Source organism: Mercenaria mercenaria, chromosome 15 (genome assembly GCF_021730395.1).
Source record: "Mercenaria mercenaria strain notata chromosome 15, MADL_Memer_1, whole genome shotgun sequence".
In the NCBI taxonomy this organism is placed as follows: Eukaryota; Metazoa; Mollusca; class Bivalvia; order Venerida; family Veneridae; genus Mercenaria; species Mercenaria mercenaria.
Window position 1 is genome coordinate 27011830 of NC_069375.1, and position 54472 is coordinate 27066301.

General features: G+C 35.1%; 1 protein-coding gene across 1 annotated transcript; it reads left to right on the forward strand.

The window, feature by feature from the left end:
* Positions 1-19007: 19007 nt before the first annotated feature.
* LOC123549552 (senecionine N-oxygenase-like) lies at positions 19008-49983 on the forward strand. The gene is made up of 4 exons (XM_053524853.1): positions 19008-19373; positions 36449-36613; positions 37548-38250; positions 44843-49983. Exons 1-4 carry the CDS (start codon positions 19223-19225, stop codon positions 45189-45191), a joined length of 1368 nt encoding a protein of 455 aa, XP_053380828.1. The 5' UTR covers positions 19008-19222; the 3' UTR covers positions 45192-49983.
* The last annotated feature ends 4489 nt before the right edge of the window (positions 49984-54472 follow it).

The window sequence follows — 54472 nt, forward strand, 5'->3', positions numbered from 1 at the left end:
CGAAAAAAAACTGCTGAATTTACCGCGATACAAATATGTTTAATTTAGTATTTTCTACCAAATGCAGGCATATTATGAATAATGACCCTTTCTAAACAAAGTACATGTAGTAACCTAATGCACGTGTAAAATCATTCCGAATAAAGATGAGTAATTATAAAAATGAAAGCAGTCATAGGTATTTTAAATGCATTTGATATTGTTGTTTTACTTCAAACTTTTATGTCCTAAGTATTTTCATGTTTATGATATGTTTGTATTTCCCAGAAAATAATATTTTTATGCTATATATACCAGTAAAGCATATGTATGCACTGTCAAAACTAAGATAAATGTACTTGCACCCATAATAAATGCTGGGCTTATTTTGTGTTGATCAGTTATATGAATGAAGTATGAAATAAGCTTATATGAAACAATGAATAATGTCGTTAGGTTTTTGAAAGCTTTCTATTCAATACAAATCTTTTACAACAATTTTGTCACGGCCCCGGTAGTAAAATGTCTCTGTTTTCAGGTTCCCATTAACGATTGTACATGTGTAATAAGTTATAAAGATATCGTCATACATTCAATGCATTACATTTTGAATTTTCTGACACCTTGGGAACCCATCTGTAGATTGTTATTGTTTCGATTTCATCGTCACTGTCAAGTTCAATTACCAATCGTTTTCGCTCTTCTTTCCCTAAAAATACCGCAATACACATACAGTTATATATAAAATTGAATGGACAGAACTGATTAGCAGGTGAGTGAGGTCGTCCCTACCCCATCCATCAAACAAAATTTCTTAAAACGTTGTTTGGATCAAATTTAACTTCTACAGACCTAAAGTAGACGAAAACATAACTTGGAGAAAAATGTATGCCATATTCATACTAAAAGTTGAAAGATAGGAATGTCAGTGCCAGGAAAAAAGCAAATAGCTGAAATTCTCCTTTTGGTTGATGAGCATATGTATGATGTTAGAATAACCCGTGGTATGTCAGTAACGCACCGAGACTTTGAGATTTCATACTTCACACATATACGAGACCGTAAATGAACTGATTTGATACACAAATGACCTCGACAAACAGAAAATTACGTTTTATATTTTACAAAGATAAGACGCTTATTAAAATATAGCAAATCCGTGACGGTTCTGTAGATCTATAAAATATTCAAATAATGTGCTTCAGGTTGCAGATTCTGGTGACAATTTTTCTACAATTTAAATCTGTCCATAACTGTTACTCAACATCCAACTTTAATTAGTTTTTTGCATGAGAATATAAGCCTAGATATTGTTTTGTTGTGGTTTTCCATGTGTTTAGTTGATGTATCACGATTTCCATATATTGACAAATGTTAATGCCACCCATGCAGTCGCAGCATTATTATGTTATTAGAACCGTCGTACAATACAATTATTTCTGACATGTACAACACAATTTATAGCCTATATATATGCTGTGTTGAACCATTTTTGTAACATGGATTCCTACAGATGGCGATCGCGCGAAAATAGCATGAAAATCCCGTGTTAAGATAAGTGCACGAGTTAGCAATAATCTAGGCTTTGGAATATTCACGTGTTTTTTAAAATAGTATTTATTTTGTTTTAATACAACGTACTGGAGTCAGAGCTTTGTATCCTTTGCTGTGTAGTATTAGTTACACTGCTTGTTGGTGACAGGATACGGGATATACGCTGTTGAGGAAATCGCTCGAGCCTGATATGGATTTTCGAGACAGCGTATATCCCGTATCCTGTCACCAACAAGCAGTGTAACGATTTTATCTTGCCGACTACCCTTTACTTACATACTATAAACACATTTTGTAAATTAACAAAGCTACTTACACTGTAAGTAGCTTTGTTAATTTACAGTGCAGACTGGAATCCTACAAATCATTTGTTGGGTCATCACTAGTTGATTTACACCAGCCACAAAATGCACAATGACCTGTGTTTTGGTTACTGGTTTCCAAGTAGTTTCCGGACCCAAGTAGTTTTCCGGACCTTTTACATTTCGTGCTGCATACACTTTACGCCGTCGTAAAGCATCTGGGTAAAATATCGTATCATCTAGACGTCTGTTGCCTCTACATAGCAGCGAAAACCTAGCATTACCGAACGTATTTATTATTTGAATATCCCGGTTGTTTTAACTTACTTCGATGTAATATTTACACAAGAGATTGTCAACTGCGGGGGAATTCATGTTACAGTGCGCATGCGCAGAAATTGAGGCCCCTTGTAGGTAAACATCAGTCATTTGATGCTCCTATTTACAGACGATACAGTAAAAGCATTCCGATAGTTATAAAATAAAACAATGAATGTCAGAAAAAATCGACCTATTCACTATACTACGGCATTAAATTATCGATAAAAAAATAGGAACCAAAAAAGGTAGAGATTTACCTAAGATACTGTCTATCAATCAGTACAGTGTCCATATGCCCGAGTGGTCAAGGCGTTAGACTACCAATTTTGAAACTGGTCTTGTTCCTTTTTTTTTTTAAAGAAAGCTGTTAATTATATTAAAAGTTCTTAATTTTTTTTGGTAATATTACCAGTCCGTTAAATACGTCCCGTCATTTTAGCGTGACGTTGCAAACGTCATTCAAACGTTATTAGACGTAACTGTAATGAGCGTATTAAATATCTAGTATTTGTTAATTTTTTTAAATATACTTTTCAAATCGTCATCACGCCTTAGAATTATGTTTTAATTTTGAATATATATAACGAAATCGGAAATGTTTGCTTTTACAGAGAGGTTACAACTGTTACAATGAAAGGTCCGGAAAACTACTCGGACTAAATGAGATTTTAATAGAATTAATTACCCCGTTTGAGGCCTCATCTACATTTGTGTTATGAACGAAAGTGTAATACGAATTCTGCATGGTGTAAACGAACAACCTAGCTTTTTTTCTGTGAAAAAATTATGTTTCTACTATGTTTTGTTTGAAAGTTACTCGCAAAAAATGACGATTTCGGTCCGGAAACTACTGGGAAACCAGTAAATCACAAAACACAAAAGCTCATTTACACAGGTTATGAACTGGTTTAGATTAGAAACACTAAAAAACTTCTTGTTCCATCCCTTCGAAAGTTACCGGATATCACGATGTCATAAATGTCTTGATACTTCGGCTTTCATCCCGTTTCCTGCCAAATCATTTATCTTGCACGTAGATTAAATGATCCTACAACAAACTGCTGAGTAACAAATAAGTCAATTCCTTAATTTCACGATGATTTAACTATTTAACTTCCAAAACAAGATTTCAACGTCCGTTATCCCATACAGAGTTATCCCGCTTTTACGGCTAATTATATCAAACTTCATGAGCCTCAACTTAGATAAAGAATGAAATCGGCAAGAAAACACTAAATTTACTCTCGGAAACGATACTCTCGTTGGAGCTAATAAATAATCTGACTTGATTCAATTACGCCAGCAGTGTGGCAGCCATTTTGTTTTGATCAAAATTCATATCTGAAATATACTAGCAGGATATGGAATATATCCTGTCTTCTCGTGACGTCTATTGACCAATAGAAATGCAAGAAACTTGTAGGAGGCAAGATAATAAATAATATCAATCTGTTACAGTTCGATTACTAGGTCATACGTGTTTACACGTTTTCAAACCATAAATTCTCTACTTACAAAATGACCTTTCTAATTTTTGATTATGTTTTGTTTTAGCTTGAGCTCATGTTTTTCATATACTAGAACACTAAAATATGGAAGCCGGAGTTAAGGTTACAAAACGCAATCATTAATGTTTACAAACTTGATGTTTACAAAAACGAACTGTAATATACTAATGTTATGGTAATACCACATAAAAATTGCAGCCGTTTTTCAAATGCAGCTTAGTAATTTGAGAAGAATTAGTATCTACTTTACTTTTTGGAGACAAACATAACAAACAGGAATGTCACGGACGAATGTAACCCTGAAATTGACCGTGTTGGAGCTGCAGTTTGCAAACGATGTTACTGTCAATTTTTTTCTGTGGTTTGTTTAATGAAGTACCTTTGTTTTTCAGCACGCTTAACAGTATAAAACTCGCACAAAAAGGCAAACTGTTACAAACATTTACATAATTGTATTTTATAACATAGTTGTAGTGTTCAATTTTAAATTGTGTCATCTGTTAACATATTGCATTATCATTTGTGAACAGCTTGAAATTCTTGATAGTTCTAATACTGAAAGATAATTGCGTATTTAAGCACCGCTTGATGTAGAAAGTTTGTAAAATTTGTTGAATTTATCACAATATATATTGATATTTCATAAATAAACTGTATATTTTGAGTGGTGCTCCTGTATATTACAATATTCTCAGTATTTCTATTGTCAAATCATTGTATTAATTTAGCAATAAAAGCGCATTGGTGAAACAGATATGCGGAAACAGATACATTATACCACATTATTACGGAATCCTGTTAGTACCATGTGAAATGTCGTCCGTCGCCCCTCATAGGCGACGCACGACATTGCGATACGACATCGCGACAATGCGATATGACATTCGTCAAAATGTCGCGATGTCGCTTCGCAATGTCGTGCGTCAAGTTGGAAATTTTGGCACGATATGTCGCGATGTCGCGTCGCATTGTCGTATCGCATTGTCGCGCGTCATATCGCATTGTCGCGATGTTGTCGCGATGTCGTGTCCCATTGTCGTGTGTCGCCTATGCGCCGATAGCTCGACACGCGACATGGCGATACGACACACGACAATGCAATACGACATCGCGACAATGCGATACGACGCGCGACAATGCGATACGACGAATGACATTCTCAAAAGACATTGTCGCGATGTCGTATCGCATTGTCATGCGTCGACTGGTGTTCACTTGAATAAATACCAGTGTTCACTTAAATAAATACCGGCTAATCTTGGTCGCATTTTTTCGAACAATTCATCAATTTCATTTTATTATTAATAGCGTTAAAAGTAAGATATCAAACTAAAATGTCTTTTAATAAGTAGTATTGCCTAATCGAATATTAAAAACAATGGTCATTTTCTGATACCTGTCCTCATTTTTTATCATTATTATTGTAATTTATACTGAATTTCAGTTGATAAGAACACTATGTTAGATTTTGACCATTGTCCGAGTCTCCACACCCCAGGTACCTACCTATACCATATATGAATATGTTTGTAGATGACTTGGCTTTACATTTAAGCTACTTACAAGTCCATATTATGCCATCAGAGCTCAGGACAGGTATCAGAAAATAACCAAACTTGTTATATGCGGTAGGGTGCTGGCCAAGACTAAGCCTACCCGACCCGGAGAGCCGTGAGAATTGGTCCAATGGTGTCATTGGACTCAGTGAAGGTAGTGCGTGGGTTTTCAGGACTGTCTTGACTGCTCTAACAAGTTCATATTTTGAGAATATTACCGGAATTTGACCTATGACATTGACCCCTAACCGACCGGGTTCGAACCTGACGTGGCCTTGTTTCTCTAGGTACTGGCTTGCCCTTTGCAACAAGGTATCATTTATTAAAATCGGACATCAGGTTATGAAGATATGGCTCCTCAGACAAGGACCACCCCTCTATTTAATGTATGAAGAAGTATGCATATTTTCACGAAAAATGATACATTTTGAGACTGTCCTTCGACGAAATCGTCGGCGGTAAAAGTATACAATTACATATCCGTTTAGACGATGTTAAATTTAATTTGGTTTAAACATATTTATTCATCTATATTGTATCGCATAGTAATTACAATTATACAGTTTTGCACATAGTATAGACAAGTGGATTGAATTGAAAGCTTAACTGAAATTCTCTCCACTGCATACTTAGTATTGGTACAAGATATGGCGATCTAAAACCTTTCCACGTTTTCCCTAAAATCTTGTCACTTCTCCCTAAAATCTCTCCACTTCTCCTTAATCTTAGCTGAGGGAGAAGTGACTTCGCCCAAAAATCTTAGCCTAGCTTAAGCCCTGACTTTCATCACAAAAAGTATTGATGATCATTCTTGACAAGAATTCACAATGGGTCATGTCACTTACTAAAATGGTATTTTCAGTGACATTTGAATACAAACAACTGAAGATATGCATAAATGTATGATTATTCAAAGTCTATGATAAATATGAATAATGATAACTGAAAAATAAAGTGTGTTTAAGTGTTTCATGAAAAAAATATTAAATAGTTTTTGTGTTTTATGTTTTTCATCGAAATGCTTAAGCGCGCCCGAGGTACGCGCCGCCAAGTTTGTCTATTAATTTTTTCCCTGAAAAAGAAGTGGCTATTAATTTATAATGGCCAGGGCTAGCACTGTAAAAGGATAATTGGACAAAATAAGACTGTATGATGAAATTATTTTTCTTTTATATAACTTTAAATTTAAAGTAATGGAAATGAAGACTAAAGAACTGATGTAGTAATAATGTTCAGGAGATATAGGTTTAATACATGTAGAAGAAAGCGGTAGGGAGCGACTTGGGGATGGATGTCTAATCGTTACTTTTGGATACTTACTTTCGCCTCAGTCAAACCGTTTATTTTTTACAATGTAGAGGTGACGGTGAACCAAGAAATGTTTTTTCCATTGATCGGAAGTTAAAGGTATAGTTTGGACATGTAGAGGAAAGAGATGGATGCGTGATCGCTACGTTTGGATAGTTTCTTTCGCCTCAATCAAACCTTTTGGATTTTTCAATGTAGTGATGAACATCAAGAAATATTCTTTCATTGTCTTCGTCCTTTAATGCCATATTTCCAAAGAGAATAGTCTTTAGAGTAAAAGGACAATATCTGCCAATTTCATATGTAAGTATTGTACGTATGTTGTCGTAATGTGTACATTGGAAGAAATAATGGTAAGTTGTTTCAGGCCGTCCGCATGAGCAGAGGGATGATGCAGTAATATTTTTGGAGAACAGATCATCGGCGAGTGAGCTGCAATTGGTTCGAAGGCGAGTGTGAAGAATCTGATTTTTCCGCCGTCCGCTATATAAGTAAATAGGAAATTGATTATTTGCTAGAAAAAGTTGTCTTTTGAAAGATGAAACTGAAGGAGAGTTTCAAATAGGCAGAGGCAGAGCGTTAAACGCTCTTACAGTTGACGGAAGGAAAGAATCAAAATAGAGAGATGTTCTAGCTCTTGGTGTCTGGGAGTCAGCTTGGTTACGAAGATTATACGTATCATTCGAAACAGTGGGTGGACACAATGCCGTAAGGTAAGATGGAGTGAGGACATGCAATATCTTGAAATATAAAATAACTTTATGCTTCTGCCTCCTACATTCAAGTGATTCCCATCCAACCTCGTTCATAAGTTTCTGCAAAGAAACAAGTTTGGTAGCACCCGTTACTATCCTAGCAGCCTCGTGTTGGACCTTTTCAAGCAAGTCCTTCTCTTGGACCGTACAATTGTCAAAAATAATGTCGCCATACTCTAGAATTGGACGAATGAATGAAATGTATATGGTTTCAAGCGATTTGCGGTCGAGAATAAATTTAAGTTTTCTCATGATATTAATACGTTTGTAAGCCTTTGTTAAGGTGTAGTCTATATGGGCATGCCACTTTAGGTCTTTCGTGAAGATCAGCCCTAAGGGCTTGTGGTTGGTCACTTCCTTGATTTCTTCATTGGCCATATATAGACAGGGATGAAGACCTGGATTGACTTTTCGAGAAAAAATAAGTGATTCGGTTTTCCTTGGATTGAAACTAACGAGCCAGCGTGCTGCCCAATTTGATATTTTTATGAGATCAGAGTTTATAATTTCTGCAGCTGTCCCTGGGACACACCCGCTCGAATGTAGTTCCAGTTGGATTGGGCGCCCGGTATAACTACCTTTTGTTTCCTATGAGAGAGATAAGATGAAAACCAACGCAAAAGGCTACCACTTATACCAATACATCTCAATTTGTGGACAAAACCTTTGTGCCACACGCGATCAAATGCTTTACTTATATCGCAGATACAGCTCGAACCTATTTGCCTGAGTCTGTTGCCTCTGTGAAAAAGTTATATAAGTAAGTGAGCTGATTAACTGTTGAATCACCTGGGACAAAGCCAGACTGAAGCGATGTGATAATATTATTTCTATTGAGATAGTTAAATGTATGTTTGAAAACTATTCTTTCAAATACCTTACCTATTGTACTTAGGAGTGAAATTGGGCGATAGTTTCCAGGTAAAGACCGATCACCATTTTTAAAGACGGGTGATACATAAGCTTCTTTCCAAGCACCAGGAAACGTGGATGTAGTCAAAGAGTAGTTAAAGAGATCGGCAAGAGGAAGAGATAATTCGGTAGAAAGTTCTTTGAGAATTTTGTTGTTGACAGAGTCGTGCCCAGAGGCCTTTCCAAGGGGTAAAGACTTCAAAACCATTTCAACTTCGTCAGGAGTAACAGTAAAAGGTTCCATGATAAGTTCAGAGTTTCTTTCTGCTTCATCAAGTTGTGGTGCATTTCTTTCGTTCAAAATTGTTTGGTCACTAAAGAAGTTGTTCAGGATATTTGCTTTAGAAATTTCATCCTCATAAATGTCGGCCCCATCTTCTAAGGGAGGAATAGTCGAAGAATTGGAATAAGGTTTTATGCATGAATTGAGACATGCCCACCATGATTTCGAATTTGTGGATGTTGTTTTCAGATTATTGGCTAATTTAAGAATGTGATTTTCCTTGGCAGCTCTAACTTGGGTAATAGTATGATTACGAAGATTTCTAAACCTTGACCAATCGTACACATTATTTGATTGTTTAGCTTTTCTGTATGGATTTTTTTTATATTCGTTGTTATCCATGGGGGTTCGCAGGGTCGAATGGTGACTTCTTTATTTGGTATGCATGATTTTGAAATGCTGAGTATCTGATTAGTGACATTGGTTGGGTATGTATTGATGTCTTTGTCCTTCATTTGTTCCAAATTTGTGTGTGATATTTGGTCTCGTAAAAGCTGATAATTACCTTTATCGAAGAGCCAGATGTGTTGTTTGAAAGAAGGTTGTTTGAATTTTTTTAAATTGTGGAGACCAAAGATTGGACAGTGGTAACGTATTGTTTGTTCAAGGCATGGGTCGCCAGTTCCAGTCATATAGACGAGATTCTTGTTTGATGAGAGGATGAGGTCTATGACAGAAGAAGAATTTTCTGTGAAATGTGTTGGATCAGAAATGTATTGAAGGAGAGAAAACTGTTGACATATGGTGTTGATCTTTCTAGCTGAAGTCGGGTCTTGCATATTGATGTTAAAGTCTCCGGTTATGATGATATCTTTTATTCCAGTGTCTACAGCCGGGTGTATTGAATGGTTAGCTGTTGTATTTGGAGGACTGTAGAATACACCAAAGAGAATGCGTTTAATTGTTGTTTTAAGCTCAATCCAGATGCATTCAACGGGAATTTCTAAATCGTGTCTTCTGTTATATCGCAAAGTATTTCTAACATATAAGAGGCCGCCACCATGCCTATCACCAACCCTATCGTTCCTTTCTGGATCATGGAACTGCTCAAATATTAGATCAGATGTTGGAGTGTGAGCATTCAGCCAAGTTTCAGAAAAAGTAAGAATATCAAAGTCGCGGAATTCTGCATAAAGGGTATCAAGCTTGAGTTTTATACTCTGAACGTTATAATGCATGAAAGACAGGTATTTAGACAAATCGATAGATTCTGATGAAATATTAGAGGAAGAAGAATTTGAACGAGAAGTTTCAGGGCCAGGATTTGGATGCACGTCGCCAGAGAGAATAATAAGTAGGACCAGAAATGCCAAGAGTGTGCAGCAAATAGAGAAAGCGAATTGAAGCAAGAAGAGTGTGAAAATGATATTAGCTGTATGCCTTTCGGATAATGGATGATGTTTATGTTTGTAAGGCACAGGAACTGCGTGAGCATGTGAAAACCTTAGTAACGAAAATGCTGATAAAACATGAAAATGAAAGATAAATACGACATTTACGCATACAGTGAAATTCCGTGAAGATTCCGAAAGCATCTCATGATGGCCGAATTGTTTCTCTCAAAATACATCATGTTATACCTCGTTCATACAATGCAAGAGAAACAACGGCCAACATGAGATACAGTTCCAATACAAGCAATGACGTTGACAAGTGAATTGAGAGACAAGGCTCCCCAAGAGTTGCATCAATGGAAGAAAGTATTGTAAGACAGGACGTACGATCAAAATACAGAAGCAAAAGAGACACAAATGATCTATAAAATAAATATACGAACTTAAAGTGATCTGGTATATGGCTATTTAGAAGTCCATAAGATGCAGGAAAACCAGTATATATATATAACTCTAAGGTGTTGATTTGAGATAAATTTCTGGACTTAGCTTAGTGATTAAATTGTTAAGAGAAAACAAATGCAAGTCTAGAAAGGAGACACAAATTATCTAAGAATTACTATACGAACCTAAAATGATCTAATATATGGCTGTTAAGAAGTTCATATGATGTAGAAATCCAGTTTAGCTCTAATGATGTTGATTTGAGATAAATTTCTGTTAATTTGTTTTGCATCTTGGACCTTTACTATGTATGCAGTAATACCAGGTAACAACAAAAAAAATATGCAAAATGAATGTATGCGAACTTAACAGCAGTGAAGCATGGACTGCAACAGTTTAACACTAATTATACACAAATAATTGTTACATGACACACAAACATATATCCAATTACTGTGCTATAATGCATCAAGTGCCTGGCACATATTAAGCCCTCTACAGACGGTAGGTTTTTGTTGTACAACACCAATTAAATTCAAGATGTACAGCCAAATATTATAGAGTGTATGATGCTATTCCCTAATTTCGTAAATCTTAAGTCTTGACTTACAGATTAGGACATGTTCTATTTCATAAGTTTTGCCTTACGTACCACCCACGTTGACAAGCAACAAATTGGTAAATAATTAGTTGATAAAGAGGCAAGTGAATGAAATTCCAGAAACAAATGCCCAAAAAATAAACACAAATCTGAATATAAAATGGCTTTTAATGCATAATGGAAAAAGGATGACACTGAAAAGTTAAATGATTTGAGCCGCGCCATGAGAAAACCAACATAGTGCGTTTCCGACCAGCATCCGCGCAGTCTGGTCCATGTTGTTCGCTAACGGTTTCTTTAATTGCAATAGACTTTGAAAGCAAACATCCTGACCAGACTGCGCGGATGCACAGGCTGGTCTGCATCCATGCTGGTCGCAAAGCCGCTATGTTGGTTTTCTCATGGCGTGGCTCATTTGTGTCATGCGTAATCAAATTCATGGGACATAAAAAGGTGAATATTATTTTTTATTATTAATAGTTACATTCTTTTCAGCACCTGATGCACTATGTTTACTAGGTAAATCTCTGTGATTTATATGGGAATGGAATACTGTCTGTATGTAAAAAATGTACAATTTCAAAATTGTACAACTTTGAGATAATTAGTGTTGTACAACAATATCACATGAACTATGCATTAATTCCTTGTATGACTTACATTTCACGAGACAAACAATAGCAAATATCAAATTACTGTATGATAATGTACTAATTAGTTATGCAAGAATTGTATGTCATGTAAATCATACATCAGATTGATGTTCAATAATGCATCAAGTGCCTGTAACATTAAGCAAAAACTGTATGATAATGTCAAAAAAGATGTGCGTAAAGAAAATGTTGTTGGCAATTAAATGTATTATGTTATACCAGCAATTTAGGCATGGATTTCAACAGCAAGGGCTGTAAGATATGAGCATATAACTAAACATATATATAACAAGAAATTGCGCAGCTTTATGATAATTTCACAAACACTGTACATAGATATAATATGACAAATAGGAAAAGCATATTACTTATCAATCATAATTATGTAACATCAATTTTGCATGTAGCATAAAGAAAATGTTTTTGGCAATTTAGTTTGTGATATTATACCAGCAATTTAGGCACGAATTTCTACAGCAAGGGCTGTATGATATGACACAAAGAATATGTATAAATTTCATGTGATATAAACAAGAGTATAACAAGTTGTATGATTACGTTACAGCAATAACACGTGATTTGCATATCAAACATAAACAAGGGGTACATCAATTCAATTTACGATAATGCAACAGTATTACACACGTATTTCATCAATACTGAGTCAGTACATTTTCAATATAAATAGTTTCAGCTAACATTAGATATGGCAAGAGCAGCGTTTTTTTAAGTATGTTTTTCATAATTTACATATTAAATCTAGGCTAAGGAAAAAGAACACAAGAAATTCTGTCAAAAAATATAACATCATTGTAACAATAGTCGTCTATGGCAATAAACAACTCGTTTCTTGGTAAGTAGTGTCTAGATAATATCACGTTAGTCACTATATATAGCTGGCGATTGATTCTTACTCAGGTGTAACATCAGTAACATTTGACAAATATATCAAATTTAGGCTCATGGATTTATATTGCATGTATAATACATATTCTTTATTTATATAAAATTCAAATCAAAAGACGACATAAGCGATATGAAAACAGTAACATTTGACAATAATAGCAAATTTAAGCTCATGGAATTATATTGCATGTATAATACATATTTTTGTTATTTACATGGAATTTAAATCAAAAAACGACATAAGCGATATGACGCACACACGTTTTGCTTCATTATTTTAAAAACCAAGATAGTGAAGTTAAAATCATAAGAGTAGAAACATGTACATGTGTATATGTATATCTTTCGTAGGATGTCAAAAACGATTATGTAGATAATCGTAGTGTATAGATTTCACGCCGCTGCACGGTCTGGTGCCTACGGTTTAATGTTACCAGACAGTATACTACACTGAAAAGAAAACGTGTTCATGTTTATCACTAGGCACGGTATGGTGAGAGATCCTCTGGGGATGAGATTCGTTTGATTTCGAACTTTTCCTCTTCGGCTATGTCGCTGGCATCATTAGCGCGGAACTTTATCAATATTTTCCCGTCCATGGACCAGGCACCGATGAGTTTGTCATCCTTAACAAGCTTTCGCGCTTCGAAAAGTAGACGTGATCTTTGGAATGTCAGGTGCTCATTCACGAAAGATCCACGGAGCCCAAGGTCACTATGTAAAGCCCTGTATGTCGCAAACTTAACCAAGATTTCTCTAGGACTGTTGAGTTTAGGCTTGCCTAATCAATGACATCTATCAATTTCTGGCAGAGCAACATCAGATTTGACAGCTTCGCAAACGTCCAACACTAATTTGTCAGGGTCTTCACCTGACGTTTCTGGAATGCCAGAGATACGTAAAAAGTTGCGTTTAGTACTGGTCGTCATCGTCATGCTGCCTCTCCAGAGCGCTGACCCGTTTCACTAGAGCAATGTTTGTGTCTCTTAGGGATTTGTTCTCGTCCTCAAGAGAGCTTATACGGGCCTGGAGACCTAGAAGTACACCGTCTATTATTGTCTTAATTGTTGATTCCATCATAGACTGTACATTTACCTGAACTGTGTCAGATAAAGCAGCTGAGATTGCCATGATAGCGTCATGGTCAAGTGTTATGTTAGGAGGCATTGAAAGGGACGTAGAGACTGACATATTAACTTTAGACTCCGATATTTCCAGAGAACTGCAGAATCTTTGTAATTTTGATTCAGTCTCTTAAGTCAATTTCCGGCGATGAAAGATCTCGCATTTTCGTTTTCAGTTCGGATGTTGGTGTGCTGAACATAAGTGTCACGTTGAATTTGTAGGGTAGTATACCAAAAAAAGTTGATCGAGACAGTATACTGTATGAATGCACGCCATATCCCTGAAGTTCGTGAAGGCACAAAAGAACGAGAAAAACGTGCTGCACTTTAAAGTTTTCGTCTTTTAGCAGAATTTTAGCAATAAAAGTAGCTTTTTGTGGTGATTTAATCACATTTCATAGTTCATAATGTCTCATACCTCCAGTTAAAATCCTGTTTCACAAATTTCACTAAAATAGGTTAAAACATTTTTTTGTCTAACAGCCGATTGTAAACAATCTGACCGCCATTTAACCGGAAGTCCAAATTGATCCTTAATTTAATTTATAAAAGTTATTTCGTTAAAATATCTTGTGTTTAGAACATTCTACAATTATTTGAAGTTAATGAAAAGCACGGACATTTTCCGTACGGAAAAGTACGGAAATACAGCTTTTATCTTAAATTACGTACAGACGGACGAACAGATGTTATCATTTTTTTTTTGTTACAAATATTCAGATTTTGTCATTTTCTTTCAAAACAAGTTTTTATTTGCAGTTATATACCCAAAATAAATATTTTATAAGCACTATTTCCTTATTTTACTGCTAATACTTAAAGCCAAAAATGGCAAAGTTCAGCAAATGTTCCCGACGGCGTGCCCGTCGGGGAAGAACATTGTTTTTAATATTCGATTAGGCAATACTACTTATTAAAAGAAATTTCAGTTTGATACCTTACTTTTAACGCTTTTAATAAACAAGAGTTGTCTCCAAAGGATGACACATGCCCCTGATGGCACTTTGAATGAGTAGTTATGGCCGATGTTAGAGTTTAGGACTTTTGAACTACGGACCTGGGTCTTGCGCGCGACACGTCGTCTTACTGTGGTACACATCCATGCCCAATAATTTTAAAATCCATGCATGAATTACAAAGATATGGACCGGACACGCCCATCAATGCACTATCATGAAATATGACCTTTAACGTCTAAGTGTGACCTTGACCTTTGAGCTACGGACCTGGGTCTTGCGCGCGACACGTCGTCTTACTGTGGTACACATTCATGCCAAGTTATTTGAAAATCCATCCATCGATGACAAAGATATGGACCGGACACGAATGCACTATCATGAAAAATGACCTTTAACGTCTAAGTGTGACCTTGACCTTTGAGCTACGGACCTGGGTCTTGCGCGCGACACGTCGTCTTACTGTGGTACACATTCATGCCAAGTTATTTGAAAATCCATCCATCGATGACAAAGATATGGACCGGACACGAAAATTGCGGACAGACTGACAGACCGACAGACCGACAGACAGACAGACTGACAGACGGTTCAAAAACTATATGCCTCCCTTCGGGGGCATAAAAAAAGAAATTGATGAATTGTCCGAAAAAATGTGACCAAGTTTAGCTGGTATTTATTTAAGTGAACACCGGTATTTATTCAAGTGAACACCGGTCGACGCACGACAATGCGATACGACATCGCGACAATGTCGTTTGAGAATGTCGTTTATCGTATCGCATTGTCGCGCGTCGGATCGCATTGTCGCGATGTCGTATCGCATTGTCGTGTGTCGTATCGCGATGTCGCGCGTCGTGCTAATGGTGCATAGGCGACACACGACAATGCGACACGACATCGCGACAATGTCGTTTGAGAATGTCGTGTGTCGTATCGCATTGTCGCGCGTCGTATCGTATTGTCGCGCGTCGCTAAAATGCAGGATACGACGCGCGACAATGCGCTACGACTTCGCGACATTGCGATACGACATTGCGACAATGCGATACGACGCGCGACAATGCGATACAACGGACGACAGTGCGATGCGACATCGCGACATATCGTGCCAAAATTGCCAATTCGACGCACGGCATAGCGAAGCGACATCGCGACATTTTGACAAATGTCATATCGCATTGTCGCGCGTCGTATCGCATTGTCGCGATGTCGTATCGCAATGTCGTGCGTCGCCTTTGAAGGGCGACGGACGACATTTCACATGGCACTAACAGGATTCCGTACATTAAAGACAAATCATATGACGGTATTTTGGCTGTGAAATTTACCCACAAAGAAACAGAAACTGATTTTATTATATTCTCGTGTTATCTTCCCCCTGAAAATTCAACGAGAGGTCGCAATGCACAGTCCTTCTACGCACATTTACTAGCACAAATCTGTTTACACAGTGATTGTGACAGTATGTTCATTGCAGCTGATTTCATTGCCAGAATTGAGTTATTATCAGACGCAATTGATGTTTGCGATTCTATACCTACGTGAAAAAACGTAGATAATAATATCAATCAGCACGGACATGACTTCCTCGAGTTCTTTAATGACTCGAAATTCTGTGTTCTCAATGGCCGCTTTAAAGACCTGCTCCAGTCCTAACTTTTAACCTTAAATTGTCACTGAAAAAGCATGAAAATCCTGACTATGAACAGTGACGCCTGCCAAAATAGAGTCTATTTTATATAAAATTCTATATAAAATACCTGTGGTTTTGCGTGCTAAAGTGTGGCGCGTGGCCGTGAACTGTTACCTATTGTAATAATGGGTTGCACACACACAATAGAATTTGAATAGCCGCGGAGCAGGGCTTTAATGCGAAAAACTGAAAACGAATTTCCCGCCGTGCCGGTAACCAGACAAGAACTCGCCTCCGTATTAATTATACAAATGCCAGAAACACATTTGACAAATGTTTGAAGCAAGTTGAACTTTCATACAGAAGGTCAATGGCGCTTGACATTGAGGGAATGTCGACATCGAGTCCTAATGAATTCTGGCGAAAAACACAGCAGCTTGGGCCGCGTAAAGACAAATGTATTCCAATTGAGATCGTTGACCGTAATGGAAATAGTGTACAGGAAGAGCATGCAGTTTTTGAACGATGGAAAAATGACTTTTATAACTTGTATAATTGCAATGAAAGTAATGACTTTGATGAAAATCATTATGATCAAGCAAAACTGCACAAAGTGTTACTTTAGAATAATATGATCGATTAACAGTGAACTGAATTTTGATATTACACTGCAGGAAATCGCTTATATAGTACAGAAAGCAAAAAGTGGATCTGCGTGTGGAATCGACGAAATACTTTTCGATGTGTTAAAAAGTCCTGCAATCATAGAAGCAATACATAGTGTGTTCCAACTGTTCTTTTATAGCAGTATTATTCCGTCTGTGTGGCTGAAGGCAGTTATATGCCAAATATTGAAGGATCCAAACTCGTACAAGCGCGTCCCTATGCACTACCGCGGGATAAGTCCACTGTCTTGTGTCAATAAACTATATACATTTTTCCTTAACAAGCGTCTCACGGGTTACTTGGAAAACATGCAAATTCGATGAATTGGTATCCCCCGCCGAATGGATGGCAACGAAATATATCCGGCAAAATGTTAAGAATGTTACTAAGAAGCAAGTAATTTTATTTGTCAGGATCAATTTAACAGAAAACAAATGTTTTAAGTGTACATAATAAATGTATGTGACTAATGAAATTATTTTGAATGAAATATGTTTACTGTGGTAAACTTAGCTTTTAGAATTATATGGAGTTATTTGAAATGTGAGCTTGAAGAGTAACTAGAACAAAATATTGTATTCGAATAGTTTGCACCAAGTGTTGCTGTTTAACATGTACATTAATTTGAACTTAAAAGAAAAGATATCCTTTAAAGAGAGCACAATCAAGCAAGAAATCTGGAACGTGGGTGTGGCGGGGCTGAGGGATTGGTGGGTGGGTGTGGTTACAACAGAATACTTAACCTAAAAGAGTTTGGTTTTAAGTCCTACGATAAACGGTATACATCATGTGTTGTGCCTATCTTAGACTTTTGCTCTTCTGTTTGGGGGTTTAAGAAATAACAGCACATAGATAATGTTCAGAATAGAGCCATGAGATACTTCCTTAGTGTTCATCGCTTCACGCCAATTTTCGCGATGGTTGTGGACACTGGGTGGTTACCTAGTGTCTACAGACGATGGGGGAACATGTTACGTATGTGGAACAGACTGATTTCAATGGATGACAGATGGATAACAAAGAAAATGTTTAATTTTGACTACTTAAAGTGCACAAATAACTGGTCACTTGATATTAAACACATTGTGACCACGCTGGGATTATCCGCAAATCACGACAGTAAAACAATTGGATACGGATTACAAGTGAACCATTACTCTAATATCTGGTGTGAAGACGTCCAAAGTGTATCAAAACTTAGAGCATACCGTATATTTAAAAATAACTTTAAATGTGGAGACTATGTTGTGATGAATTTAAGTAAGAATAAACGCTCTGTATTGTGTCAGTCAGAACTGGTATTTTACGACTTAGAATTGAAACGAGAAGATATGCTGGCGAGCAGCCTGATCAGAGGCTAAATAGATTTATTTATTGATAATGGTCAAATGCATGTAAACCAGAGACTTTCAGGTATTTTATCGACCTATCCAAGAAAACTTGCAAAATTGTTCGTATATTCTTTCTAGAATAGAAGAAATGTCTTGTTTACATGGAAAAACAAATCCTTACTTTCTTGTACTACTGGTGCTTTTATGCGTTATTGATGTTTATTTATATCACAATCATGCCATGTAAAGTAAATGCCTTGTATCTATAGACGTATAATGCATTTAAAGCGATTTTACATTTTAAATACTCTAGAAGCATTGCTTATACACATTACAAAATAATTTATCACAGTTGTTTATATATGCTTGTTAAAAAGATTAACAAACTACCAGTACAAAGTAAACTATTACATAAATGAATTTGAGTATAATAACATTTACTCTCCTGTTTCTAATTTATTTTGTATGCTAAATTCCGCAACTGCTAACGTTTTGTTAATAATCTGTGCTCCTTAATTAACCTATGTATATAATATGAACTATTTACGAATTTTGTATATAATTACTTGATAATCCTGGTGACATATAGGCCTAATGGGCCGGGTGCCATATTTTTCAATCATATGCTATGTTATTATGTTTCATTCATGCACATGTCACAATAATAAATAATATCTTATCTTATCTACATACAGTCTTGTGAACTTGAAAACATATTTAACTGGTAATTAATTAATCAATCAACATTATCTTTTCACCCATGAGCTTATAATGACGAAGACATGTGTTAATTAAGTAAAATTTAAACCTTTATGTGCATGTACTACGAGTTGTATACAGGTTGACCGGGGAACTGCAGTAAACCGTGAAGGATACAATTTCTACTGCTCAAATTTCGTGTCGTTGCATAATGTAATTTATGATATTATCAGTGAATGAAAAATAGGAGTATGAAAACGCGTACACGGAAAGTTTTTACTCTCAATGAACAGGGACTTAGTAAATAAGCAAGTTATCTAAATAACAATCACATTTCCAATTCATTTCTTCTTGGTTCTTTTGTTGTATACCACAATAACTCAACAGGTGAAGTATGGCATGTCCACGAATATGCATCATTGGAGCCGGACCATCCGGATTGTCGACACTGTATCACTTCGCTAAAATGGAGCAGATGCCGGAAATTATTTGTTACGAGAAGCAAAGCACATGGTTAGGTCTCTGGAACGTTTCATGGAAAACAGGTAAGTCTTTGACAACGGTATATACTATGTAAGTACCTAATATCGTATAGGTTATAGGGATAAGATGTTTCCTTTTGTGAAGAAAGCATGAAACTTTGGATATTGCTATTTTGAAGTACACTGAATCCAAAATAGGAGGAGACACGCGGTTCGCTAACCTCAATCAGGTTAAAATGAGGCCCCAAAAAGGGACCTATGTTATATTCATTTTCATCATATATTTTTGAAAGCAATTAAAAAAAGTTAAGTTATGACCTCAATAAGTAATAATTGTTGAGACAATATTTATTCAGTTACATGTTATACACATTTGATATATATGACCTAGACAAATGACATAGATGAGGCTCTAAACGACGGGGAAACATTGTTTAAAAATCTCATTTTCAGGATGACATTTTTTTTAGTTTGAATATCTTATCAAGTAAGTAAACAGAAGTAATTGTAGTATTTAAAGGGAATTCCTATAGTTTTTTATGCGCATCTTTCTGCGCAGCCGACACGTTCTATGGAAAACTGAAATGAAGTCAACATTTGTTGTAACATGTGACAGACAACCTTAAATATGAGGAATCTTGAATGAAATAACATTTTTTTATAAGTTTGATCAGTAATCAAATGTTTATACTGGTTTATTTTGTATTGACAAGTATCATGCCTGCCGGGTATCTTGCCATTTTTGTAGTTGTGTTTTCACATGCATTTTAGTACAAAGACAGTGTTGTTCATATAATGTAAGACAAATGACTTAGTACTGATAAGACAATATCACCTCTCAGATTATTTAGTATTCAATTATAGAAGGAATTAAGAATTTTGAAAACTTTTTTTAACTTCTAGCAGATATACATGTAATCAATCTGGTCAGGTTTGCGCCATTTTTCGTCCGAACAGGTGTTGTATTCAAGCGGTCTTTATATAAAATTTAACCTGGTGACCCATACATTTTTAGCCATTTTTATTCTCACAATACAATTATTCATACACATGAAAAATAGGAAAAAATTCTATAAAAAAGTTTTTTCAAAATTTAAAAACATATTCTTCGCTATGGGTATTTTTCATTGAAAAAAGTTCACAAAAGTGAATAGGAAACAAGATTTATTTTTCATTTGTACCCATTATTGTAAGGATATAGTATTACAAATATGACTATGACATCTAATAAGTATATAATAAAATCTGTAAAAAGAATCAACCTTATTGTGCTGTCTTGATGTATATTTTGGTTGGTTTTTATAAAAAAGCAGAAAATTATGAAAATGTTGAAAAATCGCTGGAAGTTTCAGCAACTGTGGGTGTGTTTAACACAATTTTTCACAAAAACAAGCCGGTGACACACTGTTTTTATTTGTTCACTGTTTTCACCACAAAATTTCCTATCATATATGTGAATTTGAAAAAAATCTATGAAAGGAAAAAAACTATAGGAATTCTCTTTAATGATATCAAATCATCATTTAAACTTTCGTTACATTTTGAAATTCATTCTTTGTTAAATAATATGTTTCATACAACAAGTTCACATATACGTACATACTGTATCTGCATTTCTGTTTCGTGCAATTTTTATTCTCACATCGATTTGACAGTACTAATACTGTACATGGGGTACGGATAGTTTCCATATAATATAATACAATTATTAGGCAGATATATTTACATTTAAAAGAGAGGCTAAATAAGTGGTTATTTTGTGTTTTTCTTGTTTTGTAACATCTTAATTAAATAATGAAATCTATAGAAAAGATCCTTTGGAAGCAAAAAACACAACCAAGAAGAAGAATAAAAGCAGAATCGGTTTGATTCAGTCTGTTCTTGAGAGGTAATGGAATTGTGCAACACCTCCCACGCCCCCTTGTACCGGCTAGTTTCATATGTTTTTCAAGACAATTAATGACTTCAAGCTAAAGTATACCATCATCCTTATGCTTTCTTTATAACAAAAGGAAATAGGATGTGTACTAAATGCATTATTGTATTTATTATTGCTAGCTATTTATACCATATTTAATGATACAAAGTTACTTAGATTTGCTTCAGATTTCAAGTTTTAGAATTAGCCCTAGTCTAAATTCCGCTTTCTTGAAAAGAGTATGAGATTGATTTTTGTACGGTTTGAACCAACGACCTACGTATTGAGCTGGCAACACCTTTACCACCAGATTTCCTCTCCCACTGAACCCCGTCATAGAGTCCTAGGTTTATTTTGTCTCCCACACCACTGTGTCGTAGGAGACATATTGATTTACTCCTGTCTGTGTGTCCGTCCGTCCGTCTGTCACAAATCTTGTCCTCACTCTCAGTTGAACATTTCTCATCCGATCTTCACCAAACTTGAAAAAGTGTGTTTGCCAATAAGTCCTCGGTCAAGTTTGATAACTAGCCAAATCGGCCCAGGCACTTCGGAATTATGGCCCTTGAATTACTGATCGGAACCACTCATCCAAACCACTTTAATTTCCTAAACCAAAACTTACTGAACCGAGTTGCCCTTTGAATTAATGAACCAAAACTTACTCCTGAAGTGAACTTTCCTGAACCAAAACTTACTCCTGAAGTATACTTCTTTGTACTATTCAGATGATTAGGCGGTTGTGGGAGACATGCGCTTTTCTTAAACGCAGCTCTAGTGTTTATAATTGTACACGTTTCTAAAGTGCAGACACCCCAGGAATGCAAATAGTACATACATTGTCAAATGAATAAAATTATAATACAGACATAAAAGGAAGCCATGCTTAATAGATTTAGATGTATATCTTAGAAAGTAAAGATTAATCGATTAGTTTATAAACAATGTCTCCTTAAAATAACTGTTGTCTCTTTAAAACTGAGCTACACCCTTTTGAACAAATAAGGAAACAGATTATTTTTATCTTAGGTTCCAAATCGGCCTATTTACCAATATCATGTCTCTAATAAGAAATGATATTCTTAATCTCTGTAAAGCCGATGGAGAACATTCAACATGGAAATGGCTATTGCAAACCGTCCTAGTTATAATCATAGCTGATATGTGCTCTTTGTCCAGTATAGTATAAGGAATACCATTCAGTAGCGCAATCCTAAGGCCTAGAATATTTGCTTGTTCAGGGTAACGCCCAAAAAATTAGTCGAAAGATAGGTAGGCTTTCTACTTTTTATAGAACATCAGAAAAATTCATTTTTACATTATATGTCAGACAGGTGCGTACCTGGATGATTTTGGAACTAAACGCCAGATATGAGCAGCACAGATACGGACAAAGCAGAGATGTTTGGGTAGGTGAGGGAGGGGTTCTCTCTCGGCGGATTGGATTTGGTGTTTCCCCTTGAAAATGTTTGGCAAGAGATACGTTTCACATGCTTGCTGTATTACAGCGTTAATATAATATTCTTTTGTTTGTCACATTTGTACTACATATTACAAAGATAATCATTTAAATTCATAGTTTATCACACCGCTCATGATTACTAGCAGGGATCGTGACAGTGTCTAACACTGCAACTGGAGCAGCCCCGGATATTTTGAGGAGTATAACCATTTTGAATATATAGAGTCCTATATGATTTTACCCTAGAAAGTGTGTGCTTCCATAGCTCGATCTCTCTGGCATGATAAGTGGCCCGTACTAATTAATAATTTTATCTAAGATTTTAAAATGTATAATAACTATTTCGCAGAGTATTTTTTTAATTACTTTGATACAACAGTTAATAACAAAATGAATTAAGCCAGACTTAGAATGTTGAAAAATCAGAGTTCAGTGTAGTGCTCTATACAATACAGTCCTGGACACAACTTGAAATCAACACTAACGGTAGATATATAGTTATTTCAAATATTTCAAAGTATTTGTGTCACTGAAACACTAGGTCTTTCTATGATATATTTTATTGTGCAACGCAGGCATATTGTGTATTGCCAAAGGGACCTAACAATGTGTCTGTTAGGGTAACGTAACTGCATCTAAACTCTTACCCAATCACAACTGCTACACACGTAAACAAATTGCATATTCGAGCCGAGTGCAAAGCTGTTATTATCATTATTTATTTAATTATTTGTGATCCTAATATACATTCGTTGCATAGGATACACTGGGTTTTTGTTGTTATCGTTTTTGAAATCTTCATCAGTGTTTAATTTAATGCATGACTTCTGCATCTGCATTTTGACAGCTTTTTGATAAATGCATCCACACGTTGCTTATATTTCAAGTTTTCTCAATCGAAACGTAAAGTTCTTCTAGTTAAGGAGGTAGGTTACCTTGTTACCAGGGTAAATTCAAATTATTTAAACCTCAGCATTTTTTTGGGGGGGGGGGGGGGGGGGCGGGTTTCGTGTAATTTAATGTTTTAACTGCAACAATCTCAATTTCGTTCTTAATCTCTGTCCCTTCAAGTTTTACAATTTTTATCCAGGTTTGAAGTACATGACCTTAACACTTTTCAGTGTATTTCGGTTTCATTGTTATCCGTAGAAGTCTGCATAATTGATAATTTTACTAGTATGCGCGTGTCTCGGGGCTCGTATTTTTATGGTAACGCATTTTCTTTCATTTTTAAACAACTATGTATGAAAACGGAGTTTTCGACGGCTTCAGTGCCGTTCTGTTAATGACCAACATGGAATATTTGGTTAATATTATTAGCAAAATACCAAACACTTTACATGGCATCCTATTTTTCTTTAAGTTTAAAGTAACCATGGCAACAGAGATGTTTAAAATAGCTTATATCTTGCTTTTTATCGTAATTTCTTATAAATTTTTTTAAATAAAACCATCTTTCTTGTTGATGTATCTTTAAAACATCTTATTTCTAACGTAAGTAATATTTTCTTATTATTCGCATTTATGTAAACAAATTTCACAGCTCAATCCCTTGTGTCTGACATTTTTTTATGGAAAAATTGTTTTTCGTGCTACTATTATTCTCATGGATATTGTTGAAATGCAAATAAAGCCGAAGCTGTGTTCCTTCAATAGACCAACAGGTTGTATCCGCTCGTATGTTTGTATGTTCGAAACCCTGCACGAGGTGTCTATTTTCTAATGAGAGTAAGCCATCAAGCTGGCTTTGTGAACAATTCACGGCTTTACATGGCTAAAGTTATGTCCGAAGGAGGCATCCTGGGTCTTCCTCCCAACATTAAACACTGTTAAAAGCAGGAACAAATATTGCAAGTTTACTTTAATTGATCATTTTATACTAAACTTTCTAAACGTTTCATGGTTTACCTGCATGTTTTCTATTGCTTTACTTTCATTTTTCGAATGTTTCTACTAAAGTTTGTCACTTGGTCATTTTGGTTCATGTGAGACATATCTATGCGAAATTTTTTCAACAGAAAAATGTTTGGTATTCGAATATTGGGTCAACAATACATATTCGAATATTCGGTCATCAATTGAATCAGATCAATAAATCAACTCAAATCTTATGTTTATATGATACCCTAATTAGCGACTTGCATTAATTCTACTTTCGTTTACACCGGAAGTAATTCAGACATTGGCGGATTAAGACTGACTAATCGTTCTCATTGATTTTTCATCTTTTGGAATATAAAATATTCGTTATCTGCCTTCATTTTTAAATATAATTTATATAGGTTTAATTTATTTTACTAATAAAAAGAAAAAGAAATATTTGGATTGACATTACTCTTGGTCTGAATATCGAGTACTAATTTAAAAAATTATGTTAAGGACACGAAATGCATTTATTTGTCATATCAGTTAGATAATTCTACACGTATAAATATAATGAAAATGTCATGAATTTGTTCAATAGCCTGAATAGGATTGTCAATACTGAACTAAATAGAAAAAATAGTGCAACAACACACACTGAATTACGTCACGCACCCGATATGAAATTCAGACGTCAGTGTATGGAAAAATATTGACGTTTCCGGTACCAGTGTAACTTAACGAGGAATAGAAACGAGTATGTAATAAAGTACAGTGTACACTGTCATCACCATAGCGATGTACAATCTCTGCACGCTAATATACAAAATGACACGTCTGACGATGTCAGAAGCTATTTTCGCGAGTATTTATAATGAATTTAGCAAATAAGATAAACGAGCATTTTGGTTCTTTCATTTTGCTTTCATTTTTCATGATATTATATGTTTCCGAATATTCGAATAGTGAAACAGTTTCGAATATTCGTTTAATGACTGAATATTCGAATATTCGTGTAATGACTGAATATTCGAATATTCGTCGCCATCACTATCAAAAATATACGATATTTGAAATAATTAATAAATTATCGACACCAGTTGTTATGTCCATACTCTCTATTCGAGGCCATGTTTGGGCATGAAAATAAGAAATAGCTGGCCTTCTTTTTTCTATATAAATTTGACAAATTTCAAATGGTTGCAGCACACAGCAGGACCCATTTTAAATGTCTGTAACTTACATTTTCCTGAAGAATATTGTCAGAGCTGAAACAAAATCAAATGAAAAATGGAGGTCATGTTTTTCAGCCAAACACACAAACTGCAACATCAGCTAAAAACTATTCCCCAAATAGTAGTAGTGGTGTACGACCTAAGTTTCCATGATAAATTCTGTCATGCTATCATTGCATTATGAAAATGTTTTCTAAATGTCAAGGATTGATCTGTTTGTGATTTTAGCAAACAATTGCACAAAAATAAAGGAAAATAGCTCTACAGAGCAAAAAAGGAATACCATCTCTTTCGCGCAAGTTTCCTATTTAGTACTGTGACCCTTGCATTGCTTAATCCTGTTGACTCTGGATGGACCAGTAATAACACTTGAGTTCCGTTAAGGTGTACACTTCATAGAGCCGATTAAATGCCAGTGCAATAACACAGTCATGTATAGGGAACGTACATTTGTCAAACAAATCGTCACCTTAATTCCAGAAGCGTATAACTTCATTTTTTTCCGTTTTGAAAAAAAACGCGTTTAAAGAACTTACTGGAACATAAGATGGTTGAGTAAGACGTTTGTGGCGCAGTAATTAACCCCCTTCATGTTAGAGCTACATGCATATAAGTTAGTGCATATTGTAGAGCGTTTGGAGACGAATCCAACGATACCAAATACTCCATTGTGTCAAAAATGAACTCACTAGCTAGTATACGCTTCTGGAATTAAGCTGACGAAATGTATTAGAGAAATACTTGAAAACGTGTTACAGTTCTTAGATAATCTATTGAAGCGGTGCAAATATCAGTTTCTTTTATTATATGGGTCTTTGGATGAGTCATTTGATTTGAAAACATAATTATGTCATATACCGTAATGTAAAAGACAAAACATTGAGGGAGTTAATTTTGATGTTCCCTACAAAAACATACAAAAATGATCCGTTGAGGGGCTTCTCTTTTTAATATAAATCTATTGCCCTAATAATTACATGTATAACAGTTGATATTTACTTCAAATTAAACCAAATACAGCGTTACTATTTTTAGATGGATGCTAGAATGAAACTAGTACAGAACAGGATTGCAAATTGAATATTCAAATATTCTGAAACGGGCTATTCATACATATAGGTACATTATTGTTATATTATTATTATACCAGATTTATATAGCACCTTTTTCATGATAAACACGTTCAAAAGCGCTTTACATATAGCAAACGCAGCCACACGGCGCGAAATTCATCCTCTACTAGTACAGACACAGAGCGATCTGACCAGAGGGACAGAGTGAGATAAAGCCCCCAGAACAGATAAACAGAAATCATTTTAGATAAGGCCTGTCCGGCTAACTTAGCCTAGCTCTTTGCGAATACACAGTCTGGTTCTTTAACGTACCCGGTGCATAGCACTGATACACGCAAAGCCGTCTTTCCTTGGAAGAACCAGTACAGGCTTCTTAATTAGGTGGGAGACACTTAAGAGCTTCTCAGAAATTTCCAGTGCATGGACCGGACCTCTGGATTGACAGTCAAGCGTGTTACCACTAGACCACCGGCCCACCTTTAAAGTATGTTATATAAGATACCTCATGAACCTCAAAATGTGAATAGCTTTTACCTTTTGATATCCTATAAATGACATGCATAAATTTAGTTTATTTCTTTATGTGAAGTTCAGTAATTAAAGGTAAAGGCCGTAGCGACTACTGGGGCAACCGAGGCAATTGTCTCAGTTGTCTCGGTTTATGTTTTGCCTGGCCATTATTTTTGGTCTCCGGGTTTGGTTTTGCCTTAGCTGTATGAATTTACAGCCGTTCTTGAAGAATCTGATCTCGGTTTTGAAAGTATTTTTCGAATAGATTTGTTATAATAAATATGAAATAAACTATAGCATATATCTACGACGTCACAACTGTGTGCTGTATGTGAGATATGTCAGTATCGTTCTTAAGTTGGTGCGCGCATTTCAGATTAGTGTTTTCAATATTCCCCCAGCAGCATCACAAAATACCAGCCAGTAATAAAGAGGTCATTCCCAGGCGCGTAGCGTGGCACACTCAGGTACTCTGCTGATTGCTGAGTAACATTTGCAGTCAAAGCCTAAAAATAAAACGGATAAAAGATCGAAAGAAGCAATGAAACAGATCAGGCGAGGGTATGAGGCTAGTGCCAATGTTTGAGCATATAATAATAAACTGTATTTTTGTAGATTTATGAATTTCAGAAGAAAATACAGGACCGTAGCTTGGCTGGTTTGTTTGGTCTTAAACACGACATACCTCCATCTCCTCCCCTCAATAAAAACTGTTACAAATCATTGCGCAAATTATTTAGATTGCATCTATCTCGGACTCCTGCTTACGAGGGTATCAGATCGCGACATTTCAGTTATTCAATTAGGATGTTCCACTTTCAATTTATTAGCTCATTCAGTGGTAGATAAAACATTTCTGTTCCATATGCATATCTGAAAATCTGGGATACGGTCAAAATAAATGTACTTGAATATAGAATTGCAGATTTTGATACTCCTAGTCCTACAGCTTAGTAAATAGTTCACAATTGTCACTCATATAATACCGGTAATTTCTATTGTAGACGCACACTTTTATTTCATTGTAAATATTCACCGTGCTCAAATGTAGATGATACCATATTGGTTTATATCAACAAAAGTTTTACCACTATTACAAAAAGTGGATGACAGATTAACATAATTTGATATCCTTTCATGATCCTTTCATGATTCAGACACATCAGTAAAGAAATTTTAGTAATCTTCAAACGATTTATCACATACAATACCGAATCAAGTTTAGCAGTCAAAAACTATTTACTCTATCAAAATGACAGTATAGTTATTAGATACACTTTCATTTAATCTAAAGTACCTTCAATACTATGGTCAAAATGGTCCGATGAATCTGCTTTTAAATGTAAATAGCGAAATGAATGCCGCAAGGTAAGTCTTTTTTGCCTTTTCAGTTGCTTGGATCTAATTACTTGGTAATATGGACATAAGTTGCAGTATCATTGCAATTGTGAAACAAAATGAGAAGAAAAGCTCTTGGTAACTGCGTTCGAATAATACCAGACAGAAAACTTAATACTGTAAATGTAAGGAAATTCAAAAGATTGCAGAAAAAAGTCTTATATCAACTGGAGATGTATGTAACTACTTTTATTATAAGAAGAGTGGCAGAGTAAGTTTCCTGTCAAATTCTTCGATAGAAATTATAGACTTAAATTACTCAAATTTAGAATTTAAACAAACAATAGCAAAACTCATTCGGTCAGATGTGTTGAACCTAATGATAACTTCTTGTTACACGTTTACACTTACCATTGCTTCAGAATTGTACGGGTATTTTCTACGAATAAAAAAATATATATTTATCATACTAGAAAAGGAATATTTATGTAGTACAATTAAGGCTTACAGTTTTAAATATATATCCATAATGTCTGTCTTAAAAAATTATGTCATGTAGATACCAGTTTAAACGTTGATCTTCCTTATTCAGTTTCAAATAAGCTCCAGTACTGTAGTATCAGCCAAGGATGAGGGTCAAAGGTGTTGCCAATAATTATATCAAAACAATATCTTAGAACTTTTCATTCGGAACAATAGAAAAGTCAGTTTGAGAAGTTTCTTGATTGTCTACGTAAGGCAAGTGGCTGCTTAATTAATACCTGTAGGTGACCGCTAAGGCAGGATGTTCTGTACACCTCTATCACAGTTCAAAATTAAATGTGTGCAAAAAGTATCTTTGAATCTTTATTAATTTTCATCTTACACCTCATCCCCTCAGCCTTCAATTTTTTTTATTGAATTTCTTTTCTTATACTTTTATTGTCGAAAAATGGCGATATGCCTGTGCGTATGTTAGTATCCTGAGCTACGTGCCTGTCATGTGCATTATAGATCTACGCAGGTCATACTGGACCAGTCGCTTTTACAAGAAGCGGGAGATTCGACGGAAGAGGATTCCCTTTTTTCTCATCTTCCCGCTGAGTAGCTTCAGAATTGGTTGCGCTACGCCCTGACTTCCCTATATATAACAGCTATTTCCAAACATTCACAAGGATTGCATTTTTCATTCGTGTAACATTCGGATCCCGAACTGAAATTCGCACACCTTCCATTGTCATTTTCATACTTTGGCACTTATGACCGGAGCAATTATTTACGGAACCTGGGGATCGGGAAGTTGGGGGTTGATTAAATGCTCCACCACAAAAGTTCACATACCTACGTTTTCTGGCTATTTCATGTTTAATTTCCTACAATATAAATTCAATGTTTTTCCAAACCGAATCTGATTTCAAAGTATGGTTAAGATTCAAAATAAACCAATGAATTTGTTGGTGCCATGAAACGTAACGGTTTATCATTATAGCTTATATGTATTTCATTTTTATGTAAAATATCATTGATGGACAACGGTGCGATTTATTTTCACTTATTTAGAAGAACATTAAGCGCGAAGTTGCTGTTGAAGCGTCATATGCCGTACGATAGGTAAACGCCGCGTGGACATGTGGTATCATGATCAATTGATGAAACTTCATCCATGCTGTAAACATTAATTAATATGTATTTGAATGTTCTTTTCAACCTAATGAACTTTTATTTTACTTTTAGATTATTCAGACTTTTGGTAATTTATTTCGAAAGAGGAATCTAAAATGTTTCGTTTGTATAAGCTGTAATATTTGTACTGAAATTTGTGTAACATGATAATTGTAAAGTACTCTTTGTCATAAACATATGTCAAACATTTCGTTGTTAATTATGGAACGCCGATACTGCACTGCATTGTAATGTATAAATCTATGTGGCAAGTCTAGTACCGTGTATGTAATATGTTATTGTAATCTGAAATTACTGTGTGCCAGTCTATAGCATATCTATACAATGTCCGTTTTGTTGTATGGTTGTTGATCTTACATTCATACGAGCTATTGTAAAACGTTTAATTTGCATTGCATTGTGTTAATTTGTGGTTGTAAATAATAGCTGCAGTTTATCATTTCCGTATCTATAATTTTTCATCATAATCTTTCATCTCTTTTTCAATACTTTAACTTTAGACTTGTAAGTAATTAATATGAGAAATAATGGAAGTAATAAGTGACGTATCTTAATCACATGACGTATTGACTTAGTAGCACTCATATTTTGTATAAGTAGCACGTATTATTTATGGTAGCCTACGGAGGTATGGTGTACCCAAAGTTAAAATTATCTTCACTCGTCTGGATGTGATTTTCCCAGCGCACAGCTTTCGTCCCATGGTTGTGCCGTTAACCGCAAAGACGATGATTTTTGCTATCAACTGAGACAGCTCAGGGATGCAAACACCTACCATTATAGGGAGCCAAAAAGGAGTCAACGTTTTCACGGTTTAGAGGGACTTTACTTGAAGATATTTTGTTTATTTTTGTGCTTCTTAAAGTTCGAAGTTAACGGAAACACCTGTGTGACGTCATGTTAGAAAGGAACTGTTAGTTTTAGGACTTTATATCGGTTAGAAAGAGACACTGAGCTTAGATTATGGTTTCGGTTCGTTCTTTCTTACAATAAGATTTTTTTTTCTCCTTTCATTTATTCATTGTAAATAATCATTTTCTTTAAATAGACTTGTAAATATTGTAATGGGTGTCGATTTGTTCTGGTAGTTATTGTCCCCGGTACGTCCATCCTGTCATACAATTGCCATCTTTTTATTTCAACAATACCAAATTAGACTTTGTAGAAGATATTTGTTATTTAGGAGTTAAGTTTAATTACAATGGCAATTTTAGTAAAACTACTAAATATCTTTGTGATCAAGCCAGAAAGGCAATGTATTCTGTTTTTCAAAAATCCAGGTCTCTTTGTTAAGACATAGATCTCCAGTTACAACTATTTGATACTATGGTCACACCTTTTCTTTTGTATGGTGTAGAAACCTGGGGTGTTGGTAACACTGAAATATTAAGCATTTTCAGTTAAAGTTTTTAAAACTATTGCTTAATTTCAAAAAGTCAACTCCAAATGTAATGGTGTTTGGTGAATTAGGATCTCTACCAATTGAATTCACTGTTAAAAGCAGAATTTCTGGTGTAAAATTATAAATTCTAAGTGTGATAAAATATGTAGCATTTTGTACAGACTTATGTATGAACTTGACAAACAAAATATTTACTGAAACCGAAACTGAATAATTTGTTTAAACGCCTATTTTATACAATGATATATTCAATGACGTTGTACATAATAATAATTATTATTATTATAACAATATTAATAATGACAATAATAACAGCCTTATTGTAACAAACAGTCATGACCGCACCCCTCCCCTTGAGGTCATTTCACCCCTATTGCGAATACCAGTGCTTAAAGCATCACATGGTACGCCCAGACGAGCTGCATATAGAGGTTCAAACACCCGGTTCATCATATACTATTTAAGATAGAAATACTACACACTACCCTACCCATAGAGCCTTACCAACAAATGCGTCTAATTAAACAAACCTTGGAAATATAAATGTTGAAATGTAAAACCTTTTACAAAAATTTAAGAACTATCACCTGCTGTTTTCGCATAATAAACAGTTATCAAAAGATTTAAAACAATGCCGCGAAATCTCTGAAATACAGTGTCTTAAGATCTGTTTTGAATGTGTCATGTGATTTACTTTTGCGTAGTTCTAACGGCAGTTCATTCCAAAGTTTTGGACCAATAGTACAGAAACTTCTATCGTTGAATGTTTTGCACTTGTTGTATGGAAAAACATAACGACATTCAGAATTTTCAGACGATCTCAAACCTTGTCTACTAGGAATATACTCTGTAAGCAATTCTGTTAAATACAGAGGTGCTCTGACAGTGTGACAGCTATACATGAAAGAAAGTATCTTTAACTCAATTCTTGCTTTCACCGGCAACCAATATAAATGATACAATGCTTGTTTATAACTGTCAAATTTCCTCCTGTTAAGGACAAGTTTTGCGCACATGTTTTGAATACGTTGCATCTTACGCACCTCACCACCTCACAGTAGGCTACACCATACAGTATGACATTGCAATAATCCAGATGTGAAATAACTAGAGACAAAACTAAAATTTCAGTGGCTGCTTTTGTTACGTATTTTCGGAGTCTCCGATCGCTTGTGATTCCACGGAAACAGATGTTTATTTGCAATATGATCATCAGCAAAACCGTAGACTGATATGGATTTTGGAATGACATCAAAAAGAGTTCCAGCATAGGTGTGATACAGCCACGGACCAAGGCAACTGCCCTGGGGCACACTGCATTCAAGATGGCGGTCGGATGAATATACATTGTTGATATTAATCTTACAAGTACGAGGCCTTAAATAGGAGTCTATCCATTGAAGAGCTGTACCCCAGACGCCATATTGTGCTTTTAGGACATCTAGAAGAATGTCGTGGTCGACAGTGTCAAATGCCGCACTTAAGTCAATCGCAGTAAGGCCGTGACTTCCTTTTTCTCCATACCACTTAGAAAATCATTGACAAATCGAAGTAGCGCAGATTCACAGGAGTGGTATTTGCTATATGCAGACTGGTTCTTAGGCAAAATACTGCTTTGATTTACATGTTTGTTTAATCTGTAAAGAACAGCTTTCTCAATAAGTTTTGATAGAAATGATAAATTACTCACAGGACGATAATTGGAAAGCTCTAGTTCAAGACCTGCTTTTTTGGCAGCGGTCTAACAACTGCCTGTTTGTATTTCACAGGAAAAACACCTTGTTGTAATGAAAGATTCACCAATTTAGTGGTACTAGAGAGAAGGTCATCTACATGTGATTTCAGAATACGTGTTGGCAAAATATCTAACTCTGAAGACGTAGTATTCAATTCATGGATGAGATTTTTCACTTCGTCTTGAGTCAATTAGGTAAATTTGTTTAAATTTTGTATATCCTTTACTTGAGGTTCAAAGTTTTGGTATTCACTTGGGGATTGGCGTATTTTTGAGATTTTTGCCATGAAAAAGTCAACAAATTTTTCGGCCAATGAATTATTTGACTCTCCTTGAGGCAGTGGGTTTTCAGATTTGGTACCAGTTAGTTCAGATACCAATCCATACAGAGTCTTGGAATCACCTGTAGCGTTCTCTGTCTTTTCAATGAGTATGTTTCTCTTTTGACGTTTGATTTCAAAATTGTATTGTTTTCTTACTTGTTTATACGACTCAGACTGATCTGTTTTTATCATAACGCCTCCATGTACGCTCGGACTTTCTAATTTGTTGCTTTAGATGTTGCAATTTGTTATTGAACAACGGTTTGGATGCTCTCTGAATTAGGGTTTTTCTTTTAGGGGAGCTTGCTTATTCAGTACATCCTCTATTTCCGATTCAAACTCTTTCACAAACTTGTCTATATTCTGTGAATCACGGTTTATTGCACTTGGGTCGCTGGAAAATTCTGATTCGTTCAAGTTTTTAAAGTTTCTAAATGACACGCTCTTACTAGTAATAGTCTCTTTTTAACATCTTAGAGAACCTTAACAACACAGTGATCAGAAAAAAATGGTCCACGCTCATATTGCTCTACATGAACACCATTAAGTGACTCAGTTATGATTAGATCCAAGCTATGTCCTCCTGTATGAGTACTGAAATCAACGTGTTGTTCTAGGCCCATTGCTACTAGGGAGTCCTTTAAGTTTGTAATAGAACTGTTGTGACAGTCATCGTTTATATGCAAGTTGAAATCTCCCATTATAAGTAAATTGTCATTATGTGGTAAAATATTTTCGATGAAATAAAAAAATTCAGCAACGAACTGGTTACCAGTCGACAGATCCGGGGGTCTATATACACCCACTATACCCACCCGTATATGGTTTGATTTTTGAAAACGAGTTTCCAAATACCATATTAAAAGCTTCGAACAGTGCCATGAGTTACCCTTCGCATATTGATCGTGTTTCTACAAGTGATCGCAACACCACCGCCTTTTTTATTTTTTCTATTAGTTACGCTTAATTTATATCCATTCTGGTTCAAGTCAGAAGTTTCAAACTGATGCTTTTCTTGTCAGAGTACCAAGTTTCAGTCAAAAGAGCGAAATCTATTCTCTCATCCCTGAGGTATTGGCCCACACAATCATCTTTGTTCACAACAGATCTACAGTTCAGAGTAATGCAAGATACATGTTCGCGTATATTTTTATACTGATTGCATTTCTTAGGGTATATCAAATTGTTTAAGTTGACACCATTTTGCTTAGGAATTACTTTACTTTTACCACCTCGTTTACTTCTATGCGTTTTCATTTTACAGGATAAATTGTGTAAGTTTATAATTCTATATGCCGCAGGGTCTAGTTTTCCTAATCCGCTATTGTTCGATACCGTAGGTCCAATATCCAATAATTGATTTCTAGAGTAGGTATACTTTACAGATGAACGACAGGTAATGATGTGAATTCATGAAGAAAATTATCAAAAATTTCACTGGATGCAATCCACTGAACCACCGAAGCTACCGCAACATAGATGCACTCTCCTTGGATAACTTATGTTAAAAATTCACTACAACATTTAGGTTTCGATAATTATTGGGCAGATCAAACCGTTTTATCTCCATTATTCTTTAAAAATATTATTAAAAAATAGGATAGCAGATCAGTATATACAGACTTGAAATGAACAACTGTAAAATTCAAGTAAATGCTCTACTTATAAGGTATTTAAATCTTCTTTTGAACTAGAACACTATTTAAAAAGTTTTACCAAGGAATCTAGCAACACCCCTCTGTCATTTTAGATGCAGTAATCATAAACTTCCTATAGAAAAGGGGAGTTTTATTGGTTTGAACCGTAACATGAGGGTCTGTGAACAATGTCCGTACAATAGATTACGTGATTAATTTCATTACCTATATGAGTGTAAATTATTCAAGGCTGATCACAAGAAATATCTTTCTTTAAACCTTAAAAGACCCAACATGTTTAAATTTGAAAAACATTTTACAAGCCATGACAAAACTGATTCTGTTAAGTCTGCAGTATTTGTCAAGTTAACAATGTCAAAACTAAAATGATATGCCACTTTCTCCAAATTTTCCCTTACTTTACCTTTTTTTACCTTATCTAATAGAGATATTTTGAAAGTTTATGTCTTTTTACGAACATGAGTCTCAGAATATTTATATGATTATGTTAAAGGTGGCTGTGGATAGTCTAACTATCATTGGGCAAAATTTTAAAATGATTTTTCATTTCACAATATTAGAAAGTTCACATTTTACAATATATAATATGGTAAGCTCACTACTTTTAGCATTGTGTTTCATGTTTTTGTGAAATTGTAAATGTTGATGCCCATATGGGGCAAACATATGAAAATAAACTTGTAAACTTGTAAAGCTACGGCCATGTTAGCATGTGCAAGTCTTATATTTGCCTAGTCTCTAATTTGTCCGATGGGATGGGTCAGTTGTTTTACTGCCAAGCTAGCTGCAAGAACTTGTATAGGAATAGTCTTCAAATAATGTATCTAATCATAGAGTTATTGACCTCGAAGAGTTCTTTTTTGTCACTTCAAGTGAAAAATTAATGACATATTTGTGTTTTAAAAATAATATTTACAATGTTTGGTACAATTATTGATTATAAAATATCTTTTCTATAGGACTGGATGAAAACGGAGAACCTGTTCATACAAGTATGTACAAGCATATGTGGTGCAATATACCGTGCGAATCGCATGAGTATTATGACTACACCGTTGAACAACATTTTGGTCAGAGAACTCCATCGTTTCCTTCTCGTATCGTGATGAGGGATTATCTTGAAGGTACTAATCCCCAATGATAATGTGATTCCCGCCAAAACGCGAGGACGAGTCAATTTCATGATAACTGATAAAATAACAATGCATAATGGTTGCACATTACTTGACAAGTAAATATTAGTATTTGTTTCATTTTAACTATTCACTAAGTATACGACAACAGCTCAGTGGGTAAAATGCATAAGTAAATCGTTTTATGTGTTCGAATCATCATGAGGATTTTTTTCCAGATTTTGTTTTTGTTTTTCCTTTTCGTTTTCATTTTTCTTCCCATATTTTCGTTTCTTTCTTTGATGGTTTGTATTTGCATAATTATATGTCTTTTATATAACATAATATTATGTTTATTATTCGCATAAGGGCATGTATTTGATAAATATCATCTTTGATATAATACCAAACCTTTCTAATCTGCAATATCGGCTTTAGATATTTTTCTGTCGTGTTGTCACAGAGCACATGAAAGAATCTAAATTTTTCATGCAAAAAAGAAATAAAAATTAAATGTCGATGCTGAATTTCGAACCCACACGGCAAAATATCTGTTTAACGTGGACCTAATGCTTTACCTCTGAGCTAATTTGTAACTGGTACTGAAACTAGAAATATTTAGATTTATGTTAGAAAAATGTTGAATTCCCTATGTTCCATTTTAATCTATTTATAGATCTAGTCTACTAAACTAGATGTAAACAGGCAGATTCGAGTGAAAATGGTTTACGCTTAAAGAATAGAGGGACGTATAACTGTATCTATGTAACCCCTTGATATGAAACTATGTAATAAATTAGAATTCACTTCAGGAATTTCAGCAGTTGTTTTATATGTAAAAATTCGATCTACACTGTTCCTATTTTCAGAAAGTTAAAGTATGAAAATCTAAAAAAGTATAGAACATTTTATAGCCAATACTAGTGTTTTATATTTCTGATTTCAGGTCGTTTTACAAGAGGAGCACCTCGTGGACGCAACCTTAAAGGCTTTATACAATTTAATACCGCTGTCCGTTATGTGAAGTACACGGACGAGAAAGATGAATTTACAGTTACAGTTAATGATTACAACACCGGACAGACACGAGACGAAACGTTTTCACACGTTATTGTAGCAAATGGTATTTTCAACACACCAAATCTCCCAGAGTTCCCTGGTATGAACGAGTTCAAAGGTCGCATTCTGCATTCCCACGACTTTCGCGACGCTAGGGACTTTACTGGACAAAGGGTATTGATTATTGGCGCAGGTTTAACTGGTGAAGATCTTGTATTGCAACTTCTCAAATTTGGCGCGGAAAGGGTGATTCTCGCCTACAGAACGAGACCAAGAGGAGACACATGCAAAATGCCTGACAACGTTGAAGAGAAACCAATAGTAGAACGATTTGATCATAATACAGCCCACTTCAAAGATGGGTCATCCGCAGAAATCGACGCCGTTATTTTGACTACAGGCTACAGGAACTATTTCCCATTCCTAGAAGACAGATTCAGGATACCTGAGGAAACGAGTCCTTACCCAGAAGGATTGTACAAGGCGTGTTTGTTTTACAAGGCAGGAAACAACCGACTGTTTTATGTAGGAGTTCTAGAACAATTCCATACTCTTTTGCTCTTCGAAGTCATGGCAAGCTGGACTTGCAAGTAAGTCACCTCTTGCAACTTTTCGCAACAGATAAATAAAGAAGTTTCCGAAACTGTTCAGTCATCATGTTGCAATTTCAATATTTCACACTTTATATCATCTTTAACAAGTTAAAACATAAAACGAAAGGGGCTTAATTTCTGTCCTGTACCTGAGACACTCTTTATCAATTTGCTTAATGCTAAAAGAGTTGATTTGATATAAACTAAATATTGGGCCAACTTACGTATGAATTAATTCTTATTATTATCAAGGGTGGCTCTGTGGCCGAGTGACTCAAGTCGTTGATTTTGAATCACTTGCCCATCAGAGCTCTAGGTTTGAAACCGCATTTGGTTCTACCCAGTTGCCAGTCCCAATAAGGAAGAAAGTCCCATATTGCCTAAAACTGTGTCGGTGTGACGTTAAATCCGACATGTAAGTAATTATTATTCTAGTCGAACTCCTGTTAGCATGCATATTAAATTGAATTTACTTAACAGACGCTTGTGAATTCTTTAAATTTTTATAAGGTTAAGAGTTGGTCTAACTAACACTAAACATAGCCCTTATGTATATTTCTTATCAAATTATTACAATTTAGATTATATGGACGCAGTGTATTGTGATTATGCAAATATCTGTACCATTTTCTACCTTTTTAATCACCTTCTAAAATCGAAACTACAATATAAAACATTTAAAAGTCAAAAAACCTGACCTATTTTTAGCAAGGGTCTCGTCAGAGACTCTTGCTTTAGTTAGGCTAAATCCGAATTCACTCGATGAAAGCCTTTAGCTTTGAACTCTCAAATTCGCATGAAGAAAGTAGTCCTTGGTTAACAAAAATACAGCAGCGGTAAGCATTTGCGATATCAGCTGGAAAATGGATTTGAAGTGATATTACTTACTCAATAGAAATCACCCAAGAGAAATTCGCTATTAAAACATTGTAATTACAGAATTAAAAAAAGTGTCTTCCTACGCGAAAGCGACCTTCAACGAATGGAATCATGCCTATCACGCGCGAACTGTACGAGACAATGTTTATCGATTAATCAAATGGAACGCTTCCACTAGAATTATCTACTCTTATCAGTTGTGTATTGTTTAAACCTTGATAGTTATAGGTTAAACATGTTATGTTACGCAAGTCAAGTTCTTTGCTTTTGAGGATTAAGACAATTTTCTATGAGAATTCAATACAAAGGTTTATATTGTGATACATTTTTCTTAGGGAAAGCTTGGCTATTTTAGATTAGAATTCGCGCGGTGGATCAAGGTATTGATATGAAACAGAAATCTGTTAGAATGTGTTACTCCCCTTTTCTTACAGACTGGCTGAAACAGGCCTAACTATAGTAAAGGAACCAGCGCAGGAGCCATCTGGTCTAGTCGCGTAATGGCGGACAGGTTTCTGAACACTAATTTTTCACTTGGCATGGCCGCAGAGGTCTAAATTCAAGCTTTTCATTGTGGATGTATTTTTGACATTTTGGTAGGAAAAAGGGGAGAGGAGGTGGTATTTGGTGAAATGAAACTCCGTTTTAGTATGAGTAGTACTTCCAGGTCACAGCAGTGTGATTTTGATGTGATTTTACAGTAAGCAAATGTGACAATGCTCAGGTGAGTTTTTCTGATCGCTCGATGTCCGGCGTCCGTCGTCTGTCTGTCGTCTGTCGTCCGTCAACATTTAGCTTGTGTATGCGATAGAGGCTGTATTTTTCAACTGATCTTCATGAAATTTGGTCAGAATGATGACCTTGATGAAATCTAGGCCGAGTTTGAAATTGGGTCCTCTAGGGTCAAAAACTAGGTCACTAGGTCATATCAAGGAAAAACTTGTGTATGCGATAGAGGCTGCATTTTTCAATTGAGCTTCATGAATTTTAGTCAGAATGATTACCTTGATGAAATCTAGGCCGAGTTTGAAAATGGGTTATCTGGGGTCAAAAACTAGGTCACTAGGTCAAATCAAGGAAAAACCTTGTGTATGAGTTAGAGGCTGTATTTTTCAACTGATCTTCATGCAATTTTGTCAGAATGATTACCTTGATAAAATCTAGGAAGAGGTCGAAAATGGGTTATCTGGAATCAAAAACTAGGTCACTAGGTCAAATCAAAGAAAAACCTTGTGTATGCGATAGAGGCTGTATTTTTCAATTGAACTTCATGAATTTGGGTCAGAATGATTAAATTGATGAAAATCTAGGAAGAGTTCGAAAATTGGTCATCTGGGGTCAAAAACTAGGTCACTAGGTCAAATCAAGGAAAAACATTGTGTATGCGATAGAGGCTGTATTTTTCAATTGATCTTCATGAATTTTGGTCAGAATGATTACGTTAATGAAATCTAGGCCGAGTGTGAAAATGGATCTTCTGGAGTCAAAAACTAGGTCACTAGGTCAAATCAAAGAAAAACCTTGTGTATGCGAAAGAGGCTGTATTTTTCAACTGATCTTCATGAAATATAGTCAGAATGATTACATTGATAAAATATAGGCAGAGTTCGAAAATGGATCCTCTAGGGTCAAAAACTAGGTCACTAGGTCAAATCGAAGAAAAATATTGTGTATGCAATAGAGGCTGTATTTTTCAATTGATGTTCATGAAATTTGGTCTGAGTGATTACCTTGATGAAATCTAAGTCGAGTTTGAATATGGTTTATCTGAGATAAAAAACTAGGTCACTAGGTCAAATTAAAGAAAAAACTTGTGTATGAGATAGAGGCTGTATTTTTCAATTGATGTTCATGAAATTTGGTCTGAGTGATTGCCTTGATAAAATCTAGGTCGAGTTTGAATATGGTTTATCTGAGATAAAAAACTAGGTCACTAGGTCAAATTAAAGAAAAAACTTGTGTATGCGATAGAGTCTGTGTTTTTCAGTTGATTTTTATGAAATTTGGTCCGGATGTTTGCCTTGATAAAATCTACGTTGAATTTGAATATGGGTCATCTGGAGTCAAAAACTAGGTCACTAGGTCAAATCAAAGAAAAAATTTGTGTATGTGATAGAGGCTGTATTTTTCAATTGATCTTCATGAATTTTTGTCGGAATGATTGCCTTTATGAAATCTAGGCCAAGTTCGAAAATGGGTTATCTAGGATCAAAAACTAGGTCACTAGGTCAAATTAAAGAAAAAACTTGTGTATGCGATAGAGACTGTATTTTTCAAGTGATCTTCGTTAATTTTGGTCCGAATAATTGCCTTGATAAAATCTAGGTCCAGTTTGAACATGGGTCATCTAGGGTCAAAAACTAGGTCATTAGGTCAAATCAAGGAAAAACCTTGTGTATGCGATAGAGACTGTATTTTTCAATTGATTTTTATGAAATTTGGTCAGGATGATTGCCTTAATTAAATCTATGTCGACTTCGAATATGGGTCATCTGGGGTCAGAAACTATGTCACTTGGTCAAATCAAAGAAAAAACTTGTGTATGTGATAGAGGCTGTATTTTTCAATTGATCTTCATGAATTTTGGTCAGAATGATTGCCTTGATAAAATCTAGGTCGAATTTGAACATGGGTCATCTAGGGTCAAAAACTAGGTCACTAGGTCATATCTAAGAAAATGCTTGTTTAATCTCAAGAGACCAATTTTTTGGTCCAATCTTAATGAAAATTGGTCAGAAAATTTGTTTCCATGAAATCACTAGGTCAAATATGTTTTACACTGTTATGGTGTGTTTCTTAGGTGAGCGACCTAGGGCCATCTTGGCCCTCTTGTTTCATTTTATATCAGTTTTATCATAACTCTTTAAAATGAGATAAGGATTTGTTCTCTGAAATGGGTCTAGCTATATTTGGTAGCTCTTTAAAAAATGTCAGTTTTATATAGAATATACAAGGAAAACTATTTACTGGTGTGACCAATAGGAGTCTAAGAAATCTGTACGCTTGTAATTGGTTTGTTAAGTGGTAGGGGTCAGGTTCTCATTTGACCCGGGTACGTTTTTTAAAAAAAATAGGTGGAAGTACTTTAAAGGCCTTTATATTCAACTGGTTTTTTATGGTGTTTATAGAATTAAGGATTCCTGCGTACAAATAATTATTGTGTAAAATAAATGAATAAATGCTTGAATCGAATGTAGGCGGCCAGGTCTAAATTCTTACCTGAGGTAACAGAAGTCAGAAAAAAATTGAAACGGTCATCCATTCATCCGGATTCAGCTCAAATTTGCGGAATAAGTAACAGTTATGAGACACATTTTTTCCAACCATTTATTTCGTCTGGTCATATGCTTTAAAAATATAGACATGATTTAGGTTTGTCATTTGCAGATACTGCGGTACAGGTCGCGCAAGGTATGCATTTTTTTTTTTTTTGCGGGGGGGCCTCAACATTTAGTGTCCCGAAACCCGAGTTTTACTCATTTTTATCAAAGGAACAATGGAATCGGCAGGCTGAAAATTTCATATGATGAAGTGTTAAATATATGCGATACATCCGCTCAACACTTTCCGGGAATTTCTCAAAATTGGAATTTCAGTGTGTTTTTTTTTTTTTTTTTTTTTCAAATTTACTGTCCCTGACGCTGTTATTGCTAAGATAATATCAGTGGAACAGACTACAAATGGAATCAGTTTCAATTCGGACTTAGAAAAATATATTTATAATCTTTCTCCAAGTGATAGAATAAATACCAAACAGAGTTACTGTTTTGAAATGATTATACAATTAGCCAATATTAATACAATATATATAACAAATACGCCAATATGGGTTATTTGTTTTTCGGCGCACGTTTCGGATTTGTAACAAAAATCCTTTCGAAAACAATATTCCGGAATTCCTCTTTAGAAGTGTCTCCACGATTTTGACAAACCACTGGAAGCAAGTTGTAGAGATTTTAATTATTGAGTAGTCATCTCCTCGTTGTTATTATTGTACAGTTAGTATAATGGTAGCTTTTATGTTAATCTGACTTTTCTGTAAGTTTGTAATTACGAGTGGTCATGTCTTAGTCATGGTCTTGCGCATCAGCGGTAATAATTGCCAACATTCAACAGTTAGACATCATGGACTAAAGTGAGATATTGATATTTCCTTCAACTGCGTTCAACTCTGCGGGGTTCATCTCTGTTACTCACTCCAATGACCGTACACTAAGTCTTGGCAATTGACCTGTTTATGTGAAAAAGTTGTCACAAGTCGTGACTCACACTCTACTGGTTCTTACTGAAAGTCAGTTGAAATCAAAGAGGGTTTTTGAATGTATTTAATGGTGGTACTTAATAGGCTGGTATTACTGAGTGTATACATTTTTATGCCCCCACTTTGGGAGGGTGGGCATATAGATTTGCCCTTGTCCGTCCGTCCGTGCCCGCGAAATGATGGTTAAGTGACTGCATAACGGTACTTTCTCTTTGATGTCATTCATTCCGTTCTGTTTATGTGACCTTTTTCTTTTTATGTGACTGTTAGAACAACAGAGAGAACAATGGGGGTGTCACATAAATACCGTTTCGTTAGAACCGTCGTCCGTCCGTCCGTGCCCGCGAAATGATGGTTAAGTGACTTCATAACGGTACTTTCTCTTTGATGTCATTCATTCCGTTCTGTTTATGTGACCTTTTTCTTTTTATGTGACTGATAGAACAATGGAGAGAACAATAGGGGTACACATAAATACCGTTTCGTTAGAACGTCCGTCCTTCCTTCCGTCCGTCCGTCCTTCCGAGAATGTTGTGTCGCGCCTAGCTCCAAAAGTATTTGACATAGAGTCACAAAACTTTACACGAATGTTGGTCAGCATGTGTAGTTGTGCACCTGGGGTTTCGCGTCCGGATTCATTCAGTCTTGTAGAAGTTATGGCCCCTGACTTTGTAAAAATTTGTCATTTTAGTGTTGTGTCGCTCCTTGCTCCAAAAGTATATGACCTAGAGTCACAAAACTTTACAGGAATGTTGGTCAGCATGTGTAGTTGTGCACCTGGGGTTTCGTGTCCGGATTCATCCAGTCATGTAGGAGTTATGTCCCCTGACATAGTAAAAAATTGGTCATTTTAATGTTGTGTCGCGCATAGCTCCAAAAGTATTTGACCTAGAGTCACCAAAGTTTATAGGAATGTTGGTCAGCATGTGCAGTTGTGCACCTGAGGTTTTGCGTCCGGATTCATTCAGTCTTGTAGGAGTTATGGTCCCTGACTTAGTTAAAAATTTGTCATTTTAATATTGTGTTGCGCGTAGCTCCAAAAGTATTTGACCTAGAGTCACCAAAGTTTACAGGAATGTTGGTCAGCATGTGCAATTGTGCACCTGGGGTTTCGCATCCGGATTCATTCAGTATTGTAGGAGTTATGGCCCCTGACCTGGGAAAAAATTGTCATTTTAATGTCATGTAGTGGGGGCATCTGTGTCCCATGGACACATTTGTATTTCCAACTGACATCTATGATCTGCAATGCTGCAATGAACCCCTTGCTGTCAGCACTTTCAGTGCTTTGATTAACATAAGTTATTGCAACGTTAAGAAACAATCAAATTAGTCCTTTCAAATTTTGCAACTCAAGGACTGTTTGGACTGAGTGCGATCGTTAGGACAGACGAAAGGAAATTATTTGAAGACTGATAGAACAAATTTTATGACATAGTTGTTTTACAGATATATCATGGGGCAACTGTCGGATGAACCAAAAGAACAAAACGAAATGGAATCCGACTGTCATAGATGGATTGACCATGTGAACGCAGTCGTATCAGAGCCGGATTTCCTTCGTTTTCAAGATGCTTTGATATCACATTTAGCAGAGCTAACAGGCTATAATAACGATGTAGCAAAAAGAGAAGCAATCCTCCAGCAAATGTTAAAAGATAAGAAAGACAGTTTAGGCCTTGCCAGTTACAGAGACAGGTGTTTTACTAGTATCTACAGTGGAACAGTCGCACCCACACAGACCCCATTCATGCAAAATTTTGATGATGACATCGAAACATTTCTTCAGTTCAAATAAAGGGACTGATGAAAGTCACTCTATATGATAACTCAAAGTATTTTATTCGGATTATATAACTCAGTACTACTATGTTTTGACACAAATATGATGTCTTCTCTCAGGTTTTATTGTCACGTATAAGGTTTTCCTAGTATTAAGCCTAAATTTCAGTAGCACCATATTGTTTAGTTATCAGTACCTTCTTGATATTTGCTTATTTTACGGGCGGCGGTTTTTGTCCGCCGAACTATATCTAATCTGGTTAATTTCCTGTAACGGAAAAACATTGCAGTTTACAATCTTTGAAATGCTTAGTTTCTCCGTTTACTGTCAACAACAAAAGCAATACAGCTGCTTCATGCACTCTCATTATACTTAATATTGGACTTCGGTTTTAACGACCTTTTTATGTCTTTTCCGGTTGATTATACGAGGTATTGAATCTTGCAAAAAATATTGAAGTGCGGTTTAATCTTGAGCTTTCTGCAGAAAAAACTAATTATAAAATACTTATATAAATAGAGTGTGTGTGCAGTCATTTTTTATAATAATATCATTAGTACTACAACTAATGGACTTGTACAAATTATGACGAAGGCGACAGTGAACAGCTTACTTAATAAAAAATACGGGGGTTTTCTAAAACGTTTGTATGAACACTTAAACAAGTTAGGCCACATAAATAAATATGATACTTAAATCCTTTTTTGTTTCATATTTACTTCTCTTAAATTAACTGGATCGGATAAGTCTTTGGATTGGTCTTCCTTATGAACCATATACATTTTACCTGCTAGGCCGTTTCGTGTGTCTTGCGCTGGCTCCGTGGCTCTGTATGTCCATTAGCTACGTGATCCTGAAGTCTTTAGATGTTCTGAGCAACTAGTGCAACATAAGCTCTCGGATCAGCACCATGAGGTTCTTTTTTCTGATGGTTCGATATCTCAGCAGCGATATTTTCCTGGTACAGTGGAACAGTCGCACCCGAACAGACCCCATTCATGCAAAAGTTTGATGATAACATCGAAACATTTCTTCAGTTCAAATAAAGGGACTGATGAAAGTCACTTTATATGATAACTCAAAGTATTAAAGGTTCATCATCATAAAGTTGTTTTTTCTGATGGTTCGATATCTCAGCAGCGATATTTTCCTAAGTACCTAATAATGGTGCTGGTGCGCCCTTTGCAAAAGTCTTCTAAGTCTTCTAACTAAACTGGATTTAAAATATTATACTTGCCGGCCCCTTCAGATTAAAAATGTTACCATATCCTCAAGCCAATTTATGTATATGATTAATCTGAGCATAAGTCTTCGAGGCAAAGAGTCGGAAGAACATAAATGATCGCATTTAAGAATGTAAAGAATTTTCTGGTAGAGTACTTATCACATGTCAAAATCAAAAATGCGAAAAGTGAAATATACATTTTATAGCGTTTCTTATGAAATAATTGATAAAACATTCACAGGTTTTCAATGGGCTTCTTATTCTGTACTGAAGTTAGTTTAATCGTGTGCCGTTTTGATTTCTTGTATGAATTTCGGATATAAAGTGTCAGCATCAACACGATCACATTTTCCTTATTTTGATTTCCTACCTTTTCCGTTGTGAAAATATAATTTTCATCTCGCTTATTACAAGAAATACATATACATATTTAATTTGCCTTCCTCAATAACACGGATTCGATATTTGAAAAACAAAGGTATATAATAAATTTGTTAAATTAATTTTGGAAACAAATGTACGTAAACGAAAATGACGTCAGGCGTCTTGCGACGTAACAAAGAATAAGAAATCTCCATTTCATTTTATTATTACCGGCATAAAATTGATAATATTTTCACCAAGTAAAGTTATATGAATCGAGAATATATAAAACAGTATTTCATCATTTACACTTACATATAATCAGACCTATTTATGTTATTCTTATTTACCTAATTTGCACGGGAATATTATTGCGATTTTATGCACAAGGTTCTTGTGTACATCAGGGATGGACTAAAAGAAGATTTAAATGACTTTCAAAGTTTAGGTTGATGCTGGATGTTGCCTACTTTGCGCCTGGTTTAGACGGCCAATGCAAGGAATGTCATTGTCTATGTATTTAAGCAGCGGTTTCTCACAAGGTCGCTGCTGAACAAGGAAAAATGTGAACTTAAATGAACTCAGTATTGTTATATTTTCTAATTCTTTAGGATCATGGAGTCCAGTCGAATAATAGAATTCCGCTAAAGCGGGTGCTAATGGGCATGAGAGTTGTTGCACATTTCAATGTTTCTCTTGAACAGACTCAAGACTGCTATTTTTTTTTCTTGATGGTGTTCTATGATTCCAAATGATCTTATAGATTTTATTTTCTATCACAACAGCAGTCTTTATGTGCCTTGTAGCAGCTATAAAATGTCTCCGGTACCTGGACTCTGTTGTTATTTTATCTTGTCCATCTGGGATCATAGTATCCATTCCATTACAATAACAGAATTCCGCTTAAGCTGGTGTTAGCCGAGACGTGTGGGATGTTGGCTATTTCCTTACTGCTTATGAACAGATACAATCAAACCCAGTCAGCTATCATTTTGCTTGGTTGCTTCATACGCTTCCAAAGGATATTCTAATAGATCACCCCTACCACCCGTGATGCACATCTGTATCTAAGTTGTCTTGATATGAAGTAGATCTGACTGGTTTTATTATTCATATGATTATTTTTATGTTTAAGTTATCAATAAATTTAAGGACGTTCAAAATGTAGGTGTAAATTTTATTGGAAATTGCTACGCCTGACATAATTAAAGAGTGCAATTACTTTGAGACTGCCCACACCCCCTGATCTGCTGTCCACCCACGTGCTCGTCATAATTCTTACAAGTCTTATATAACTTCTACTATTACTAATACTACCACTACTACTAATAATAATAATAATTATGATAATTATATAGGATATTAATAATAATAATAATAATAATGATAACAACAATATTTAGACGAAGAAGAAAAAGAAGGAGATGAAAATCAGTACCTGTTTAATTTAAAGTTAAACCGAATATTGTCAGGCCCCTCCGTAGCCAAGTGGTTATGGTCAATGACTTAGAATGTTTTTCCCTAACCAATATTACCTCTACACTAATCTCGCTTGAGGTGAAAAAGCCAGGTGCCTACTAGGGATGAAAATATGCCCTGAGGGGTGCTGAAGTTTTCCCTCACCATGAAAAGATCGGCGTTTAACAAAACACATCTTAGATGGTAAGATACTTAATCCTATGTCCGCGTTTGTTCTTTTCACATAAAGTCCTTTGGAATATTACCTCTTTCGTAATGAAAGATAAATTTGTCAATTCATTTCAAATCAAAAGTCAATTGAAAGTTATTCAACCTAAGTATTACATGGTAAAACAACTCGACCTTTGAAAAATAATTTTACTTCAAACTGTTTTTTTTTTTGTATATTCAATATTGAAATGCATCGTTTGGATTATTCCAGGAAATCAAAGTCAATGTCTTGGTTACAATAATTATCTGTCAGCTGCAGCAGAACATACTGGTACCTTAACGTCAATTGCAGACGTCATTTGCTTTCCGTAAGAAGTGTGATGTTCTTACATTGTCACGTTTATTTTCAATTATATGTAATTTTAAGCCATGAAATTTATATACTTATATATAGGCTGAAAACATTATTTAATCTAGAGTTTTGTACAGATGGAAAGAGAAAATAATTATCTCAACATTATTATGTTTTAACTGGCATATAATATTTATCATTTAGACTTGTACTGCATTAACTTTACAGGAAGTCACATACAAGTAAACTGGATTGACAATCGATTAAATTAACAAAATGTACGCGTTTATATACATAAAAAACGTTTGATCGCTAATTTTATACCCTCTACCTGGATCATCTGCAGAAAAGGGTGCCGTTATTTAAATACAGGCTACTTATTTAGGATATCGGATCAAATATATTTCTATCCAGAGAGACTGAATAACGCTGCATTGTTCTCTTAGGGAGGAAGCAATGGGTAGGAAAGTTTATGTTGTTGTTGTTACAGTGTACATTTAGTTACATCATGACCCAATAAGTTTACATATATTTAAATTTTATCTATGGGGAATATCATCCATGTATAAATTTAACGAAATCACAACATGAATTTACTTCTTACAAAATTAATGCCATATCACTTTGAAACGATCATTTCTGAACAAAAAAACTAGAATGTGATAGGACCACGCCCCTTTTGTGCTATACTGCAGCATGTACACTATTATTTTTGTGTATATTCTAAACATGTAGATACACATGAAATTATGTTAATTTGTTTACTAGCTTTATATTCTAAATGTTGTTGTTGTAGTGTACTTTTAGTTACATCATGACACATTAAAATTACATATACTTAAGTTTTAACAATTGAGAATAGCACACATGTATAGACCTAACAAAATCACACCACGGTTTTACTTCTAACAACATTAATGCCATATCACTTTGAAACTTACAGGCAATAATAATGATCATCTTTGAACAAAATGATTAGAAACTGATTTCTGTTCTGTGATAGGACCACGCCACTTCTGCACTATACTGCAGAATGTACACTATTATTTTTTTGTAAATATTAACCATGTAAATATTTGTTACACATGAAATTATGTTAATTTGTATACTAGCGTTATATTTTAAATAGTAATCTCAGATTGTATTCTGAGAGAGCAGAAAATAGTTTTCACTACAAGTGTTTTGCAGAATACTGATTACTAAATTTAAAGCTACAAATATATGGATCACAAACAATGCTTGTGCTTGCTATTTCTTTATTTAAAATGGTTGTAAGATTTAAACATAATTAAAAAATATGTTACACATGCAGACTCCATAATTGCATTAGTACATGCAACTTAATTAAATATTTGGAAGATAACAAGAATGATAATGTTCTACATTTTACTTACTGAACAGTATAATAAAAATATACTGTAGCTCACACATCCTTGAACACCTTGTCAAAGCAATTCTTCCACAATGTATATCTTTTCTAGTCTATATATCCAGATCCTTACAATTTATTTTCGTTTTATATCCTGACATCCTTTAATGAATTTATAAAGGCTATCCCATATCCAAATAAAAAAAGACCTATATTTATTTGTTTTTCAGCACAGTTCAGTGAATGCACAAATTATATCCTGAATATTTATTTTGCGACAGTAGGGCTAGTACAGACTTTCCACTTAAAATCTAAACATAATACCTTTCAAATACATTTCTAAGTCCCAATTCAGTCATAAATACACTATATAGTAAACTATTCCATTCATAAACACGCGTTGTAAGAATAACTATCCAAGCGCTTCGTGTATATCGTGAAAGCCAAAAAAAAAACACACACACGTAAATGGTCTGCCCTATTAAATGACCAATCACAATCAAAGTCCATTTTAGGTACATACGGATGTGTAGTAAATGTACACAATGGCGATATAGCACTAAATTTGTTTTATCACACAACTTCAAAATGATAAAAAGTAAATGTGTAGTCAATCTTGTCGTGAAGCTTACATCGAAATAAAATGCACACTTGCGATCCAATTATTGTACTAATCATTACTTTTATTTTCAAACATTTACTCTTTCTTTCCTTTTTTTCCTTTTCTATAGGTCATCTTAGACTCTGGGTTGCCTCACTCTACAGTTTGTTCAGTCCAGGTATTACTTCATGTTTGTAGACTTAATCTTACATAGGGCGAGGGTAGGACTATTTGTTGCACTCCAGATGAAGATAAAGGGTCTGAAACAATTTACAATTTTTGAGCTGATAACCTGAATGGCTTTGATTCTTGTCCACGAAAACCCAGGACATGTCACAAACAGTAGGCTACCTTCTTCGTCATCGTCGTCATCTTCTTTGTCATCTACTTTTGATCTCTTAGATAGTTTTAAGAAGTCATTATCTTTCGTACATTATAATTTTCAGAGTTTTTTTTTCCATATACAAGATATATTACAGGGAGAACTCCAGCAGTTCGGTGTCATTGCTTTCACTGAAACTTAGTTAAGTAATGATACTTAGTGTGACTCTATCACTTTTGATAATTATGCTGCACCTTTCAGAAAGGACAGATCAGGAGACAACCATGGCGGCGTTCTTGTTTATGTTAAAAGTCATATCCCAGCTATCCGGAGATCTGATCTGCGGGTGTATATGGATAGAACTTAGAATCATGCGTCAAAACATTCTTTATGGTACACTCTATCGCCCTCCAAACTCCTCCTCCTTTTTTGTCAAATATAGAAAACTCTATTGGCCTTTCCTTTGACACAAACATAAATAGTGTAATCAATACAGGAGACCCCAAAATCTTAGAACAATTTAGTAACAATAAGACAAAGACAATCGGACCCCTTTCCCCCCCCCCCCCCCCCCCCCCCCCCATGGATGCATAACGACATAAGAAAACATATACGACAGAGAAAGAGAGCATAATTATGATGAGGCCAAACGAACCCAAAATAAACATCATTGGAACATTTATAAACAAATGAGAAACAAAACTACACAATCATTACGAAATACAAAAACGCAACTTTTAGAAAAACTATCACATAAACTACAAAATGAAAACCTTAAAACATCCGACTATTGGAAGATACTAAACAATTTATACCACCATCCAAAAACACATCAGTTCTTTTGTTTATGCTGGAATCTGCCGGTATATCTGGATGCCTGTTAAACTGGTTTCGTGACTATTTATCTGAGAGAAAGCAGAAAGTGGTTCTTCCTGGAAGTTCTTCTCAAATTGTTTATATCTCAGCAGGTGTACCACAAGGTTCTATTCTTAGTCCTCTTCTTTTCATCGTCTTTATTAATGACATTGTCCTCAATATAAGTTCAACTATCTGACTCTGAGCTGATGATACTAGTTTGTGCATTTTTGTTGACAATCCGATCACTGCAGCCGAAACCCTTTATTCAGACCTGATGAAAATAGATGAGTGGGCAAATGAGTGACTTGATGAATTCAACCCTAAAAACTGAATCTCTTCTCATTTCTTGTCAAATTAACAAAACCTTGCAACCATCTTTGTATATGCATGGTGTTCGAATCAACAAGGTAACGTCTCAAAAGCATCTTGGAATTATATTTTCAAATGACGGAAACTGACACGAACATATTGGCAGTATTATAGAAAAAGCATGGAAACGTATCAACATAATGAGATCCTTAAAATTCATTCTTGACCGCAAGTGTCTTGAAACTATTTACTTGTCTTTTAGACGGCCTCTTCTGGAGTATTCTGATATCGTGTGGGATAACATTAACCAGCACGATGAACTTGAACTTGAGAAAATCCAACTTGAAGCATGCAGAATCATCACAGAAGCAACGAAACTCGTTTAATTTGCCATATAAATATATAAATATATATACAGAGGACAAAGAGATTTGATACGTAGTTTAAACTTTTAGAACACATAGCTGTGACAGTAGCTTTGTATCCCAGGTCCTTTGCTATTTGAGCCCTTCTACATAGCTTTAATGAAAGTCCTAAAACCTATCAACGTCATTTCGTCTATTTCGCTTCTTTCCTTCCTATCCTAACTTCTTATGTATCATTGCACAGTAAAGTGTTAACAGTTTAGATATTACTTTATATAAACAGTTAAATTTTATTATCCAAAATAAATCCTTTTTTTCAACCTATTTTGAAATTACAGTTTGGCAAATTTATGTCATATACCATATAGATAAACGAAGTAGAGTGAAACCTGTTTTAAGAGTCCTCTTAAGGGAGAGCAAAAAAGTGGTCTCATAAGACCGGTGGTCTTTTAATACAGGTTCAATTTATATGAAATGTACTATAGAGGGACTTAAAATTAATGGTCTTATAACACAGGTTTTTCCTTAATACAGATGGTCTCTTAAGCAGAACGTGTACGATGGATTATTTATTTTGTTACCGTTAGAATTACCATTAGGTATAGGGAGAAAGTTTCTAAAAATGTTTATAGCTTCCTACTCAATCCTCTATTTATATGGTTCTGGGGCGATCTGTGTATGAAAAGAATTGAAACTACTGCCTTACCCTTGCATGATCGTAAGAGGCGACTAATAGGGTCTTAACACTTCGTTCTGCTGTAACTCTGTGATTCCGGCAGGTATTCAAATTTTGATTCCATACCTCATGTTTTTATTTCGATGTAAATGAGATGTGAAACCAAAATTTGTAGTCCTGTTTGGCGCCATATAACCTATACTGTGTTGGTGCGCCGTAAAACGCAAATAAATATATATATATATATAATAACTGCAATTATCACAATAAATACTGTTTAAACCAATCTATTAAATCTATTTAATAAAATGTTCAGTTGTTTTCTGTATACTACATACGATTAACCTTTTTTTTATTTCTGACACAATTTGTAAAATTAACATGATTTTTTCTACACATTCATTATTTAGCAATCACTAGAGATCTTTTCTCGTGAACGGATAAAGCGATTCAATGGGTTTGCGACTTCTTTAACTTATTTTCCTGCATATATTCACTGAAAATTAGATGGCAACATCAAAGCAATAATAAATTTTGTAGATGACTTTTAACAAGTCTGAGAATGTTACTGTAAATTTTATCTAACTGCATTAATGTTTCAAACCGACTCCATCACACCTTTTAGGGTAAAATATAAACTCTAATTTTCATCCTTTATACTTTGAAACAAATTAACTTTCTTGATATTCTGAGGTCTTTGAGCAAACTACACCATCTCGAAAATGCACATGCTTTAGAATAGAATAGACAAAACTTAAAGTATGTATGGTGAATTTTACATAATCACTTTCCCCTCACCGGCGCGGGCTTGAGCTTTGCCCGGAGCGTTGAATTCTTAATGCTGGCTTACGGAAGGTCGGTGGTTCTACCAAGGTGTAAACCCGGAAGGAAATAATGCGCGGAAGGACACATTGGGTCTCCCACTACCACCAACAGCTGAAAAGTTGCAATATGACATATAATTGTTTCGTGGTGATGTTAAACCCAGCAAAAACAACAGAAAACACAAATAAAACTCCGCTTATTAAGTTTTTGAAGAAATAAAATCAAAAGCATGCATGAAATGATACTTCCATCAAATGGGAAAAACAATGTTTACGTTTTTGATTTAGATTATTAAATGATTCAGCTTTTACTGTTTTCGAAGCAAAGCAAAATTTAAAATACGATAAAATCATAAAATAGGGGAATCAACGTGCATATGTCGCTGCAACCAGCTTATACTTA

What these genes read in the sequence shown, in the direction of transcription:
- LOC123549552 (XM_053524853.1), top strand. Translation starts at nt 19,223, where the DNA reads ATGGCATGTCCACGAATATGCATCATTGGAGCCGGACCATCCGGATTG. An exon ending in GAACGTTTCATGGAAAACAG is followed by an intron (nt 19,374 to 36,448) that starts GTAAGTCTTTGA and finishes TCTTTTCTATAG; the next exon opens with GACTGGATGAAAACGGAGAA. An exon ending in ATGGCAAGCTGGACTTGCAA is followed by an intron (nt 38,251 to 44,842) that starts GTAAGTCACCTC and finishes GTTGTTTTACAG; the next exon opens with ATATATCATGGGGCAACTGT.